Source organism: Vicia villosa, linkage group LG6, assembly GCF_029867415.1.
Source record: "Vicia villosa cultivar HV-30 ecotype Madison, WI linkage group LG6, Vvil1.0, whole genome shotgun sequence".
Taxonomy (NCBI): domain Eukaryota; kingdom Viridiplantae; phylum Streptophyta; class Magnoliopsida; order Fabales; family Fabaceae; genus Vicia; species Vicia villosa.
In genome coordinates, this window is record NC_081185.1 from 111320558 (window position 1) to 111387266 (window position 66709).

At 32.8% G+C, this 66709-nt stretch overlaps 6 protein-coding genes and 1 pseudogene across 6 annotated transcripts; 4 read left to right on the forward strand and 3 right to left on the reverse strand.

The window, feature by feature from the left end:
- Window positions 1-15873: 15873 nt before the first annotated feature.
- Window positions 15874-17187, reverse strand: LOC131614342 (aspartic proteinase CDR1-like). Its single transcript, XM_058885942.1, has one exon. It carries the CDS (start codon window positions 17185-17187, stop codon window positions 15874-15876), a length of 1314 nt encoding a protein of 437 aa, XP_058741925.1.
- A 6833-nt stretch (window positions 17188-24020) lies between these two features.
- LOC131612096 (remorin-like) lies at window positions 24021-25340 on the forward strand. The gene is made up of 5 exons (XM_058883908.1): window positions 24021-24245; window positions 24334-24396; window positions 24595-24682; window positions 24794-24875; window positions 24966-25340. The coding sequence occupies exons 1-5, from the start codon at window positions 24089-24091 to the stop codon at window positions 25158-25160; spliced, it is 585 nt and encodes a 194-aa protein (XP_058739891.1). The 5' UTR covers window positions 24021-24088; the 3' UTR covers window positions 25161-25340.
- Window positions 25341-25480: 140 nt separating this feature from the next.
- On the reverse strand, window positions 25481-27551 carry LOC131612097 (transcription factor MYB17-like). The gene is made up of 3 exons (XM_058883909.1): window positions 26980-27551; window positions 26334-26463; window positions 25481-26246 (listed from the first exon to the last, which is right to left on the reverse strand). The coding sequence occupies exons 1-3, from the start codon at window positions 27113-27115 to the stop codon at window positions 25628-25630; spliced, it is 885 nt and encodes a 294-aa protein (XP_058739892.1). The 5' UTR covers window positions 27116-27551; the 3' UTR covers window positions 25481-25627.
- A 3317-nt stretch (window positions 27552-30868) lies between these two features.
- On the forward strand, window positions 30869-31656 carry LOC131609601 (kiwellin-1-like). Its single transcript, XM_058881346.1, has one exon. The coding sequence runs from the start codon at window positions 30952-30954 to the stop codon at window positions 31516-31518; it is 567 nt and encodes a 188-aa protein (XP_058737329.1). The 5' UTR covers window positions 30869-30951; the 3' UTR covers window positions 31519-31656.
- Window positions 31657-31806: 150 nt separating this feature from the next.
- Window positions 31807-32844, forward strand: LOC131614343 (kiwellin-1-like; annotated as a pseudogene).
- Window positions 32845-33594: 750 nt separating this feature from the next.
- Window positions 33595-38678, reverse strand: LOC131609600 (DEAD-box ATP-dependent RNA helicase 8-like). The gene is made up of 10 exons (XM_058881345.1): window positions 37901-38678; window positions 37447-37507; window positions 36671-36905; window positions 35940-36178; window positions 35413-35664; window positions 35142-35322; window positions 34701-34789; window positions 34544-34617; window positions 34337-34464; window positions 33595-33850 (listed from the first exon to the last, which is right to left on the reverse strand). The coding sequence occupies exons 1-9, from the start codon at window positions 38179-38181 to the stop codon at window positions 34386-34388; spliced, it is 1491 nt and encodes a 496-aa protein (XP_058737328.1). The 5' UTR covers window positions 38182-38678; the 3' UTR covers window positions 33595-33850; window positions 34337-34385.
- Window positions 38679-43390: 4712 nt separating this feature from the next.
- LOC131612098 (uncharacterized) lies at window positions 43391-46675 on the forward strand. The gene is made up of 6 exons (XM_058883911.1): window positions 43391-43506; window positions 43813-44351; window positions 45446-45638; window positions 45722-45786; window positions 46005-46215; window positions 46341-46675. The coding sequence occupies exons 1-6, from the start codon at window positions 43411-43413 to the stop codon at window positions 46608-46610; spliced, it is 1374 nt and encodes a 457-aa protein (XP_058739894.1). The 5' UTR covers window positions 43391-43410; the 3' UTR covers window positions 46611-46675.
- The last annotated feature ends 20034 nt before the right edge of the window (window positions 46676-66709 follow it).

The following is a 66709-nucleotide window of genomic DNA, read 5'->3' on the forward strand; positions in this document are numbered from 1 at the left end:
GCTTTACTCCATATTGCTCCAACACTTTTTCAAGCGGGGCATTACAGAAATGAGATCCACCATCACTAATTAACACTCTTGGCGTGCCAAATCGCGAAAATATATTTTTCTTCAAAAACTTTATCACGGTCTTACCATCCGCTTTGGGTGAAGCAATTACTTCCACCCACTTAGACACGTAATCCACAGCTACCAAGATGTATTCATTTGACATTGAGGAAGGGAATGGTCCAACAAAATCAATGCCCCAACAATCAAATACTTCTACTTCTACAATACTTTGGAGGGGCATTTCCTCTCTTTTCCCTATTCCACCAGTTCTTTGACAACTGTCGCATGAGGCAACATGGTGGTAAGCATCTTTGAACAAAGTAGGCCACCAAAATCCCGATTGAAGGACTTTTGTGGCCGTCCGCAAACCATTGAAATGACCACCATAAGGCGAATTGTGGCAATGCCACAAAATGCTTTTTGTTTCCTCATCCGCGACACATCTTCTTAAAAGATTGTCACTACTCAACTTAAACAGGTGAGGCTCATCCCAAACATAAAAATTGGCATCGTTCAAAAACTTTTTTCTTTGATTCCAAGTTAGATCCTCTGGTATCCAGCCAAATGCTTTGTGGTTAGCCATATCTTCGAACCAGGGTCTAACTTCTTGTACCATGTACAGTTTTTCATCAGGGAATTCTTCCCTCACTTCTTTTTCATTGTTTGTCACCTCGGTATTCACTAACCGAGATAAATGATCCGCAATCAAATTTTCTGTACCTTTCTTATCTCTTACTTCAAGATCAAATTCTTGAAGCAAAAGAATCCACCGAATAAGCCTCTGTTTTGAATCAGGCTTGGTGAGAAGATATTTGATTGCGGCATGATCAGTATAACACACCACTTTAGAACCAATGAGGTAAGAACGAAACTTTTCCAATGCAAATACAATTGCGAGCAATTCTTTTTCGGTAGTGGCATAGTTAACCTGTGCCTCATTTAAAACTTTGCTCGCATAATGTATAGCATGGAATTGTTTGTTCTTCCTTTAGCCTAAGACCGCACCAACCACATAGTCACTAGCATCGCACATGAGTTCAAACTCAAGCGACCAATTAGGAGCGACAATTATGGGTGTGGTGGTCAAATTCTCTTTGAGTTCTAAGAAAGCTTTTAGACATGATTCATCAAAATTAAATTCCATACCTTTGTTGAGCAAATTACTCAAAGGCTTTGCGACCTTGGAGAAATCCTTGATGAATCTTCTATAGAACCCAGCATGTCCCAAAAAGCTCCTTATGCCTTTCACATTCACTGGTGGGGGAAGCTTTTCAATAACCTCGATTTTTTCCGGATCGACCTCAAGCCCCTTTGAAGATACCTTGTGGCCAAGAACAATCCCATCCGTTACCATGAAAGTGCACTTCTCCCAGTTGAGAACCAAATTTGTTTCAATACATCTTTCCATCACCACATCAAGGTTTTTCAAGCACAAGTCAAATGACGACCCGTACACAGAAAAATCATCCATGAACACCTCGATGCTTTTCTCGATCAAATCTGAGAAGATAGCTTGCATGCACCTTTGAAATGTTGCGGGAGCATTACATAGTCCAAATGGCATTATTCGGTATGCAAAAACGCCAAAAGGACATGTAAAGGCAGTTTTCTCGTGGTCCGCCGGATTCATTGATATTTGATTGTATCCCGAATAACCATCCAAGAAACAATAGAAATTTCTTCCGGCTAACCTTTCTAACATTTGATCCATAAAAGGTAATGGAAAGTGATCTTTTCTTGTTGCTTGGTTCAACCTCCTATAATCAATACACATACGCCACCCGGTCACCGCTCTCGAAGGAATCAACTCGTTCTTCTCATTTCTCACAACCGTCAATCCACCCTTCTTAGGAACCACATGCACCGGACTCACCCATTCGCTATCGGAGATGGGATAAATCATCCCCGCCTCTAATAACTTCACAACCTCTTTTCTAACAACCTCTTTCATGGTTGGATTTAACCGCCTTTGAGGTTGTGCCACGGGCCGAAAATCATCTTCTAACATAATCTTATGCATACAATAGGCCGGACTAATACCCTTCAAGTCGGATAAAACCCATCCTATTGCTTCTTGATTCTTTGTCAATACTTCCTTCAATCGATGCTCTTCCTTGCTAGACAAACCGTTATTAATGATAACCGGCTTAGTAGAATTGTCACCGAGAAACACGTATTTCAAGTGAGACGGTAACACATTCAACTCCACCTTTTGCTCTTCAACTTTAGGTTCATCTTTCAACCCTTCAATTTGAGTTTCAAATGGATTCATCTCATCACAAGCCTCTAAATTTCTCAAGCAATCTTCAATTTCTTTCTCTTGATCTTTGGTGAGAACTTCAAGAGCTTCCATTAAAGTCTTCTCAAGAGGATTCGACAAGTGCATTTGATTCTCCACTTTCATAATAGCCCTTTCGGTAGCATCGATTCTAAAACAATCATCATCATCACTCGGATGCTTGATGGCTTCAAAGAGATCAAGACATAATTCTTCATCTTGGTACCTTAATTTCATTAAGCCATCATCAATATCTATCATCATTCGGGCCGTCTTCATAAAAGGCCTTCCTAAGATCAATGGTATATCAGGATCTTCTTCCATGTCTATGACAACAAAATCAACAGGAAACCAAAATTTGTCAACCTTGACAAGCAAGTCTTCCGCAACTCCATGAGGATGAGCTGTGGATTTATCCGCTAATGATAACGTCATTCTAGTCGGCTTCAAGTCATTAATTCCTAACCTTCTCACCATAGACAATGGGATCAAATTAATGCTAGAGCCGGTATCCACCAATCCTTTGCCTATTTGAACATTTCCAATAGACACCGGCAAGGTTACCCGTCTAGGATCATTTGATTTAATCGGTGTAGTGCGTTGAATTAACGCATTACAACAAGAGCTCACCGTTACTACCTCCGGATCCAAGAATCTTCTCTTCTTAGTGATGATGTCTTTGATAAATTTAGAGTACATCGGCATTTGCTCTAATGCTTCGGAAAAAGGTACATTGATTTGCAACTTGCTAAAGATGTCCAAGAACCGAGCATAGTGCTTCGCATCCTCTTTCTTTGACGGACCGGGAGGGTAAAGTAATTTCTTCACATGAATTGAGTTTTCTTTCATCTTCCCTTTTTCACTCACACTCAATTTTTTTCTCTCTTTTTCTACAACTTTCTCAAGAGTTTCTTTTTCCACTAATTCTTTCTCTTTCTCATTTTCAACTAAATCACCCTCAACATTTTTTTCTACTTCAATCTCCCTATCTTTTTCACTTTCAACAATTTCTTCCTCAACTATCTCTCCTACACCCATATCAATATTTCTACTGCTACGAGTTAAAATTGACTTACAATGCTCACGAGGATTTTCTTGTGTAGTAGCCGGAAAAGGACCTTTGTTTTGATCGGCAAGTTGCTTTGACAATTGCCCGACTTGAGTTTCAAGGTTCTTTATTGCGGCATCCGTACTCTTTTGGCTTGCAATTTGCAATTGCATGAATTGGCTAAGAGTGTCCTCGATTGAAAGCTTTGTTTGTTGAGGTTGTTGATTGTAACTACCTTGATAAGGATTTTGACGATTCGATGGACCCGCATCCGGCCTCCATCCTTGATAACCTTGATTACCTCTTTGTTGGTAACCTTGGTTATTGTTGTAAGGTTGTTGTTGTCTCCCATCATAGCCTTGATTCGGATTTGCAACATAGTTCACCTCTTCACCCAGTGGAGGACAAAAACCAGTTTGATGGTCACCCCTACACAATTCACAACACATCACCTGTTGATTTTTAGAAGGGATCCCATGTATCTCTTTGATTTGTTGAGGGAGTTTTGACATTTGTTGAGTGAGCAATTCTACTTGTTGTGTCAATAACTTGTTTTGAGCAAGTATTGCATCACTAGTATTCAATTCAAGAACTCCTGGTTTTCTTTGCGATGCACTACGGTTGTGTTGCCCTTGATGATCATTCAAAGCCATCCTATCAATGATAGCAATTGCTTCAGCAGCTGTTTTTGACATCAACGAACCACCCGCGGTAGCATCTAAAAGAGTTTTTGGTTGAGGTTGGAGTCCATTCCTAAAGATATGGATTTGAGACAATTCATCAAACCCATGACCTTTGCATTTTCTAACCATGGACTTGAACCTCTCCCATGCTTCATTGAGAGATTCATTTGAACCTTGAGAGAACACGGCAATAGAAGTTTTCGCTTCCATGAACCTATTGTGAGGAAAGAACCGATCCAAGAACTTCTCTTCTAACTCGTTCCAATTTGTCATAACATTATTTGGTTGATCAAGGTACCATTCCTTAGCTTTTCCAATTAAGGAATGAGGAAATAGTCTCCTGAAAACCTGTTCTTCTTCGGCCTCCGGAGCACCAATGGTTCCGGCGATCTCATAGAACTTTGTTAGATGAGTAAAAGGATCCTCGTGATCTGCTCCTGTGAAAGGATTCTGATAAAGTAATTGAAGTAACCCCGTTTTCATCTCGGAGTTTCTTTCATTGGCTTGATCACGAGCAAATTGTGCATTGAGTCGAGGGCTATTAACACAAGGCCCTCGAGCTGGAACATTAGGATCCGCAGCCATTTCTTCCTCAACCAAGTTTTCAACCGGAGTTGAAGAAGAAGATGCTTCTTGTTGTTGTCTTCTTTCCCTAGCTAGTTGTCTCCTCCTACGAGTTTTGCTATTATCTCTACGAGCAGTCCTCTCAATCTCAGGATCAAAAAGGAGTTGATCTGCAGGTATACGTCCTCGCATAAACTGTAATCTGAAAAACTAACCAAGCAAATTAACAAACACAAGGAAAATAAATTTAGAAACAAGATATTAATTATAAGACTCAATACAAAACAAACTATTGCAATGCTTGCAATATCTAAACAACAATCCCCGGCAACGGCGCCATTTTGTTGAAAGAGTATTGTGGTGTACTTTTCGTTTATATCGTATCCACAGGGATTATTGCGATATCACCGCCGTTCTATAGCCTATTTTGTCTTGAGTTAATGTTACTTTAGTTTTGGATTTGCAAAAGATCATTTACAATTTTAGTAGCAAAGAGTAAATTTATGAAAGTTCTAAGTTAAAGAAAATGTATCAAGATTTGATTTCATCAACCTAAATTTGTATGTTTCCTTATAAATATATGCCTATGAACTTGCTAACGATCAATATATTTACGTATCAACGTCTATATCGTCCGTGTCCGCAACGATATAGCTAGATTTACCGTATTGTTTAACCGACGATTTCTCCACCGTTTAAACAATACAAGTAACGTTTTAAAAACCGATACTTAGTAAACATCAAACGCTAAATCCATGTCTGCAACTTATAGTTTGAAAGATGATAAGTTAGGTCTAGATACAAACATTGATGTCTCAAACATTTATACCATAGAAAAGCTTTAATAAACAAACTAAACCATCTATATTGATCATCACTTGTTCATACACAATATATTCACAAGAAATACATACAAAAGGTTAGAAAGATTACATCTTATCTTGATACAAAAGAGATTTAGCTATCCATGAGAATGGTAGCTTGCTCAAGAAGTAAAGGATGAAGATCAACAAGCATCAAAGTCGATTAATCGACGATCAAGGCTTCGAATCTTCAACTCTTAGTTTGCTACAGTGTTTTTTTGCTCTCTTTTGTCTCTAAAATTATCTCTCTCTATCCTCTAAGTGATCTCGCCCATAAACAATTAAACAAAGTTTCGCAAACCGCGCTAAGCGCGCTATCAAAAATTGCTAAACCGCCCAAACGCGCTAAGCGGGCTCCAGACCTCGCTTAGCGCGGAACTTTCTGCCAGAACTTCCTTCTTTTCTTCAAAACCGCGCTTAGCGGGCCCAACCTCGCTTAGCGCGCTACCTCTTTCCAGCAATCCTTGGTTTTGGTCTTGGAACATCTTCAAAGCCCTTTTTCCATGGTCCAAGCTTCCAATTATCTATAAAAACTACAAAATCCAACACAGATTGCAAAGATAAGAACTATTCAACAATAATATAAATATAAGAATATATATATACCAAATGATAATAAAATACTACTATTAACCACAAAAAGACTTGAGAGTTACCAAAAATTACCTAAGATATTTACACAAATTGGTAACTAACACCGTCCCATCAGATGGCCTAGCCTCATACGCGTATCATACGCAAATGACCAGCGTTCCCAAAAACCAGCAATTCGTATCAGTTTGTTTTCTACTCGTTTTCACCACTAACAGCCTGCGATTTTAAGTCTAAAACATCATCTTTTCTCACGTTAACATATGGCATTCATCCAATTTCATCAATCTATTATCCTATGCCAGTTTTACACATTAAAACCTAACTTTCTATCCAATTATTGGAAACCCATAACTCAGATTCAGTTTCCATGGAAGAACACAACAGCACAACAGGTGACACAAAACCCATATCACAAACATCAATCAAAATACAAATCTATAAATAATTCAATAGAGGTAATCATCAATCATGCAATTTCTATCCAAAATCATTCCAAAACACAATTCTGACATATAACCCAATTGACCCAAACAATGTATCTAATCAATCCTATCATCTGTAACACGATAAAAGATGCTAACCGGAAGAGTCCCCCCTTACCTTAGCCAGGAATAGGGATTCTTCCACTTCTTCTCCATCAAACCCATAAGCCCTTTTTCCTCAATTTCAGCAAGAATCTTCAGTCTTCAAACTCGTGTATTTCCCTCATTAAGAACTTTCCTGACACGAATTAATATATCAGATCAAAGGAAATTTCGTGTAGAATCTGAATCTTCAAGATTTACCTGATTTGGAGCTACGAGCAAAAAGTTATGACTCGTTTTATGAAGGCTGCACCATGAATACGAAAATGGTTTTGTCCATGAGTTCTTCTTCTCTCCCTCTTAGGTTTTCCTCCTCTATTTCTCAATTTCTTCTTATTTCCTTGTTTTATGAAAACATAACATAATTTAGGAATGGGCTCAACAACTTAACACCCCATCATTACTAAATACCACACTTGGCCCAAAGACCAATATTCCATAACTCCTTCAATTAGTTCAACGAAAATACTAAATAATTCTAAATAATAATTTAATTTCTGATTAAATTAAAATTAGAAAATATGGATTGTTACAAAAGGGGTGTTACATAAATAGTCATCTTTATCCATTGTATTGCTCACATTACACCTTGCTCAAAGTGCAAGAATACACTTCGCTCGAAGATATCATCGTAGAAATCCAATACCGTCTACCTTATGGTGGCAAACGAAAGGTTGTGAAGCTCGAGTATCAGTCACCTTCATTTGACGACAGAGGGAATGCCGTTAAAACAACTTTGAGCTCAAGAACCGAGCTAATGTTTTGGAGATGTGACGAACATATGAAGGTTTCGAAAAGAAAATCCCACTCGAGTTCGTAGCAACGGCCCAAAGAACGGTCGAGCAAATCTTAAAGATATAATATATAATTTTCTGTTGGAATTATCGATGTAATGCCGACCGATTTTAATCAATGAATGTTGTTTTTCTCGTTACAAATATTGTTTTTATGGTTTATTGGTTGTGGGCTTATTCCGTAAATATACATACAGAAATGTTCCGTAGATGCATCTATGGTACGTATTTACGCAAATGTAAAAAAAAGTGTTTCCGGAGGTACACCTACAAAAACAGAGACATTTTTGAAAGCGCACATGATAGATAAGAGATTAAGGGGTGGGTTAGAGTATCTCTAATATGGACAATTATCTTTTATTTATAAATTGAATATTTTTTCATTGATTATAATTTTATGTCGATAAATGGTATTTATGGTGTTATTTTGGCAGAAAAGAAACAAGGGCAAATATCAATGACATATGCAATTATATTTTGGTAAATTCTTAGCGTAGGTATTCATGAGTTTTAGTTGTAAAATATATTTAAAATTTTTATTTATTTCAAATAAATTATTATTTAAAAATATATATGTATCCAATCAAACTCTATGAATACCATAGTGTTAATCTTATATTTTTAGACTATGTACAATGGTTCATTGATTCAACACCCTTCTTTTTCATTTTTTACACTCCACGTCATCTTCTCTCTCTTCCACCTAATAAATCAACACTTAATCAAATTTTACTCACTACAATAATTTTGTTTAATAAAATTCAACACTCTACCTCATCACTTTTATTTCAAATTCTTTTATATTTTTGTTTTTGTGATTATATATTAATAATTATCGATTGAAATTTAATTAATAATTAAGAATTAAATAATTTATTTTAATTTTTCTAATTTAATAACTTAACAAGATTACTTCGACGAATACACCCTACTTCACCATCAACTAATAACTCTAATACGGTCCTTATAAACTCAGCAGGTATTCACGAGAAAATACCATATTCTGGCACATCATTCTTATCTCAACATCCACCAACTCAAACATGTGGATCAAGACATACCATTCTCCTAGGCTTCTGATACTTGGTTTTCCATCTCTAACAAACACACATGCATGGCAACTGCGCCACATTACACATCCGCTGCGCAACTCTGATAATCCATCTTAAGTCACCGTCCACATTAGATCTTTCTGTCAACTATATGGTTCACAAGTCTTAATCTGGTTCAGACTTCCTTAAACATCCATCATAAAATTGTTGTTCACTCGACACTCTCAATCCTTCACTTTGCGATGCTATCTCGCCTATAAGCCAGCTTCAACAGCTTCTACTACTGCCTTAATCACTTGCAACAATCTTACAGCAAGGTCTACAACAATACTTCTTTTAATCACTGATCCATCATCGACATCTTACGCAAGGTTTCACAACCAACAACTTCACAGTCCATCAGCACCACTATAACATCGCACTTTCTAAATTCCATCTTCCAGAAGTTATTCCCATTACTTACAGTTACCTTCAGACACATCAGGAACTTGCACCATACTCGCATACCAACAACATCTACATAGCTCCTCATCCTTCGAGAAGTGAACATCAACAATTCTTGATCATCCTCTTCCTCAAGAGATTCCAACTTAACTAGCAACCAAAATCTTAAATCCAAGTCACCTTCAATTTCGGGAAACAACAAACTCCCTCGACACTTGCACTGTCGCCAACAACAACATACTAACATCCTACAACTGAAACATATCCGAGAAGCATAGCTTCTCCCCCACTTAGCTTCAAACCAACTCTTGCAGACCACTGATCAGAAGAACAACAAGTACCGACAGTGTTTTACACACTCGTCGCATACACGGGAACAAACAACATAAGACAACATTGGCCGGATAGACCGACCTGATCTGATACCACTAATGTAACACCCCAAATCTACCCCACAATTATAAGCGAAAATCAGAGTGCATTTAAAAATCTTCAACACACAATGGGATGTCACATTTCAACTTAAACCAACAAACATACTTATATTGCATTTAATAATGATACATAGCATTCGGAAACATAACTTCATTCATAACTTCCAACTTCAACTTATAAACATCTTTCAATTCAACTTAAAATAAATATCAACATAGAATACAACAATTAAACAATAACGACTAATCCCCCCGAGTGCTACGTATCAGAGCAATGAACACCAACTCGACTTTCCATAAAGCAACATAAAGACTTCATAAAGTCACTTCGAACATCCACAACTAATCTTGAATACTTGCCCATTTCCCATGGTATGGGAAATATCAGCAAAAGGGTGAAATATCTTACAATATAAAGGAATGCATGATAACTAATATAGGAGATATAGATTATACATAATTTCACCACTTCACATCACACAACATCTTATAACAAATTTCCTCACAAAACAACTTATCAATGTAATACAACTTTCAAAACGGTAATTAATGTCATTAACCAATTAAGACAACATGTTTCAATTCACAATTATAATATGATCATGTCACAACAAACATCTCATCATCTCAACAATCCAAACACAATTCAAATGCAATTCAAATGCGATTCAAATGCGACTCAAACTTATGCACATGCGTGTGGTACCATTGGAGTAAACTCCCGTCTCAAACAGTTTGCCATTGGGCCGTCTCAAACATTTGCCACAAGGGCCGTCTCAAACAATGCAATGGATGCGACTCAATGATGCACATCCACAATCACAACTTAAACCACTTAATCAACTTAAACGACATAATCAACTTGAACGACATAATCAACTTAAACAACATAAGAAACACAAACAACTTAAGCAACACGTCATGCATCGTCTCGAACAAACCAACTCAATTCCAAGGTTATATGGCAATAACCTTATCATTACTATCATAGTAATTCATTACGTCTCAATAACGTCTTTAAGTCATATCATTATACAACATTAGTTCACTTCACAATACATCACAATATAAAGCAATTCAATTCAAGGAAAGGGTTCATAAAGATTTCCAAGGATATCCAAAGCATATACCATGGATAGACATCAATTAGAGCTTCATGGAAGTTCAAACGGCATTTAAAAACAAGCTACGGTTCAAAAGATACATCATGTCAAAGTTCGAACAAGTTTTGCGCAGCAAGGTCCGCTTAGCGGCCTTCAAGCGCGCTTATAGAAATACAATTTCAATAACCCCGCTTCAAGCGGACTGAAACAGTAGCGAAATACAAACCAGGCTCCGCTTAGCGACCCATATTTATTTTTCAAAAATAAACAGCATCTAATCATTCACACTCATCATGAATATCATATCACATATCATGCCAACAATATTGTTATCAATCAACACCAATTCACATTTACATAAATACGGTTCAAGTAACATGTTATCACTCACATATAAATCATACTCATAGTATTCACCAATTCAACACCTCATTATACATGTAGTAAACAATTGCCAATACATTTGTGCACATCTTCATCAATTCATTACGGTCCAGAGAGGAGGAGTCTTCGTTGTTGCTAGCCATGGATGATGGTTGAATTAGAGCTTTAGTTTCTGAGTTCTTGCAGGGGGCAAGAATGGATCAAGAAGTGCAAGAAAAGAAAAGGGGGAGCTGATGGTTTCCACAGACGGCGCCACTGATCTTTCCGAGCAGAACGGGTGGCCAGCAACGGTGAAGCTAGAAATCCGGACGGTTGGAGGAGAAAAAGGTGGTTGTATCTGCAAGACACTCCGATGCCAAAGTAAGTGTTTGAACAACAAGGTACAACAAAAAGTGAGAGATTTTGGGTAAAAAAGAGATTACCTTGCCCTCCAGGGCTAGAGGGCTATTTATAGGATTATCCCATGCGGAAAGGACTCCACTTTTTGAGGACCCAAGCGAAGCGCAAGGCTAAGAAACACGCGAGCTGGCTGTTACCGAGCACGAGGCTTCAGCGTGCTCGGTTAAGTCTTGTGTTTGCCCGGAGCGGACCGGGGAAGGTTGTCGCGTGTGTGGACCAGAATGCCTTGGGCCAAAGAATGGATTGGCCCAACTGAGATAATTGGGCCGGTCCAGAACAATAACTATATATAAAGAGGATTGAGTGTTTTGGGCTGGTCTATTTTATTTCTTATTATACCCCTAAAAATAATGACGTTGTCAATATTAACCTTTTATCTATAACTATATATAAAGAAGATAGAGTGTTTTGGGCTGCCCTAGTTTACTTCCTATTATACCCCTAAAAAATAATCACGTTGCCAATATTAACCTTTTATTAATTAACTATTTTTTCAACTATTATTTATTATCTATTTTTGTAAATTTTTTTAATTATTAAAATGCAAGTTACAAATGTAAAAGGACTTAGAGATGAACAGTCGAAAAAATGATATAAATATGGGTGAAAGAGTTTATTAAGGATGTTACCATAACTTTTACTTTGATAAATTGTAAGTAAGTAAATAAAAATGCCCATGATTTACCATTTTTAAATGAAAAAATTATTTCATACTCATGAATTATTCAATCAAATATCTATCTTTTTTACGATAACTTTTACATTGATAAATTATAAGTAAATAAGTAAAAATGCTCATGATTTAAATTAATGTTTGAGCTTTGTGTTAAAAGTATATATTAACATCTTCATGTTTTCATATTATTTTTCATATTATGTCATGACGAAATTTCAAATTTCAAATGCTCTCTTTTATTAAGTGAAAAAATAAAACATGTTACTTTAGTAGGAAACGGTTATTTTGTGTATATTCTTAACACAGGAATTCATTAGATTGTTCCTTTTTTTTTCTTTCTTTCAAACCTACGTATCTTTTATAAATTTAAATATTTTCATGAAATACTATGTAACTAATTGGAAGAGCATTAGTGGAGAATAACTGCTCCAATCTATTATGAAATAAATCACTCCCCTTATCATTTAACCTAAAAAGAAATCACGCAACACAAAGCCATCACAAAGAGGAAAAGAAAATAATTAACTTTCTCTTTTCATTTAATCCTATTATCACATTATTGTAACTTCCCAAAAGAAAAGGAGAACTTATTTATTTCAATTGTATCATGTAAGGTAATTTCAAGAATAAAACATCACTAACATCACTAATGACTAACATCCATTAAAAAAAGGGAGATCATTTCAAAAGGCCTATTTATCATTGTATACTTTTTATTTCGTTGGATTTGTATCATAGTACATTTCACATGACAAAAAATCACAGTTTTTCTTAGTTTTTATATAATTGCTGTAAATCATAGGTAACTTCCTTCACATATTTATTTTTCATTCGATATCAATTTTCTCTATATTTTTTTTTTCAAATTAAAATACTATTATGACACATTAAGACAATGATTCCACTCTTAATAAGTAGAGATTACATTAGAAATCATTATGCGCAAAAGTCGTGGGTAATTTTATTGATTTGAATTTTTTTATGTAAACGTGTTTTTGTTTTTAGTCCATAATCTGTTTTTTTTTTTTTTTGGAATTAGTCCTTGAATGTTAAAATTTTTTATTTTAGTCCTTAAATTCAAAATTCATCGAAAAATCTATAGGTTTTCTGTGAATTTTTCTGCAAATTTAAAATCTATATTGGTTTCTTGCGAATTTTTTTACGGATTTTATCTTAAAGGACTAAAATTTATAAATATTTAACATTCAGAGAATGGAATTTTTCCTTGCAATATTACCTTTAAAAACTATAACTTACTATAAAATTATTAAGTATTAAAAAACTAAAGTTATAAGAGAGTGAAATTTTATCAATGACAAAAGAAAGAAGAGAGTTGTCAAATAAAATATTTCCAAAAATTTATACATGATAAAGAAATATTTTTCTTAGTTTTTTTATGGTTTTTAAATTATTTTGTGAGAGACGGGAGCGAGTGAGTGAGAGGGAGAGTGAAGGGGAGGGAGAGAGAGGGGGAGGGTGAAAGGGAGAAAGAGGGGGGTGAGGTTGGGAGGGAGAGAGTGAGAGGGAGACAAGAAGGGAGAGAGGGAAAGGGAGAGGGAGAGAAGGAGAGAAAGAGATGGAGAGAGGGTGAGAGGAAGAGGGAGAGGGAGGGAGAGTGAGAGGGAGACACATGTATCATCATACAATCCCGCAATAACTACATGTTTTGTCCAAAAGAGCAAATTATTTTTTGGCAGGACATATATCGAAAACTTCATAAAAGACATATACGTGTGAGCCCAATATAAAAAAATGGTGTGACATATGTGGAGGGAGGGATAGAGTAGAATGCTAAAACATATTGAAAATGTCATTGATCAACTTAATTTTTATTGTACTAATCGTGTTTAAATAATATTATTTTTAATGGGACGTATAACACAAACTTCTTAAAAAATGTGCTCTCTCTTAATAAAACTCTATTAGTTGAATATTAGAAAATAATAAAATTAATATATAAAGGTAAACTCACTAAAACTATTTAAACAAATATGTTTATTTATCATCTTGATTTTAATTCTACTAATTGTGTCTAACTAAAATTATTTTAGCAAAGGAATCGTACAATATAAACCTCAATACAAAAAGCGGACAGACGAGCACGGGAGTGCTCGTCTGCACGCTAGTAATAATAACAAATATTTAGATATGGGTTTATAATTTTGATAAATTTAAATATTATAGTGAAAATGCATTAAATATTCAAAATATTAAAGTTTTAATTTTCAATTGTATTTTGTACTATATTTTTGATAATTTTCTCCGCTATTCAAAATTTCTAGGTCCTTTTCTGATTCGGGTGCATCTTTCATGACATTTTTTAGAAATGATTAACACTATTGTATTTGTTTTGGTTACGTTGAAAGAATGGTGATTTTTTTAAATCACGTTGGATAAGTTCAACACTAAAACCGTTGAGTGCGTGAGAAAGAGAAACAATAAAACTAAGAAGACGACAGAAAAATACTATCCTATTTTATGTGAACTTATTGTTGATATATATAGTGTCTTTTTGATAATGTAAATTATTAGAAGAAAAAAAAAGTATTATTGGTAATTAATGTTTCGTTTTTATGAAAAGCGCATAATATATGTACTATTATCTTTTAATTAAAAATTGATTCAATTTTTGTTATGATTATGATTTTATGTCCATAAAATTGATTCAATTTTCGTTTTTGGAAAAAACTAAGTTTTTTTCCAAAAATATAGTAAAATCGAGTTTTTTGAAAATACAGTAAAATCGAGTTTCTCCAAAAATACAGTAAAATAGAATTTTTCCAAAAATACAATAAAATAGAATTTTTCCAAAAATACAGTAAAATCGAGTTTTTTGAAAATACAGTAAAATTGTGTTTCTCCAAAATTAAAGTAAAATCGAGATTTGTGAAAATACAGTAAAATTGAGTTTTTCTAAAAATACAGTAAAATTATGTTTTTTGAAAATACAGTAAGTTCGAGGTTTGTGAAAATACAGTAAAATCAAGTTTTTTTTTAAAAATACAGTAAAATCGAGGTTTTTTCAAAAATACAATAAAATAGAGTTTTTTGAAAATACAGTAAAATCGAGTTTCTCCCAAAATACAGTAAAATCGAGTTTTTCCATAAATACAGTGAAATCAAGTTTTTTTGAAAATACAGTAAAATCGAGTTTCTTCTAAAATACAGTAAAATCGTGGTTTGTGAAATATAGTAAAATCGAGTTTCTTTGAAAATACAGTAAAATCGGGTTTTATGAAAATACAGTAAAATCGATTTTTTTTCAAAAATACAGTAAAATTGAGTTTTTTAATTTTTTCGTAAAAAATCGACTTTTTTATTTTTCGTAAAAAGTCGACTTTTTTAATTTTCGAAATAAACTATTTATTTTTATTTTAAATTTTTTTAAATGTTAATTTAAGTTTTTTATTTTTGAAAAAGAAATTCAATTTAGAAACTAATATAACAAACGGTTCGGTTCGGAGTTAATTAGATATTGGTTAATTGCTTAATGGTTCGGTTCTTGAACCATTAATAAAATATAAGTTTGGTTCACTAACCAATACCAATGATTTGGTTATTTTAACTTCAGTTCGATTTGGTTCAACAGTTTGGTTCGGTTCGGCGATTCTTTTGAACAGCCCTATTTGTGGTATGAATTATTATTTAATATCTATATAATTTTTATTGAAAAAATAAATTAATAATGAAGTGATATTACTGACATAAAAACTATAGAAATTCTTAGATAAAAACTTAAGGATCATGAAAAATTCTCAGATAAAAACTAACATATAAAACACGCGATCATCTAAAAGTTCATCCATATAAGTACATATTTTATTAATAATTATAATAAAATAATATTTATTAGACATTTCTTGTGATATATTATGATTATAGTTGGATACAAATCATAAACAAATACAACATGGATATTCGTTTACTCCTTAGAACAATCGGTAGGCTTAAATGACAGCTTCTTTGCTTCAAGATCATAACCAACCAACAAATTCTGTTGCACCAAGTTTCCAAAGATGGCAAGATCTTGAGCTGGTGTAAACGCAAAGCAAGCAATGTTATCAGAAATTTGAACAAAAGTACTAACAGGTTGCAACACGACATCCGCGCCTTGGAAGTTCGCGGTGATTACAGGAAACTCGGGTTCTTCCGATGTGATAGTATAGCAGAGGTCAAATAAATTGTTAGGATCATCAACACGCTCGAGATTCACTACTTTTGCGACTTCTGCCTCCAAGTTAGAGTAAATTTCGGACGGTAAAAGCGTCAATGTTGTACCAGAATCAATGATGATGTTACCCTCACCACCTTCACCAACAGCATTAGTTGATGATGTGAATTCTACTCTTTTGGTTCCGACGGAAAATGACTCTAATGTTAGAAAGTAGAAAATCTCATCGTTCTTAGTAATAATAGGAGTTGAAACAACGCCAGCACCAGAAACAATTGCAGCATCTCCAAAATTGAGTTTGCTAGTAGCGCTTGAAGAGCCTCCTGATGCGAACGTTGATGGTGGTAAACAATAAGAGAATTTACCACCAATTGTGGATCCTAGTTGTGTTATTAAAGACGCGGGTCCACCGGCGAGGCCAACAATACCAGAGCTTCGACCGTTAAAAGACACGGTGTTGTCCGTTCCGCATCCTATCAAGGTTTTGGGAAATGAAACGGAAGCACCAGTGGTGGATTCAAGTGTAACAGTATCAACACTAAGGTCTCCTTCGGATTTTGATCCATCGCCATAAGTAATAGTATACTCACAATTGTTTTTGCCGCCACAACTTGAACTTCTCACGGATTGACATGTGTCGGACGAACAAGGAACGTTTTTGTAAGTAGATGATTGTGCTGGCTTAAATATAGGAGTAGTTTGGTTGAAACATGTTTCACAAGGCTCGCATTGAAGCCAAACAATGTCACTACCGGTATCAGGTATACCGAATTGCTTAAATGGTGGAGTACCAACTGAATATGTCATGAGATATGCACCGCCATCGGGGAGTATGGTTGATTGGGGTGCATCTCCCACGGCATTTTTGTAGAAATGATTGGCACGATTGATTGAATGACGTGCGGCATTGATAATACTTTGGTATTTGTTTTGGTTAGGTTGAAAGAATGGTGATTTTTCTGAATCACGGTGGATGAGTTCAACACTAAAACCATTGAGTGCGTGAGAAAGAGAAACAATAAAACTAAGAAGACAAAAGAAAAATACTATTTTATGTGAACTCATTGTTGATATATGGTTTTGATATGAATGTTTTGATGCAACTATTATGTTTTTAGTGCCTTTTTATAGAGTGTACGATTAATGTACATGGACACATAAATAAAAATACATAAATAGAAAATGGAAAGATATGGTAACAAAAGTTGTGATTATTCAACCCTCTTTCATAAAGGATTAAATAAAAACGGTAAGGTGATTAAATAAAAACTGTAAGGATTAAATAAATGAGTAAACAACAAATATTTTACTATTATTATTATTGTTACCATATATTCATAATTAAAAATTAGGTAAATGATCTTATTATAGGATATCATGTCTAAATACATAAAAACAAGATAAGTGATGAAATTTTAAAACGTGTATGTGAATATAAGTCTAATAGGTTGAACATGCACATAGTAAACATGTTTTTATACGATGGTTCAAATTTCAGAATATCTTTTTCTTAGCTTAAATATCATTTTTTTCTATGAATGTTATTTACCAGTGGATATCCATTCCTTAAACTTCTTTATTTTTATGATATTTTTCTATGAATGTAATTTACTCGCGGATATCCATTCCTTAAATTTCTTTATTTTAAAGATATTTTAATAGTTATTATATACGATGGACAACATATAGGTTTGAAATATTTAATTAAGACAATAATTTTTAGTATGATGAAATTTGTTGGCATGCAATTGAGATTTCTTATATTTATAACATAAAGGAACATTGCATAGGATAAGGGCAATTAATACACTTTTTTTTTTAATATAAATTATCATATTAATTATTTTTCTTTTGAAAAAATATTATTTTAATTTTCTCTCTCCCGCATAATTAATGGATCAACATGAATAGTAATTAATATGATAATTTATACTCCCTCCGTCCCAAATTATAAGAGAAATTCACTTTTTAGATTCATTGAATAATTAATGTATTTGGTCAATATATAGACCAAATACATTAATTATTCAATGAATCAAAAAAGTGATTTTCTCTTATAATTTGGGACAGAGGGAGTATTTAAAAAAGTGATGTATTAATTGTCCCTTATCTCTATTAATATTTTAAAGAGATATACCACGACTCACTTAGCAAAAAACTTGAACATCACCGGTTAAAATAAAATATATGGGAGAGTGAGCGTAAAAGAGATCCAAAACTACTTCATCAGAAGGTCATAATTTATTCGTATGCATTCGTGCTGGGTTGGTCTTCGTACCAACCAGCATTTTTTATTTTAAAAATCTATCGACTTTAATAAATTCTTATATGAATTAGGTCAGTTTGTTTTAGCTTTAAAAAAAAAAAAAATTCTTTGTACTTTCGAAAATAATTTATAAAACTGTTTTTAAAATATTACAGATTTTTTATATGATCATTTTTAATTAAAAGACTACTTTTGACATCCTATAACATAAATATACATCAACCTTCAGTTAATCAACTTAGATAAAATTCTATGTCGTTTCTAGGTTTTTAGCCCCGAAATCATCATAGATAACAACGTATATATGCGTTTCACGCACAACTAATGAGAAAGGTTGTAAATCGTGAGAATAACATGCCACAAAGTATGGTTAGTGCTCATTCCATCTATGTGAATTCCAAGTCTGAGGTCTCTTGGCTCATGGCCAACATCCAAAAACAACAAATTAATTTTCTTCCATTGCAAAGAATCAGTTGCATGACATATTTTTCCATCACATTTTCTTTCATCTGCATGCCATCTAATATTCTTTGCGTCATTTGCATTAGCAAACAATATCTTAAACCTTGGAATCATTGCAGGTACCATAGCACTTTGGCAGAAGGACGTTTCTTGCTAACTGTCGCTACGCAAAAAAAATACTCGAATGCATCGCACACTTGGAAGTATAAACAATGAAGTCGCCATCGAACATTATTTATTCCAAAAGGTACGGGAAAATATCGATAAAACCCAAAATCAAATGAGAAATGGATAGGATGGTCTTCACAAATAAATTAGGATTCGGAAGTCGATTATACAAGGGGAAGGTATTAGCACATCCCACACATTCATCGTACTTGATGGTACCCATTTATTTAGTTTTGTGATCGATGTTAGCTTGATGTCTACTTGTTTATAATTATTATGCGAGAAAAAAAGAAAGAAAAGAAATTTTTTTTCGTTTTTTATTAATGTGCTTGCCAAGACTTCGCGTATTGTGCCTACATATTCTCCAAGTGCTATGGAAAAGTCAGAGCTAACGTATTTCTCGGCGAAGAACTAAAATTTTTGTTGGTTGATTGATTTTATTTATAAAAAAGGAGCTTAATTGTATGTGGAAATAAGACTCGCTAAATGATTCACATGTGAGCAATGGAAGAAAAAATAGACTTGCACGTGGGCAAGGTTTGATGAGTTTGGATTGTTTTTATCTTTCGTGAAAGAAGTCATGAAAGGTGGTTGATTAAATTTAAAAAGACTTGGCATTTGACCAAGGTTTTATTGCTTTTGAATTTTGTTATGAAAGATGATTTATTTTATGAAAGTGGTGAATGAAGGAGGTTGATGGCAATGCGAAAGCAATCGACTTATGGGTATTGAAAATGTATCAACATTGAATTGAGAATTTATTTTTGATGAAAACTGAAATTCTAGTATGTAAATATCAGATGTTCTAAGAGATGTTAGGACACTGATATCTGATCAAAACACAACAACAGTATAAACACGGTTAAAAATACTGAAAGTAAAAGAACGCACAGAGTTGTTAACCCAGTTCGGTGTACAACAACACCTACTCTAGGGACTACCAAGCCCAAAGAGAAATCCGCTAAATAATATCATTTTGTAGACCTTCAGCAAACTATCTCTAGTTTACAATCTACTCACCTAATTCTTACTCGTGCTTAACTTCTACCTAAAATTCACCTAGGTATGAGACCCTTCTCATTTCCCTTTCAATCACACCAGTGATGAAACAATAATATTTTGAATGTTTCAAAACTACACTTCAAAGACACATAATCACTCAATGCTTAAAAAGCTTAAGACTGATTAACAGAACTTACAACTCAATAAAGGGAGTCCTTCTCTTATCCCAAAATGATATTAGAGAGGCTCACAATTAACATGAACACCCAAACCCTAAAAGTTCACTTAGCAACAATATACGTTCCACCCTAAATTAGGTTTATGACTTTCTATTTATAAACAATGTCTGGACTGGATTTGGACTTAAAAAACGCAGCAAGGGAGTTGCTAAAAGTTTGCAGAATCTTCTGCATAAAAGTAGGTTGAATCTTCGTGTTGGGATATCTTGTTCAACATGTTGCTTCCAAGTTAGCTTGACCATAATTATCGCCAATCATAATTATAGAGAATTAACAATGAAGACTAATTTTTTTAAGGTTTTTTCAATTCCATTAAGTCACACTACCAACTATACATGCAAGATAGTAACAAAGATAATAATAGAAGCAACTAAAAATGACAAGAGACTTTTGAATTTTTTATAAAAGAGGGAAAATATGCCATTTGTACTTCTCAAATTTAGGGGCTTTGAACTTTGCAGGAAGAGTCAAGTTAGAGACCAAGTACAAATTCATGGTGTCAAAGCCATAGGTGAACCTTTTGACAAGTATGCCCCTTGTACTTCTCAAATTCAGGGAATATCCCTAAACGAGATTCAAGCAATTCAAAGCAAGTTTCGTTGAAACGGGAGTGATTTCAAAAGGCCCATTCATTGGGTGAGTTGGGATACTGTGTGTAAAGCCCGTGAAGAAGGTGGTTTAGGTGTTAAGAATATGGAGGTGATGAATGTTGTGTTACTTAGTAAATGGAAGTGGAGGATATTAGTGGATGAAGAGGCGGTGTGGCGTGGTATTCTTACTTCTAGATACGGCAACGTGAAGTCGAAGGTTCTTATTGGCGATATATCCATAGTTGAGAAAAGTGATTCTATATGGTGGAGGGATATTCTTTTGTCCGATAATTATGTTTTTTTATTGAATCATAATTTTTCAGGGGAGGTGTCGTGCAAGTTTGGGAATGGTGTTGACGTACCGTTTTGGTACTGTAGTTGGGCCGGAAACTAGCCGCTGATGTTGGCGTTTCTTGAGTTGTTTGCTATGTTGTGCAATGATGTTGTTATGGTAGCAAAAGCTGGTGTTTTTACTGATGCTGGCTGAGTTTCATGATTCTATCCAACACATCGTTTCTTCGGAGAATGCTATGGATGTTTTTGGGTGGAGCATCAACTTGGACGGCATTTTCATCGTTAAATCTTATTACGATAGGTTCAAAGAAACTTGCTTTTAATGCACGGTATCCCAACTCAGTGCATGTTTTATTGAAAAACGTGTATTTAATGCATTGAAAATTGAATTGATTAATTTATTTAGAATATATTTTCTTTATATGAAAACCTTAAAGAGTGCTCCAAGGGCACTCGTTAACATGACCCATATTTTAATAGTTATTGTGTATAATTGCCACCTTATATAACGGTTTGAAATATTTAAGTAAGACAATAACTTTATTTCTTTTAGTATGATAAAATTTGTTGGCATGAGATTTCTCAAATTTATAAAAGTCTATTAATATTTAAATTTTGAAGTCTATCAATTTTAATGAATTATTGAGATGAATGAATTTTGAGAGACTTTATAATAAAAACTATACATATTAACAATTCCAGTCAAATTTGTTGGACTTTTAAAAAAAATTCTATTATCATGATTCATAATATATATATATATATATATATATATATATATATATATATATATATATATATATATATATATATATATATATATATATATATATATATATATATATATATATATCTTTTGTTGTCTACGTGACAGTCCACATGTATTTTCTTTTAATTTTTTATTATTTTTTAAATCCACGTGAATTTCCTTTTTTTTTTTTTAAAAATTTTGAAAAAAAACTTTTTTTTTAATATAATTTTGGGGTTAAATTAAAATTTGCTGACATTACATGGAAGTAAAATATGCTAACAGTAATAAAATTATAAAAAAAAATTCACGTAGATTTAAGAATAATTAAAAATTAAATTAAAATGCAAGAGAAAAATTTTGCTGCAATGTGGCAGTCAGGAATCCTTGAAGGAATCTGGAAATTGAGAAATTTAAAAAAAAAACTTACTAGATACTAAAATCTAAACTCACTAATATTATTCACTTATTTCTTTAAACAGTGTGTTTAAAAAATTATAATTATAGGCATTCTCTTAAAATCACAATTCAAGTTTATTTTAAACACATACTATTTATAATAATACCAAAATTAATTATTATAGAGATAAATTTAATGTTACTCAAATAAGAAAATTATCTACTAATCATAAACTTACATCTCATTAAAATTGATTTAAAGTTCTCTCAGTCAAAAAAAAAAGTAAAAGAAGAAAAATTAACATAAATTAAATTAATAAAAACAACTATGTAGTTTAGTATGAAAGAAAATGAAAGTAAAAGATGGAAAAAATAAATCTATCATTATGTAAAGGAAACTACAATCATCAATTGGGCTGGAAATTGGAAATAGGCTAGGTTAGGCTTTAGAAGGTCTGAGTCTCTAGCCTACGATAAATTTACAAGTTCTGAGTTTGATCTATGACCTACTAAAAGTTCTTTTTTTTTCGGTTTAGTCTGACCTTTTTAAAAATTTGGCATGACCTAAAAGTCTATTTAAAAGCATGTTTCTCAATAAGATTTTCAATTAATCCCTATTACTTAAAAGGGTCTTGCTAATCAATGTCCTCAGGGCAATGGTTAATCATTCATAAAAAAGAAAATATTTTATAGAAATTTTAATATTTCAATTTCCAAGACATTAAATACGCAGATTACCAAGATAGATTTACTATTTTAAAGTCTTAATCATTGCCCTGAGGACACTGATTAGCATTTCCCTACTTAAAAAGCTTTTTAGGTCGGCCTATATATGCATGAATAAGTCAACCTATTTAGCAATATATATATATATATATATATATATATATATATATATATATATATATATATATATATATATATATATATATATATATATATATATATATATATATATATATATATATATATATATATATATAGGGGACGACTCAAGTGAGAACATTTGGTTATTATGAGAAATGAGAACAATGAATCACGACTATTAAATTTGATTTTAATGGACTGGATTGGTTTCTCTTTCTAAGATCCAGTCCATTAACTATTAAGGATCTTAGAAAGAGAAATCAATCCAGTCCATTAAAATCAAATTTAATGGTCGTGATTCATTGTTCTCATTTCTTATAATAACCAAGTGTTCTCACTTGAGTCGTCCCCTATATATATATATATATATATATATATATATATATATATATATATATATATATATATATATATATATATATATATATATATATATATATATATATATATTAGCTATTATTAATATTTATATAGGATTCTACAAACCGTATGAATGAAAGGCATGAAATTATATTCTTGTAGATTTTATCTCAAAAATTACTAAGAGCTACTCATGAAATACATGAACAAAATGATAAAAATTGATTTTTGTTGAAATTCACAAATTATACAAAAATTAAATTTCTATATTGACCTAAAAAGATTAGTATCTGTAAACACTTATGGCAATGCAATTAGAAAGCCATATTTAGCAATAGTAATTTGAAATCAACGGTTCAAACTGTTGCATGGCTTATTATACTCACAAATTTTCTAACAACCTTAAAAACATTCTATTTCATAAGGGGACCACCATGATTCATGGAACTTTTGAAGATAATAATGATACTATATATAAAGTTCAACAACGTTGCTTCATCTTCCTCCGGTTCTCTGTTTTTTTCTCTGTTTCTGCTTTGCATTGCGTCTCTGTCTTCTAACACCAATAGCAATGGCAGAGACGCAAGTGAAAGCAGAAACATCTGTTACATTCTCAGATCCGGTTGTAGTTGAGCCACCATCAAACGATAACGTGCCCAATAAGGCTTCTGAAACGGCTAAGGCTGTCGAGGAATCTAAAGCTGTTGCGGTTGTAGATGAGCCTGAGAGTGAGTTTCATTTGCATGTTCATGTTTTGTTATCGGTTTTTCAATATTATGGAATATTGTCAAAATATGGTTTTAATTGGTTATGCAGAAACACCAGAGACACCAGTTCCTGCAAACAAATTAAGCTCGAAAGGAGGATCTCTAAATAGAGGTTAGTGCTGTTGACTCGTTCGGTATATAAATTTATGTGTATATTTAGATTCACGGTGAAGGTGAAATTGACAGAATCACGATATACTAAAAACTCTACTCTAGAGTTTCAAAAAAACTCGCGATTTTAATGCAATTTTGTCAAATTCATCGATTGATTCATAACGAATTTATTTATGTACATTTTTGCTATATACAGATATTGCTTTAGCTGAACTTTCCAAAGGGAAAAAGTTATCCTATGTGAAAGCATGGGAAGAGAGTGAAAAAACCAAAGCAGATAACAAGTAAGAATGTTTGAAGTGTTTTTGCATTATCAAGCCACATTGCAAAAACAATTCTCTTTAGTTTGATGGCATTATTCTATGACACAATAATCGTTATATGTTCGTTCGCAGAGCTGAAAAACACATCTCTTCCATTGCTTCTTGGGAAACCAGCAAAAAGGCCGCTCTTGAAGCCGAGCTCAAAAAAATCGAGGTAATGTTTACCTGATTATCAATACTATAATGGCGAAATTGATCACGTGATCTAGGGTAACTCATAACTAACAAATTGTTACATGAGCAGGAAAAACTAGAGAAAAAGAAAGCACACTATGGGGAAATAATGAAAAACAAGATAGCAGTGATTCACAAGGAAGCAGAAGAGAAAAGAGCAGTAATAGAAGCCAAACGAGGCGAGGAAATTCTTAAGGTAGAGGAAATGGCTGCAAAATACCGTGCAACCGGAACCACTCCAAAGAAAACCGTTGGCTGCTTTTGAATATTTTTCTTCTTCCAAAATAATTTTCTAGTTGCACTTTTTGTCTATATAGTTCTTTGACCTCAATATGTTTCTGTGTATAAAAACAGAAGAAAATTGCTCAAAGAATAAGCTAAGTTTGTTAATGCCTTTTGTAGATCATTGACATACATGGAATGTTCGATTATGGTTTTATCTCAATCACACGATTTTTACATCAGATTCGACAACAAATTATATATAGTTAACGTAGTTCAAATATGTGGTTATCGCAACCAAGTACTAATTAGAAAGCAAGTACATGATACTACAAATGACATAGATATACACACAACCAGAAAGAAAGAAAGAAAAAGTAAAATTAGTCGGAAATTTATCGTAAAGTAAACATGAAATATGTCTCTAATTCTGTCAGAAAATTTCGCAACTGAATTAGAACATATGTCATTTTTTACTTCTCTAACTAGTAGTGCAAATACCTAATGGAGTTAATTAAAATAGTTTTCTAAGAAGCTCATATCGTTGTTCATAGGAAAATCGAACAAGAGCTGCAAAGCAGTGTCCGATGAATCTTCCAAGTCATTAGAGCTTGTTGAATCAGATTCAAGAATCACATTTTCAGCGCAAAACTTTTCGTTTTTCCACTCCGGTTCTTCTTTCACACTGCTGCATGCTGTGACAGCAGAAATAGGACTCTGACAGCGGCTCGTTTTGGTATCATGATCGGTGTCTGGTTTTTGAACATTGCGAAATGCATCTCCAACTTCAGAGTTCCATATTCGGAGAAAGTAGTCATGAGAAGAATCAGTTTTTTCAGAGGAATTATGATTGTTGTTGTTGTTGTTGCTGCTGCTGTTGTTGAAGTGTGATGATTCAGTTGAGAGTCTGGCTTCTGCTTCGAGCCTTGCACTCTCCCATTGAGCCATGTGACGTGTCAAAATCGATGCGTGTGACTTGTGATTTGGGTAACTAGTTGACGAGGCTACTGGCTCGTGTGTTTTTGGATCAATCCCCATGCTTTTGAGACGCTTCTTCAAATGCGTGTTCCAAAAGTTCTTTATCTCGTTGTCAGTTCTTCCTGGTAACTGAGATGCAATTGCAGCCCACCTGAAATATTGTCAAATTTGTTGAAAAATCATTAAGAAAATGTAAAAAAATTGAAAAAAAAAGCTTAATAAATGCGTAACTTTTTACCTATTTCCTAGAATGGCATGAAGTTGTATGACTAGTTTTTCTTCCTCAGGAGTAAAGGGTCCGCGTTTAATGTCGGGTCTCAGATAGTTGGTCCACCTAAGCCTGCAACTCTTACCACAACGAAGAAGTCCTGAAAGTAAAACAATAATAATGTTAGTATTAATCTGTATACACATGAAGCCTTTAATTAGAACTTTGAAGAAAAAGTGTCCAAAATAAAGAAGTCATGGTTTAGCAATTGGCTAGCTGATCTAGAGTAATAAAAAATGAAGCAAAAGTTTTGGTTAGGAATATATAATATACCAACATTCTGTTACTCCGAATGGAACCGGATTCAGATCCACTAAGATATGTTTCAAGCATGATTTTAAACTGCGGATGGGGTTGCAGTTGCGGGTGTTGAGATTATGGCCATTGCAGTTACTGCGACGCGTACTGCATCCGTTGCAGAGTGAATGTGGCCTAAATTGGTAAGTGGTGTGTTTTCACCATCAAAAAACCAGCAACTACCATGGATCTTACGAAAAAGAACTACACTTAGGATTTTCATAGAATCACGGTATCATTGCGATTTTTCCGAAGTCGGCGACAATCCAAACATGCACAAAATACATGCAAAAAGGAAAGAAAGAAAAGGGATAAAAACCTGTGATCTTAGGGAGACAACGCCAGCTTCCATGACCACCATTTTTGTTGATATAGTTAGCAAGAATTTCATCCTCTTCAGCAGTCCAAGGTCCTTTCTTCAAACCCTTCTTGTCACAACAAGGTGACCTTCCCATTCTCACTTTCTCTCTTTCAACTCTCAACAAAAGCTAGCACACATTAATAGAGAAAAGGTGAAAACCAAAAAAAGCAGAAAATTCAAAGCATGTTTTCAACACTTGAAGATTCTGAGAGTACAGTGAGATACGAGCTAGTAATAAATAGGGAAGAACATGGATGTTGAAAAAAGTGATCTGAGGTGGCATTATTACTGGATAGGGGCATGCATCAGCGAGTTTCAAGCTGGATTTATTAGCAATAAATGTAAGTTCTGTAGCATTGGTGAAGTTGCATCATCATCATCATTGTGACAAAACTTTTTGCAAATTTTTTGGTTTTCAATTTACACAGAACTAGGATGAGAGAGAGAGATTGCAGTCAAGATGATAGTGATAGCATTTAATGGTTGAGACAGAACAACTATGAATGCATTTATGTTGGATTCTCTTGCAGAAAAGTCAGCGTGAGATTGAAAACCAACACAGACAGTTAAAAGAGGAAGGACATTAGCATTAATGGAGGGTTCAATTATTAATGGCTTGCACAGGGTACCAGCACAGTCACGCACCAGGAATTGAATACTTGAGTAATCTACTTTTAGACACGAGCTTCGTTCATCTGTTAGCACATGTGCAATGGGAGAGGTGATAATGGTCCACCACTTAAGATGAACATCTAGAATGTGATTTGGGTAGTTTGATAGCGAGAATCTGATAGCGTGTGTAGACCTTGAATAGACTCTAATACTATATTCGAAATTAAATTGTAGTTAAAATGAATAGACTCTAATACTATATTCGAAATTGAATTGTAGTTAAAATGTGTTGAGTATGACTTATAGTCATAGAAGCAAGTCGAGCCCTGCAATCAACATATTATTGTACGGCGAACAGATGGTGGTAATCATCCGAGGGATTTCTGTAAATATTCGAACTGGAATGATGCCGGAACGAATTTTGTTTCAAATATTAATTGGTCGTATAGTAATAAACAATATATATAGGTTCTCGATCCATTGTCGTTAGAATAAAAATATTGGAATTGGACTTATCAATCCCGACTAAATAAGACCTCGTAGTACCATTGCTAACATTTGTGTAAGCTAGCTTCTATAGTTAGACGGAAGTAAGTCTAACTATGAGTTCTTTTAAACAAGTGTCTTTTAAACAAGTGTCTTTTAAACTTTGAGATATTTTAGAACACGTTATACAACTCGCAAGTATCTTTCCTTTAAATCATGCATAAATTGGATGCATCAAGTTCAACTAAAACATGGATATTGACAAAAAGGTTCAAATGGGCTAACAAATGTTCGCACACTCACAAGGTCAAATACTTTTGATTAGGTGGTTATGCTCAAAATCAGCAAAACGCCTCGATCTTTTTCTTGCTTTCATACACATTCAATACAAATATGCAATTAAACATAATAAAACCGAGTTACCAAGAAAGTTGGTATCCTGCATATAGTAAACAATGAAAGCAACTTACAAAAAGGATTTTGTCCTAAAGTGATTCAAGAATGAACAAGTATGACAAAAGAGTGAATGACATGAAATTTTGTACAAAAGAAAAGTCTCCTAAGAATGCTATGTTCTAAATCAATAAACGAGTACCTTGCGTGTACCAACTTCAAACAAATATCATTATCATACATCCGCAGGTTGAAACGAATAAAAAATGGACGATGACCAAATGCGACTTCAAGTGATCAAACCAAAATTTGAGTCCAAACAACAACAAAAAGAACTAAAAATATTACTATTAATTACTATACTATAAAGTGTAACACCCCAATTCTACTCTCGGTAATTAATCAAATAATCAGAGTATAATAATTAAAACATAAGAATAGGATGTCACATTTTCTTCGAAACAACAAAACACGCCAAGTTGAACAAGTTGATACATAACACTTGTATTCGGATGAACCAAAGTAACTTGATAAATATCAACTTCGCATTTTAATACACAACGGAAAATATTCATATTCATGTTATCAAAATATTTTGCATCCAGCATAAACAACATGTATCCCATTTATAAGCCAACATGGCAACTTCATTCATCATTACTTAAAATCATCCTTTAGAAATACTTTAACAGTAACTAAGATTCAACTATGAAACAACCAAAATTTCATCACTTCCCAAGTGTTACATATCAGAGCATGACTCGACTCGACGTAAGCAACAAAAGATTAACATCTTTCAAGTCACTCCGAAAGCACACTAATCTTCTTAACTTGCGTGTTACCAACATAGGGGTAACATTCAAACAAAAGGGGTGAGAAATGGATCCATATAAACGAGTGTATGATAAACAATATATTATAAATCGAGTAATTAAAATCACCACTTCACAACATCAACATCACAAATTCATTTCACTTTACATCATTATATTCGACAAGCAATTCAAGTCACATTTCAAGTCACAACACTTCACATCAATTCACACGTATGCCTTATAAAATGTGACATTAACTATGCACATGCATGTGGTACCCAGGGCTTCAACCCCCATCGCTAAATTGTCAATTAGTAGAGGCATCAACAAGGCATAAGCCTTCATCGCAGTTTTCCAATCCAGGCCTTTGCAAAATATGTAAATGCATGTGACTCAATGAATACAACATGACATACTTAACAACAACAAAACTCATCACAAGGCATACGCGTATATCACTATTTTTACCAATAAATAGAGGTAAATTATCAACATCACTTCGTCGCAGGTTTATCATTATAAGCTCTTTCATCTTCGTCATAGCATTATTACAACATCAGCACAATAACATAAATTACATCTCAAAAATCAAAACAACTTTCTATTGGGCTTACTTAACTCACTCTCACACTTTCTATTCACACTCTCAATCTAGGCCCAATTACTAATTCTACTACTTCTATATTATTTTTACCAAATAAAATAAATCACATAATTCAATTAAATCAATTAAATCAATGGTGCACACAATCACGCAATTAATTAATAAATCATATACTTCACCAAAACCACCAATTAATTAACTACTATATCATATAATAATTAATAAAATAAATATATAATCTAATAAATAAAAATTGGGCTGTGCTACACCAGAATCAGAAAAACCAGTCCAACAGTCAGCAGTTATGAACCAGAAAAACCATGTCATGACTGAGGCTAGCATTGCAGAAGCACTAGTTATTAAAGGGGGTTTCGAAATTGCGGAGGAGTTGAACTTGAAGGTGGAGCGTATTCTTGTTCAATCTGACGCCTTAAACGTTGTTGACTGAATCAATTCTATTAGTTTTTCTGCTGTGTTAAGTTCCATAGTGGATGACTGACATTTGCTCCTTAAAAATTTCAAGGAGGTAGCTGTTATTTATCAACACTGTAGTTCACAATCTAGTGGGTGTTGGTAAGAGGTAGAGTGGGTTGCATTCCGCCGAAGGAGACATAATTAGTTGTACCAGATTTTGTTTCTTCAGTTTAATTAAAATAGTTGGATTATCAAAATAAATAAATAAATAAATAAACTTAGCCGGATGGAGTAATGTTTTTCTTTGAATAATTCTTTTATAAAACAATTACATGTGACTAGTATGAAAGTATCTGAAATGGACAAGGCAGTATAGTCATAGAAATGCTTCATTGACCTTAAAATCAATCCTATATTGTGGTAGTTGTCATCTTAGCCTAACACGGCAGGATAGAAATCATTGCCTTGACCCAAAAACTAACCTCCACCCTCTTCTTCTTTATTCCTGTTTATTTTACAAACACTAAGTTTCCTATATATACCCTACTAAAACCTCCATCTTAGCATCAAAAACTAAGAGGAGAAACATAAAGTTGTATAAACAAAATGAAGAGCTTTTTTCCCAAAGTTTCTTTTCTTTTATTGTTTACTCTTATTTTAACAAGTTGCATATTTTCTCAAGCTCAAAAGTGTCGTCCAAATGGTAGAATCAGGGGAAAGAAAGCTCCATCAGGACAATGCAACAAAGAGAATGACTCTGATTGTTGTGTCCGAGGAAAAATGTACACAACTTATGAGTGTTCACCGTCAGTTACTACTCATACTAAAGCTTATCTCACACTTAATAGCTTTGAGAAAGGTGGAGATGGAGGCGGACCTTCGGCGTGTGATAATCAATATCATTCGGATGACACTCCAGTTGTTGCACTTTCTACTGGGTGGTTCAATGACAAGAGCAGGTGTCTGAATAAGATTACAATAAGTGCTAATGGAAAAAGTGTGGTGGCCATGGTTGTTGATGAGTGTGACTCCACAATGGGATGTGATGAAGAACATGATTACCAACCTCCTTGCCCAAACAACATTGTTGATGCGTCCAAGGCTGTGTGGGAAGGCTTAGGTGTGCCTAAAGATCAATGGGGTGGCCTTGACATTACTTGGTCAGATGCTTGATTGTAGAAGATGAAAGATATGTTTGTGTTTTCGTGCTGTAATACTTATGTGATATTGTGTACTTGAATTCGTCATCTTATGAGTATATTGTGTATATGTTGTTACAAGAACTCTGTTATGTTATAAATTAAGAAAGTTTTTTTCATGCATCATGGTTTTAAAATTTGAACTGCATTATCACCTTATGAACTGCTACAAGACTCTAACGTAGAATTTCTTCTTTTCCTTTTCTGAGTAAGATATATAGTTAAAACTTTAGAAAAGGGACTATAGGAAAAAACAGAAGTGATGCTATTGAGGTAATAAAACTTGAGAAGCATTTTATAAGTTACTTGTGTATATCCATTCAAAATTACAACTTTTATTGTTTGCAGTCAATCACTTCAGCTTATTGGCCTTAAAATTATAAAAACGAAATATGCTGTACACGGTGTAGTTCAATTTAAATTAACGTAATTCAGAAAACCATATATGTATATCATATTAGCACAAAACCTAATCTACAAAACTAAACCAAGAGATTGCATCGTGACAATGATCAATAACATTTGATTCTACAAAATATTTACAAAAAATCAACCTCATAAAAGGTACACCATGGTCACTATTATATACCAGCTTTGAGCCAATGCGTAGTCTAGAATATTGATGTAGTAATGAACACAACACAGTGGAACGCATAATAAATTTGTTGAACCAAAATATAACTTGATATATCTTTTGCTTTGTTTAGTTTGTTACTCTTATTTTAACAATTTGTGTCTACTCAGAAGCTCAGAATTTCCACCCAAGTGGTAGAATTGAACGAAAGAATGCTCCTTCAGGACAATGTAATCAAGAGAATGATTCTGATTGTTGTATGCAAAAAAATATATACACAACTTATCAATGTTCTCGACCAGAATGTATTTACACAAAGGCGCATCTCACTCTTAATACAAAGGCGTATCTCACTCTTAATAGTTTCATTCTGGTGACACTCTGGTAGTTGCACTTTCCACTGGATGGTTCAACCACATGAGCCGGTGCCTCAAAAATGTTACCACCGGTGCTAATGGAAAAAGTGATGTGGTCATGGTGGTTGATGAATGCGACAGTTGCACTTTCCACTGGATGGTTCAACCACATGAGCCGGTGCCTCAAAAATGTTACCACCGGTGCTAATGGAAAAAGTGCTGTGGTCATGGTGGTTGATGAGTGCGACTCTATAATGGGATGTGATGAAGAACATGATTGCCAACATCCTTGTCAAACAACATTCTTGATGCTTCTAAGGCTGTGTGGGAAGCCTTAGGTGTTCCTAAAGATCATCATCCTAATGTTTAATTTAGTTATATTCTGCACTTCTATTCCTCATCTTATTTATATCATATACTTGTGATCATTTTTTATTAAAGAAAATACAGTACATACTTCTATTTATAAAGCATCCTAAAACTAAACGCATGATTTCATAATATAACTCTAAATATTCTCCAACTAAACTTGGTTAGCAGAATAAGCTCTACAGAAAAAATGAATGCAATACAAAAACAAATATAATATTTAGAGAATTGATTCTTGAGTCTAGTTCTTAATGCTTTCTAAAAATTTGTTACTGAAGAATTGATCTAGGTTACCTTCTATATTGGGAAATGGGTAGTAAGAACCAGAATCAAAATTGATGTTAATATTTCAAAATCTACTATAGGAGTATAGTGTATTAACAAGTGTCTTATACTTTGATAATAACAAGACAGATTGTTTTGTATACAAATATTTGTTTCACTGTGGTTGTATTGAGGACTCAGTATACCCTTGATACTACACTGCTTCAAACTATTAAGTTTGTCACTTTTAATCAAATGAATTGCATCCAAGCATGGCTCAGATCAACACACTAGTATCAAATCAAAAAGGTTGCAGATACACCATAATCACCATGAAACATGCAATCATAATTTGAGCAGAAAAATGTGAAATTTCCCATGAGAACAAAACATTTGTGTGAACCATAATGACAAATCAAAAGACTCAAATGTCATAGTGAAGGGAACATCATAGTAAGGCACACTTCTAAACAGTTGACCAGCAAGATGGGAAAATTTAGAGTAATAACAATTATTATCAACCACATTTGCAAATGCAATCCACAGAAACCTAAACGGAGCCAAGCATAAGTCTGGCATTTAAAAACCCATTATTAAACTTTAGGTCCTAATCATGTTCCAGGGCTCTTAAAAGCATAAATAAATAACAGAACATTCAACAAAAGGGTCTAACAATACCCTAACTTCTTTATTGAATCCTCATGCAGCGTATTCGCACCTGCTTGCGTGACAATCACATCAAGCTGTAAAAAAGATACACAAGCAATCAGCAACAGAAACACCAACTAATGAATTGTAGCTGACAAATCATTAGAAAAAGAATAAATATAAGGTGCACAAGTAAGAAGTGTATTGAAATTATAATAATGAAAATATCTATTTGATTAACATTTGGTTTAGTTCTTATAGAAATGGAAATGAATTTGACTTATCCATTCGAGGGTGCATTTAGAAGATAAAATGTGGAATTATAAAAGTTACTATTGCTTTTATGCTCTTAACTATGCAACTCTTCACTTTAGAGGAGCCAGATGAAAATAATTCACTTTTTTTATTTTTACAAAAAGAAAACTGAAAAGTAGAGCATGTGTTTCTCTAATGAAACAAACTTGCAGACAGTTAAATAAAAATATAGAAATATTTATTTCCACTCTTCGATGAAAAAATATCACAAACAAGATGCCGTGATCATCATAAATATTAAAAAGAAAATGGTTCCTATCACTTACCAATGCTATTCACCACAGTTGAGAATACAGACAGGGTATTTAACACCAGTCACCGACAATATATGGCCTGATCAATGAATGGAGGAATTTGTTTTATTTCAGTGCCAAGTTCTTGTTCAATCCTATACCTGGACAACATTTATAGAAACACGCATCAGAAATTTGCACCAAGTAGCTCTGAAACTCTTATCTAACAAAGATACTTACAAATTGAAACGATCCTCATAGGTTATTAAGTTCACTGCTAAACCAAGGTGTCCGAACCTCCCTGATCGACCAACCTATATATATCACCAGAGCACCCATGAAAACACATACAGAGAATCATTATCAATGTAGGAGAGAAGGTAGAAATCAAACATACCCTGTGCAGATATGTCTCTGAGTTCTTGGGAAAATCAAAATTGATAACAACATTTACTGCTTGGATATCTATTCCCCTAGTGAAAAGATCTGTTTCAGAATGAGAATAATAAAAAGTGAAACATCAGGTTGAAATGATAAATCTAACGAGCTTCATAAAGCAGTTATATATAAAACAAGATTTATGACACACTTTCGCATTATCAAGAATATCCTCATTCCATTAATTAATTACATACTCTAATCATATAAAAGATACTACTAAGATGAATTATGCAACTATTAACTGGTAAAACTGATTTCTTACAAATGAATGTAGTATAAAAAAATGAAGGAAATATAGAAAAGAAACAAAACAGTTAGATATTTAAGAAAGTCATAGTAAATACAAAGAAACGTGCATGCTCATCTATAGCAGGATGCTAAACTGTCATTAACATACCAGTACAAACAAGATTTCTGCAGGCACCATTACGAAAGTCGTGAAAAACTCTATTACGATGGTCTTGCAACATCTTAGCATGAATATAGAAACATGAATACCCTAGTTCTGTGATTTTCTTGGCAAGGAGTTCAACCCTGTTGACTGAATTGCAGAAGATGATTGACTGGTTTATTTGCAGCTGTAATAGAAGCCATATTATTATCATATCCAAATCTCGCAAGTACAAAAAAATTACAATATTTTGGCATGAGCATTGAGCAACATATACCTTAGAGAAAAGAGTATTTAGGCAGTGGACTTTCTGCCTCTCCTCCACAAATGCATAAAATTGGGTGATACCCTTCAGAGTTAGCTCGTCCATAAGATTAATGATATACGGCTTACAAAGATATCTATCTTTGAAATCCTTTACAGTAACAGGAAATGTAGCTGAAAACATAAGGATTTGACGGTTTGAGGGAAGAAATTGAATCAGCTGCTCTATCGAAGGCTGGAACTCTGGGGAGAGAAGTTTATCAGCCTGATACAAAGATAAAGAAAAGAAAATGTTAATCAAAGGTGAAGATGTTCGGCTATATGTTTACAGCATAAATCAGATATGCAATACACAAAGTTGATGCATCTGCTAGAAAGATCAAAATGCAACTTAGACAAGCACAAAATTCCTTACCCTAGCACTCTGACCAGACAATATTAAAGATTCCTTACGCTTATTATAATTTCTCATCTGATAAACAATAGTATGCTTCTCTACAAACGTTATAAATTAGTAAATATCTGGTGAACTGTCTTTACCTCATCCATGACGAGCATAGAACAATCTTTTAGAACGCAGACACCCTTCCTTGCAAGATCCAAAATTCTTCCTGGAGTACCAACTAGCAGATGAACAGGTTGATATAGACGCATAATGTCATCTTTCAGGCTTGTACCGCCTGTTGTGACCATAACTTGAATTTGCAAATGCTTTGCAAGCTCTTTACATACTTGAGATGTTTGCAAAGCCAATTCTCGTGTTGGAACCAGTATAACAACTACATTACAGGACAAAACAAAAGGTAATGGTCAAAACATGGGTAGACCCTATAAACGATTCTTATTATAAAAATGGACACGAAATAACAAGAGAATAAAAAGTGAAAGCATGCATCAAACAACAAAACATATCCTTTTCTATTTTCAGTTAACTTTGACAATTGTCACCAAAACACTGCACATTTTTCGTCATTAAAAAAAAAAAAATAGGAAAAGACCTGGTGGGCCTTAGCACAATTTTGCCAAATAATTATCTATAAATAATAAATTAACAATTAAAAATATGAAAAAGGGACACTTAATGGTTACACACAATATTCTAGGCACCTAGCATAACTTAAACTCCCTTGAGAATGAAATATAAGCCAAACACTGCTGAGTGCTGACAAGTCAAAACAAACAGCAGGCTACCAGAACAGAACTGAGACGTAATAAGATTTAATCCATTCTACTAGACTTCAAAGCATCATGTAAACAAAGAGGAAGCCTACCTTGAATAACATTATTATCTTGATCAATTTTTTCCAATGCAGGAACGCAAAATGCAGCAGTTTTGCCTGTTCCGTTTTTAGCCCTAGCAAGAATGTCACTACCAGTAAGGGCAATTGGAATGCTTTCTTCTTGGATTGGGGATGGCCTTTCAAACCCCTTCTCATATATTCCCATTAGCAGCTCACGCTTCAAAAAGTAATCCTCAAACTCATTTCCTTTAGTTGCTGTCACGTCCTGGGTAGAAAAATTAACAAAAGGTCATGACTAGCACAATGTTTAAATTACTAACCCCAAGAGGAATATTATGAATATCATTTGGAAATATAGCCACAATCTGACATGTAGCACTTAATTTATAATTAAAAAAAAAAGTAATACTGTAATAATGAAGTTTGAAGAATGAGAATAGAATCGGAGATTATTTCCTATATTTCTGGATGTAAAAGAAATTTTATTAATAGAGTTTTTGCAGTTTTACAAGCATGGTTATGCTCTAAATTCTAAGCCGTAATCATCTAATAACCGAAAAATGACATCAAATGTCTAATAGAGCACTGAGCACAAGCCATAGGGTACTAAAAATGACATGACTCAACAAAATGAAAGCTAAAACCAATGCAGAGAATCAACTCCAACAAGAAATATGCATTATTCTGTACAAACCTAAAGATCCCAATTCTCAGACAAAATATATGACCAAAGCATAATACATAATTTAACTAAACAATCACTTGGAATATATATAATAACAGATTTAAAGTATTCGGAACCATACCTCTGTCCTATAGCGTGTATCAGCTGGTGGAAGCTTTAGGCTTGCCTTCCAATCTTGTGAACTAACATACAAAATCAATTGAGAATAAAATTAAAAGACATTCTTTTCTCAGGGAAAACAATCACGTTAGCTTTATCAGGCAGTAAAACAACCACGCACACAAATGTATACACATCGAAAAGGTCTCATGCCCTAACATCAAAAATTCAAAACTCAACACCACAAACATACAAACTATATTAACTATCCACATCAAAATGCTTTGTGTAACACAAACACAGACAAGTCATCGTTACAAGACAAATACACAAACAAAGATACAAATGTATATCCAAGAACGAAATTAATCCAGTTATGTCCCAACAATTATACAAATATAAAACTACAAGAAATCAATATGGTTAGGTTCCAAAAGTTTAAAAAACAAAACAAAAATCAAAAGACCAATAAGCACCTAGAGTCATTTGTTTCAGACTGTACAGTCTTCTCAACTTCCTCCACAACACTGGTATCAGTACCACTCAACTGGTTCCTTCTCAGCCACTGTTGTTGTTGCTGCTGTTGCTGATATTGTTGATTCTGTTGATTCTGCTGGTATTGTTGCTGTGGATGCTGATTTTGCATCATGTGCCTCTGCACATACTGTTGTTGATTTGGTCTCTGTTGAAACCCTCCACCACCTCCACCTCGTCCTAACCCGTTGTTCCCAAGTGGGTACCTCGCTCTATTGTTCATGTTACAGATTCAAAACCCAAAAATTTCTACTGAAAAAGAATATACAGTAACCTAAACTCAACCAAGAAGCTAGGGTTTCTTCAAAATCACTGAAATGATAACTAAAGCCGAACCCCTAAAGCGATGATTTATCAAAATGGGGTTACGATTGAAGCCTAAAGTAACGAAATCTGAGAAGAAAAATGTGAAATTTCTAGAGTATCATACAACTACAAGAATCCCAAAAAAAATTGGGAAAATTGGGATGAAGAGAAATTGAGGGTTTTTTTGTACAGATCTACAGGTGTTGAAGGGTTTCGTTTTGATTAGGTTTGAATCGAGAAGAGATTTGTTAAGGTATTTTGAAAATTGAAGAGATGAAATTTGATTTGAAGAGTTAAAGGGTTCAGTGTTGTTGTTTCATTTCATTTCATGTTATGGTGTGTGGAAGCATTTCGAATTGTGTTTCTTGTGTATGGAGTGGATTTTCTGTTTTTCCAACACTGATAGTGTATTCTCTTTAAGTTCATATATATGTATATAAAAATTTAAAAGTTGATTACATAACATTAATCAAATTATAAATAATATTTTATTTTATTTTAAGAGAAAAATGATGATGTATCGTAAAAATTTAAAAAAATAAAAACTTATTTTCAGTAATTTTTATTTTTAGAAAAATTTGTTTATGGTTTCTAATTAAATTGATTTGCATATCTATTAAATTTTTAAGCTAATTTAATAAATAAATAAAAAAGAAGTTCTTATTCTACTTTATTTTTATTTGGTTAGTATGTAATAATTTGTTTTCTTGAATTAGATTTGACTACTTTCAATTTTTTTTCATTATTTAGACTTATAAATTTAATTTTATTAATTATATAAAATGTGATTTGAAAATATATTTATTTACTGCTGGAATTTGTCGTTTCAAGAGTTATCTTTTATTGTTATATTGTTTTATTTTTTTATAAAAGAGAGGGCTTAAGCGCACAAAAAAAAATTACAAAAGAATCAATTTAAAAATGATTCATATAGCATTCGCATCTAACAAATTTTTAAGCTTTTAACATACACTCAATGCTAGTTAAAGCATTAGCATTAGTTTCTTTATACGGATGAATCACATTCATCTTCCAATGCAGGTTTAATAATCAACGAATATTTTCATCAAAATTTGACCAACAATACTACTCAAGACCCGTAAAACCACCATATAATCAACATTCAACTCCACAATATCAAGCCCTAGCCTTCGAGCTTACTTAAACCCTTCGAAAAAATTTCATAATTCAACAATAAATGCACTACAAAAACGTAGAGATTTAGAGAAGCCAACAATTTGCTACCCATTATTATCCTTGATAACTCCTCTAAGCTCAGCTCTATTATTTTCCTTATACTCATCATATGTATTAAGTCTCACCATTTCTTCCCTTGTTGGCTTCCAACCTATCCAACAAAGAGATTTGATTCCCTCAAAAGTGTCAATATTTGTCTGTTTTGCACTATAATGATCATTCAAGATTTGCATAACATGGTAGCCCGAATTATGCGGTCTCTGGAAAGTATCATCATGCAATTCTCTATTGTGCCACATCTACAAACGATGTCACAACGTTGCCCAATAGTCTCTCCAATATACCCCATTAGCCCTACTCCACTTGTAATTTAAATCCATCTGGATCCAACTTTTCAATTCTCCTTGTAAGAAATTAATCATAATATTACTAAGCACCATGTTTAACCATATTTGCATGGAAAATGGCAATTCCTAAACACATAGATACTAAGTTTCATTATATCACACAATGAAACATAGCATGCCTCAGACTCGTCTTACTCTTGTTATAATTTTTGTGGACCCTATCATGAACCAATATTTAAATAAAACATTTTATTTCCTCTGAAACACAGAGCTCTCATATTTCATTCCAAAATTCTCTGGATTAAACCATGTGACATCCAACTATGCGCCTTCTACCATTCTCAGTTGCCATTTAACTCGATCAGATGACAAAGCTTAGCTTTAATTAATTATTCTAAAATGACCATGTCATAATCAATAATATGCAAACCTAGTTCCAACCAAGTTGCACTCCATGCATCAATATCTCTACCATTTCTAACAATCCAGCTACCATTTGAGAACAGATGAGGCGTGAACTTAACGATTGCCTTCCAGAGACTATAATATGAACTATGGGTACAGACTGGTTCCTACAAATTATTATAATCATATTTGTTTCGCAACACCTTACACCAAAGCTCTTATGCATTGTTATGGATTTTCTAACCAAGTTTTAGTATAAAAGCTTTGTTCGTTATGTCAAGTCTTCTTAGTTCTTAATGTGATACCTCCTAACTCTTAGGGTTTGGTAATTGTTCCCCGCTTCACAATGGGCATACCAAAGTTTTTTACGTGTTTAGCTTCAAATACAAATAAATAATCACTAAATGGATAAATTATTCAACCAAGGTAGAAACAAAATGTTCCTTGGTGAATTTACAATACCACCATTCTAAAATTATACAATTGTCTCACTTGCAAAAGAATTTTCTAGACAGAATTGCATTGTTGCTTTGTTGACATTATTTCATATATGTATTATGTTTTAGACATTATTTCGGATATGGATATCCGAAGACACCCTTTTCTAAAAATTGGTGATTTCGGATATGCACATCCGAAGACACATTTTTTTTTAAAAAAATGATGACTTCGAATGTGCATATCTGAAGACACATTTTTTCTAAAAATTAAGGTGACTTCGGATATGCACATCCGAGATCACCACTTTTTTTAGAAAAATGTGTTATGGGTTATGCACATCCAAAATATAGGAGTATTTTGGGATTTCACCGCGAGTCTGTGAGTATGTAGGTGCAAATTTCTCTTATTTAAAAAGTCTGACATGACCTACGCCTATATAGGCTAGGCCGTAGGCCCCTGTTAATTGGTCTTACATATTCTCAGCCTAATCTCAAACTCATTGTTTGTTATTCTTAAGGAAAATTCGCCGTATCTTTGATTGATGATTTTTTTCTTATGTTCCTACTATTTGCAAATGAAATTTTGTGAATATTAATAGCCTTTTTATGAACATATTGATAATCTTTTAGGGTATGTTTGGATCAGTGGTATGTGATGGAATGAAATGCATTGGAGTGGTAACTAATGAGGTTCTATTGTTTGGATTAGCTAATAATGGGTGGAATGGAATTGAACATGATGTAATACATTTCACCCCATTCCATCCCATTCCCCCATTTTTTGTTCCATCCAATTTAAGGTGTATGAGATGAAATGAGACATTTAAAAAAAAAACCAAATAATAGTGTTGGAATATATATTTCATTCCGCTCCGCTCCATTCCGCTCCGTTACATTCTATTCCGCTCCACTCCATTATGTTTCATCAATCCAAACATAGCCTTAATTATGACTTTACGAGATTGGTAAATCTCAGCTATTAGATCAAATAAGATTATTTATAAATTTATGAATATATATATATATATATATATATATATATATATATATATATATATATATATATATATATATATATATATATATATATATATATATATATATATATATATATATATATTAGGGGTGACAATTGGATCCAGCAATTATCCATCCAATTCATCCACTAAATAATCCATACAATCCATCCATTTGATAAAAATAATCCATACAATCCATCCATTTGATAAAATGTTAGTTAATGGATTGAATTCAATCCATCCATTTAAAGTCATGGATGAATCAAATCCATCCAACCTATTCTCAAAATCCATTAGATTGTATTCTTTAAAAAAAAAATATCCTATTAAAGTATTACTCTAATTTAATCTTCTTTATTTTGTTTCTGCAATTAATTTTATAATAAAATCATAATTTATCTTTATGAATCTATTTCAATAAAGCTTATCTTATAATATAAAATTGAAATCGCTTTTTATCTTTATGAATTCAATTAATGGTGCTTATCGTCAATTTCACTCCTCTCATACTCCTTTTGTATGACTATAGTAATTCAGATATTAATGATATCTTAACAAGTATAAAATTGAGTACATTATTACATGTTTACTGGTAAAAGACTATAAAATCAAATTCTCTTAAATGTTTGTGTGCTTATCAATTTTAGAGGGAGATAATTATGTCATTTAAAAAATATTATGTTTAAAAAATTTAGTTTACAAAAATATTATGTAAGATACTTTTTGATTAAATATTAAAAATAAAAAAAATATTTAATAAAAAAATGAATTATATTAATTTTACGGATGGATGGATATTCATCCATTGAAAATTTGTTAATGGATGGATCGGATGGATTATATCCTTAATGGATGGATTGGATTGGATTTTTTAAAGGATATATTAGTGGATTGTTAATGGATTAATGGATTTGTTTGATCCATCCATTAGCAATCCAATCCATATTCATCCGATCCATCCATTTTGCCACCCCTAATATATATATATATATATATATATTAGTTATAAAAGTTTATAAATAATTTTTTAGAGAAAATAATTATGAATAGTATTGAATAATAATTTGATTTTTTACTAATTAATATAATATCAACTAATAATTAATTTTTTTACTAATTAATATAATATCTAGAAACTTATTTTTTTACGAATTAAAATAATATCAACTAATAAATTAATTTTATTGCTTTCTTTGACTACAATCACTTGGTCATAAAAAAAATCATTAAATTATGGAATGTATTCTTTCTTTCCTTTTTTTTTTAATCAATAAAAATTTAATTAATTCAAAAAACACTAAATACACATACTATTGCAAAATATCCAGCCACAAAACAACAAACAAAATAACCAACCGAAAAACACTAAAACATCATCATCTTAGCTATGTGTTTTCTAATCTTAGTATTCTCCCTACCCCTATAAACAATGGTTTCTATGATTTTATCTTGTGTAACCCTTTCTTTCATTTTTGACAAAACGAAAACTATTCTATTCAAAATGACAAAAAGCATTGTTTTGGAAAGGAAATCTCTTCATAATTATTATTTTATTGAAAGAAAGCATTCTAGCATTATTGTTTTTTTGGTACAAAAAACACTTTAATATTTAATATATATAACAAAAAAAATAATAGAATATAATCGAACAATTCTGAATTGATATATCAGAGTGGACTCCATTGCTGACTTGTTACATATATGGTTTGAAAGTGTTTTGAACGACATAACTTCAACAATGGTGAAGAGATGGGCTGTATTCAGCACAATTTTTTTATTCATATATTTTCTTTTTTTAATTTTTCGGAATCCCTACAGCAACCATCATCATCCTGTAAGTTTATCTTCATCTTCATGCTTCTTATCATTGTTTATTTGTGCTAATCGATATGATAAATTCAAGACCACTTGAATGAAATATGGTAAAAGATATATATTTTTTAATCAGAGATTCTGAGTCCGAACAAAACTCTGGGCACACAACGGTATTAGGGCACACAATAATATTAGTTTTTGCAGTTGTGCGCAAAGTATATCTATTAACTTTTTCATTTTGTATATATTTTTCTTTGAATGAGTTTTGTTATTTCTTTTTATTTAGACAACATAATAATTTATTTTACTTGTTGTCTTTGATCAGTACAAAATAACAAACACTTCTCATTCCAGAACGATTAGAATCATCAATGAACACCAAACCAAATTCAAATTGAACTGCTTCAAAGGAAACCAGACAAAAACATGTCCAAAGGATAATTCCCTAGTTCCTGCATTTCATCAAGATCAACATTCATCATCATCATTAACATGTCCGGAGTATTTCAGATGGATTCAAGAAGATCTAAAACCATGGAAGAACACAGGAATCACAAGGGAAATGATGGAAAGAGGATTAAACATTTCACAGCTTAGAATTAGTATTATAAAAGGAAAAGCTTATGTAGAAGTTTATGGCGATTCATATCAAACAAGGGATTTGTATACTGTTTGGGGAATAGTACAGCTTTTAAGGTTGTATCCTGGGAGAGTACCTGATTTGGAACTATTGTTTGAGACAGGTGATGCTCCTGTTTTGGATAAACGACAATTTCCAAGTGTGACACCACCACCTATTGTTAGTTATTGTGGACAGAAAGATTCTCTTGATATTGTTTTTCCTGATTGGTCTTATTGGGGCTGGTAAGTTTTTACTTTCAATTCCTAATATTTTCGGTATATGTTTGGATTGAAGCCGAGTTTAGTAGAATCATATGACACAATAGTTTTGTTGAAATTGTGGCACCTTGTGCTTCTGTCAATGTTGTTGTCAGTTTAAACATGTACTCGGCTAAGAATGTAGAGATTCTCTAAATTACTAATATTTTCGGTATATATTTGGATTGACATAGAGTTTATCAAAATCACAGTGACACGATGATTTTGTTAAGGTTGTGGCACTGTAATTTTGTTGTTGTCAGTTCAAATGTCTACTCGACTAAGATTGTAGAGATTTTCTAAATTACTAGATATTTATTCGGTATATGTTTGAATAGATGTCGAGTTTATCAAAATCACAGTGACACAATGATTTTGTTAAAGTTGTGGCCTATAATTTTGTTGTTGTCAGATTAAATGTCTACTCGGCTAAGATCATTGAGATTTTCTAAATTATTAATATTTTCGGTATATGTTTGAATTGACGTCGAGTTTAGCAAAACCACGGTGACATAATGATTTTGTTGAAGCTGTGGCACAATGTTGTTATTAGTTCAAATATGTACCCGGCTAAGATTGTAGAGATTATCTAAATTACTAACATTTTCGGTATATGTTTGGATGACGTCGAGTTTTAAAAAATCACGGTGACACAATAATTTTGTTGAAGTTCTGACACACTGTTATTCTGTCAATGTCGTCTTCAGTTCAAATATCTACCCGACTAAGATTGTAGAAATTCTCTAAATTACTAACATTTTTTGTATATGTTTGAAATGACCTCGAGTTTAGCATACTCACGGTGACACAATGATGTTGTTGAAGTTGCGGCACATTGTGATTATGTCAATATAATCGTCAGTTCAAATATGTACGACTAAAATCGTAGATATTCTCTAAATTACTAACATTTTTGGTATATGTTTGGATTGACGTCGAGTTTAGCAAAATCATGGTGACACGTGATTTTGTTGAAGCTATGGCACACCACGATTCTAATGTCGCTGTTGGTTCAATATTGTACTCTGCCTAGATCGTAGCGATTCTCTAAATTAATTAGTTTTTGTTTGAATTTAAAGGGCTGAGACTGCAATAAAACCTTGGGAGAAAGTGTTGAAGGACATAAAAGAAAGTAGCAAGAAGATCAAATGGAAAGATAGGATACCCTATGCTTTTTGGAAAGGAAACACATATTTGTCCCTTGCAAGACAAACTCTATGGAAGTGTAATGTCACAGATGAACAAGATTGGAATGCTCGTGTATATTCAGTGGTAATTAAATATATAATATATCAAACCAATAATATCATCACAATTTATCAAATCTTAATATAATTAAAATTGTTTGTTTTTAGAATTGGAATAATGAAACTCTACAAGGTTTCAAGAACACAAAACTAGAAGATCAATGTACACACAGGTAATTTTTTTACGTCTCTTTTGTCAACTTTCTGTTATGATTTATAGATTTAGATTTGTGCTATGCTCACTAGTTTTTTATACACTCACACAGTCAGAATGTCAATGACGTCAAAATTCTGACTGTGTTAGTAGTTAGCAAATTTAAGTCTAATTTATTTCTTAGAGATTTATTAGCGAATAAATTGTAACATTTTTTGTGTTACTTTTTATGTGAAGGTACAAGATTTATGTAGAAGGGATATCATGGTCTGTGAGTGAAAAATATATATTAGCATGTGACTCAATGACCATGTTCATAAAGCCTACATTTTATGATTTCTTTTCAAGAAGCCTAGTACCTTATAAGCACTTTTGGCCCATCAGTAATAAAAGTATATGTGAAGACATTAAGTATGCTGTAGATTGGGGCAATGCTCATCCAGAGAAGGTAATATATACACCCTTATTTTCATATTCATTGAATAATTTATGTATCTGATGATGTAGATATAGATCAGATACGCATCTAATATGAATTTGGCTTCTGAGTACTTTTTATGCATGATTCAATAGGCAAAAGCAATTGGCAGAGAAGGGACAAGATTTGTTGAAGAGAATGTAAAGATGAAGTTTGTGTATGATTATATGTTACATCTATTGATTGAATATGCAAAGCTTTTGAGATTTGAACCAACCATACATCCAGATGCTGTTGAGGTTTGTTCTGAAAATTTGGCATGTCCAGCGGGTGGTTTGTGGAGGAAGTTTATGGTTGATTCTATGGTTAAGTCACCAAGTCAGACATCTCCATGTACAATGTTTTCTCCTTATGATGAACAATAAGGAAAGAAGGAGTAATTAATATTTTTGAGCAGAGTTAACTTTAGCCTTAAGAAAAGAAGAAGAAATAGAACAGTATTATATTACATTATATGATGTATACATAATAATATGGGATATATCATTACCAATTAGATTTTGTTGGATCATTGATGCTATAATAGTGCAATTTTATTTTAAGATATAGTGCTCAAATTCATTGTGCAGACTATTAGAGACGATGGAATACTTGACGTTAAGTTATTATTATTGACCATGATGTATTTGAACTTAGAATATGTGAATGAAAGGGATGTCAATTTGACTCATCTCTAAAGAACATCAGTAAAAATACTTACAACAATAAGGTAAAAATTTATTAGAAAAAAAGATATGGCCGTAACTCAGATTATTATTCATTAAAATAAAATAAAAAATAAGTTGACTGTAAGTATGAACACCTTAGTACTTATCCCGCTTCATTCATGTACAATATATATTTATATTATTAATTTATTATTAATAATATAAAAATGCATTTCATATAAGTGTGTTTAATTCATAATTTATCAAGAAAAATCTACCATTAGCAATCATAATATGACATCAAGAATCAAAGATTCATATGGAGGGAGACATAACCGTTGTACTAGAAGAATTTAAATCTTTAATAGATGAGGCATGCATGACATGTGGCTGAGTAGCAAAAATCTTTTGAAGCTGCTTTGCAATATCAAAAATTTGAGAAGTGGTCTCAGATACATAAAGTTTAAATAGTATGTTGGTCCCTGTAAGTTAGCGTGCTTTAGTTTTTAGTCCCTAATTAGGTTTTATTTTTAAAAATAGTCTCTGAATGTTTAAAAAAAAATGGTTTTAGTCCTTAAATTCAAAATCCGCTGAAAACTCTGTAGGTTTCCTGCGGATATTCCTGCGAACTTTAATTTGAAGGACAAAAACCAAAAAAGCTTTAACCTTTAGGGACTAGTTTAAAAAAAACCAGATTAGGGACTAAAAACAAAAAACACGCTAACTTACCGGGACCAACATACTATAATCATAACCAAAACCAATGGTAGTAGGAGCAACAACAACATTGGATGACGAACTTTTGAAATTCTTCTTATTTGCTTTCAACAATTTGGGACAATGAGATTTCCAATGACTTTTCTCCTTTCAAAAAGCACATTCATTATTACCAAGTCCAATTCTACCTTAATATTTTCCTTTGTGAACAGGAACAGTAAAAACAGATGGAGGAGTGTAGAAAATTCCTTTATTTGAAATCATATTAGAGTGAGTTTTAAGTCTAATTCCTTCTTCCAATAGCTCATTGACAATTTAATCAACATTGGAAAGAGGATTACAAAGTAGAATGCTTCCACGAAGACTCTCAAAATCATCATGAAGGTCCATTAGAAATTGAATGAGACACTGCTTTTCTCTTTGCTCGACATATGCATAACAATTTTTAATTGATCCCATAAATCAATCATTGATGAATGAATTTCTTAAATGGTCATATTGTTTTGTTTAAGATCCCTAATGTTACTCTCCAACTAATACCATTTTGCAAAATTTGACTGATTATACAAACATTTCAAATGATCCCAAACCTCTTTAGCAGTAGTATCATATTTTGCTAGTTGCATACTTATCGACTAGAAACTGAATTATTAATCTAATTGATTGGATCTTTCATTTACTAACATCACATATTTCAAATTTTTTTGTGTAGGCTACTTCATCGTCTTTATTTGTAGGCTCAATAGAAGTTTCATCCACATAACTCTACATCCTTTTTTCTTTCAAATTTTTTGGAAATAATAACATATTTTATATATCCCAAAAAATAATTTACGTACAAAGCGACCCATAGGGTCCTGCCCACAGTTCCTAAACAAATTCAAAGGACTGCTTTTCTCTTCCTACATCATTAGCTGGGCAATATATTCTTTCATGTTCCTTTTGGGCCACTCTCTTTGAATTATCTTATCTATGATGCTATTCACTATCACTTGTATTACTATTGCTATCTCTGTAGACAACGTGGTTCCTGTACATCCAAACCACATATACCGTTTTAACATATGCGATCTTTAACAATCTCGCCTGCCTACTTTTGATTTGACTGACTACAATCATCCATTGTAGTTCCTGCGTCCCTCTGTTGGGCATGCGCATAATCTTTAGCCATGCCATCACATTGGCCCATATTTGCTTCATAAACCTGCATTCAAACATCAGATGGTCCAGACTTTCGCTCCTGCTACAGAACATTGATCACTCGTGAGTACCCCAAATTTAACTAATCTTTCCTTTGTTGCTAGCCTCCCGTGGCACTCTATCTATAAAATGAAGCAAGCTCTCGACCTGGCATCGTTATCAAAGAATATTTTCTTCCATGGAACCTCATGGGTGAGGTGCATCAAACCATAATAAATCTTACGCATCTTAAACTGCCCTTTTATTTCCATTTCTCTCCATTGTTGCAAGTATTCCATCACAATTACAAATAATAAGGGGATATGGGGTCTCCTTGTCTCAAGCCTTTCCTTACTTACACTTTCTTAGTATATGCCCCATTGATATTAAACAGGTAGCTAACTGTCATCACTGCCTGCATAGTCCAACCAACAAACTTCCTGGGAAAACCAACTTCTTTCAATATGTCTCTTAAGATATTTCAATCAACAGAGTCATATGCCTTTTGGATGTCTATCAGGAGCATGCATATGAGAGTTCCTCCTTTCCTACTATAGCCTTTGATAAGCTAATATGCTAGAAGCACATGATCATGGATCCTTTGTCCGGGTACAAACACAACCTGGTTTATGCTAACAATGCTTCTTAGGACAGGGCTCATCCTATTTGCCATTATCTTTGATATGATTTTGTACAATATTGTACATCAGGAAATAGGCATGTATTCTCTGATAGTTCTTGCCTTATTGCTCTTTGGAATGAGAGTGATTAGTGTTTTATTGAATTTTCTGTCCAATCTCCCCTTCTGGAAAATATCCATCACAACTTTAACCACACCCTCTTTTACTATGCTCCATCATTTTTTGAAAAACTTTGAGCCATAGCCATCAACTTTTGGTGCCTTGAGTTCACATATGCTCTTCAGTGCTTTCTCAATTTCTCATACACATACAGGTTGGACTAACATGGCCCTTTGCTCCATATTCACTTGCTTCCCTTTTCTCATAGCAGTGATGTCTATCCCTTATATATTTTGGTGAGCAGTCCTCATAAGTTTGCTATAGAAGCTTAATACTTCCTCTTCTATGGCCTCACGAGTATCCAGCATAGTCCCATCCTCTTTCCACAATTGGCCAATGTTGTTCTTTCTTTGTTTAATTTTGATTGAAGCATGAAATATGAGTTATTTCCATTCCCTAAACAGATCCAATCAATTTTAGCCCTCTGCCTCAAGATTTTTTTCTTTAATTTCCAGCAACTTAATAACATTTTCATTCAATTTCTTTTCATGATCAATTACTTCAGCATTCATTCGATCATGGGCCACCCTCTGCTGAGCATCACATAGTTCTTTCCTAGCCTTCTCAATTTTTTGAGCAATCCCAATCAAAGGCCTGCTAAGTTTCCTTATCACTAGTTGAATTTTGATCAGCTTTTTCCACAATGTATCACCTCTTATATTCTTCCTCAAGCTCTTTTTAATAGCTTCATTGTACCCTTCCATTTCAACAACCTGATTAATGAAATTGAAACTACCCTTCATCTTCCTTTTAGCATCATCTGTTATCATACACAACATGGCATGATCTTATATGCCAACTTCCATGATATGCAGGGTTTTCCCTTGGTTTTGTTGAATCCAGTCTACATCACCTCAAACAAACATGCATTTAGCATCATTTGTCTCATGTCCTCATATTCATATTCTTAGATAGTTTGCCCTTCAGTTATATCCTTCACACTAAGTACATTGTTGTAATCACCCATTATACTCCAAGGTCCATTTTGCTGCTTTCCTATCTGCTCAAGATCCATCCATAAGGTCCTTTTTTCTTCCAATTTGTTGCTAGCATAGATTGCAGTCAACCAATTTGTGAAACTGCCATCCCTACTATGCACACTTCCGTGAATAAATTGATATGTACTAGTAATTCTTTTGAATTCCACTTTTGATGCATCCCATGACAACCAAATTCTACCATTAGCATGATCTTTATAATTGTCAATGGTAGTCCATTTATTTCCCATCCCCTTCCTACTTTTCTCAGCATTTTTCTATTTTACTCTAGTCTCTAGCAGCATAACTATCTCAGGATTTAGCCTAGAGAGGCGAGAGCTAACCTCTCGATTCCTAGCCATTTTATTCAGCCCCCTGATATTCCATGATATGATCATGTTCCTACCTTAGAGGGATCTTTATGGTCATTCCCAACACCTAAAGTTGCAAAACCATTAGAGCATGTCATAATTATTGGAGTACCATTAGTTACCTTTTTGCCTCTATCCTTGATCCTTGTGTTCACCTCTTTCCATCTGGCCTCATCATAATGTGTTCCCTTCAATGCCATTTTTGGTGTTCTATTACCTTTGTCCTCTACCATGATATGACTAGTTGTCTCTGGAGCAAGAACTACAGGTTTAGGTTTCCACTCCTTGACTGGGACCTTCCTCTCATTTGTGCAAACATGTCCAATCCTTTGGCATCTTTCACAGTATTGCGGGTGCCATTCGAACTCCACACTTTGTTGTCTCTTGTTTCCATCATGGTCTCGTATTATTATTTCCTCACATAGCTTCTGTGTGACATCAACTTCCACCATAATTTGTGCATATGTGACCCTCAATTTGCCTGCTGTGCATTCATCCGTAAACATAAGGTTCCAATAGCACTACCAATATTACCCTACTTTACCCCCCATAGGTGTAGTAGCAGTTAAGGGAGCTTCATCAAGAAATCCTTCCTCCATTCCATGAGAATCATCACTTCCCGTCTCTCCTTCTCCATTTTAAATTTCAAGATGAAGTAACCTTCGTCATTATAGAACATCTATGGTAACGTAACAAAGTTCCATGTCTGCACCATGTAATTTTTCACAGCATTCATTCTTAAGTTTGCTCCAATCACATACATGATCATATTTGTCTCCCAGAAATGAAGTTCATCATCCTCATCTTCCTCCTTAATTACAACTTTAACTTGACCATCCACGACCTCAGGTGCCACAAAGTGAATTGGCATTCCATTAGCGGTGTTCCTATTTCCCCGGATAACCTCCACCCATAGCTTTGCATTCTTCGTCTCCACCTCCGCTTCATTCCCCCCTTTTTAAATTAGGGTTTCAATGAACCCTAGATCCACGTCAAAGCTTTTCCCTTTGTCCACCGTCTCTTCTTTTATCACCATTCCCTCCGGTTCATTTACCTCCGGTGTCCCCCCCCCCTTCCGTGGTGCCCTTCGAATTGCTTCTGTTTCCACGGCTACTCTCCGGTGACTGAGTCGCCTTTTTCTTCAGTCTCCCCCTCCCCATGACATAGCTAATAATTATATAACTCCAATAATCATAATTTTTTCCATTGAATTGAACACTAACAGATTGAAGAGAAATATTTTTCATTGGCCATTATTATTTTTCTAAAAATTTAAATTTCAAACAAATTCAAATACACAATCCAAAAGAAATTCTATCAATTTTTTTTTTGAGAAAAATCATAAACACAAAATTGATAATGGATTGAATGAGTAAGAAAACAAATTGTCACAATAAAGTAAAATGAATATTTATATTATTGTAAATATCTCATTGAGTTAACCAATTATTTTTATACTATGTTAACAAAAGATAAACGATTTAAGAGTTTCCATTAGAATAATACAATATAAAACACATGATAATAGAAAAATAATAAACTACCTGTACTCTAATGATTTTATTTCCAAATCGGATTGATAATAAAGATTAGTAAATTAAGTTTTAGATCATAATTAATATGATGATCGTATTCCTAATTCTATAAAATAGAGAAAAAGGACCAAACATATTGATGGTGATTTTTGAGAATTTTTTGCATTCAGATTATTATTTTTTAGATTAAGATTTAATATTGAAGAATAGGAAATTTTAGAAGAATAGTTAAATTAAATTAAAATTAATTTTTAAATTATTTATTTTTCTAAAAGAAATATTTTTTTCAATTTTTTGCCAACTTTTTAATAAAAAATTATAATAAATAATTCTAGTAAAAATTAATACTAATTTAATTTAGGCTATTAATATTTTTATTTTAAGTTAAAAAGTTTATATTATTATTATTAGTATTAAGTATAATTATAAATGATGTGGAATTTAAATCATACCACTTAAGTCTTGACACATCATCACTTCATCTGCCATGTCATAAAAAATAACATTAAAATAATAATTTAAAATAAAGAAAACTAATATTCATTCGTGTTAGTACATGTCTATTGTCCTATATTTGAATAACTGAAAACTCATCTTTTTAATGATTTTTTTGTTAGTTCGTTATTCTACCTTTCTTTCTCATTTTTGTATTTTTTTTTTATAAGCAACAATTGTCTTCAAACTTTGAGTACTAGGGGTACTCAAACTCAAATATAAAGGAGGAGACAACACTTAACCTACAAAAAGCAAAACCAACTATTTACAGAAAGTCCAGTGAACTTTTACACCATTCATAAAAATTATAATTTAATCGATTTGAACCTATTTGCAACCACCACCAAGAGACCATCTTGATTTTGAAAATGATCTCATCAATATCTAAGACTTCGTTATTGAAAACTATCCCGTTCCTAGCATTCCATAAACACCACCCCGTTTCCAACAAAATAGAAACTTCCCTACCCTTACCAATCTTCCCTTTCAAAACATGAAAGGTATTTAAGAAATGAATCCGACAATTAATACCAGAACTGTCCATAATCGGCTGAACACCTAACCAGCACCAAACTGCAGCCCATGTGCGTTTTGCCCTATTGCAGCCCAAAAATAAATGATCGCTACTTTCGAACGCTGAATTATACAAAACACACCTACAATTGTATTGAATAACAGAAATCTAACTATTTTTCACGTGAATCAGGAGTACAAAGATATCAAGGCTGCTCTGGAGGTCTATGACATTATTGTTGACATAAATACATATATTTTTAATCCTAATATATTCTCATTTCTACGATATTACTATTGTTATTATTATATTCATATTTGTACTAAATTTATTTAAAGAAGAGTAATTTCACTACAAATATGATTATATTGGTATTTAAATCTTCAAAAAAAAAAGATTTCACATACATATTAATGTTATTTTTATACATATTTAAAATAACTGTTTGGAGACTAATGCACAATTGAATGTCTACTGATGATCAATTTAATCTTAGAGGATTTTCTTTTCCTTATATCTGCTCCATTTGCAGTTATGATGGTGAGACATCCACTCATTTGTTTTTTGACTGTCACTTTGCAGCAAGCATTTGGAATTGGTTCAGTGATACTATTTCTGCCACAACCCCTATCAATTCCTTAACCGACTGCTTACACTTCTTAAAAAGTCCTTGGAACAATCAAGCTTTGGCTATTATTAAAGCAAGCATGGTTTTCATCATTTACCAAATCTGGCAGTCGCGTAATTTGACAAGATTTAAAAACAAGTATGTTCATTGGAAGACTTGTATAACCTACATTAAGGCCAGACCAAAATTGGTGGGAAATCTCTCTAACAAAAAGGCTGATAATTCAATGTGTAGCTTCATTTTTCTGAAGAAGTTTAGTATTAATGTTCATAATTGTTCGCCTGCTAATGTGAAAGAAGTTCTTTGGTGTCCTCCGACTAAGAATTGGATCAAGTGTAATATTGATGGGGCCGCGACCGGTTCACCTTTACTTACAGCCTGTGGTGGTATTTTTTTCGTAATGATGCAGCTTCTTTCATCACTAGCTTTTGTGCTTTCTTGAATCATGGTACCTCTGTGCAGGTTGAGTTAATGGCAACCATTATTGCTATTGAAAAGGCCAAGGAAATGAAGTGGGTATGCTTTGGCTTGAAACCGATTGTGTCCTGGTAGTGAAGGCTTTCTCGAATTCGAATTTGGTGTCGTGGAAAATCAAATCTCGTTGGCTTACGTGTCGGGCGTAAACTCTTACTATTGATTTCAGAATCACGCATATATTCCGTGAGGCCAATTTTTGTGCGGATTTTCTGGCTAGCATAGGCTTAAAGAACAAAGCATTTGTTTGGTTTAATTTTGTGCATGATGAAATGTATACGAAATACTTGTTAGACAATTCGGGAACCCCTAGACTTAGAATTTGTTCTTAAGAGGTTTGGTTTGGTCCCCTCTTGTATTCTTTGTATTTCCTTTTTTCCTTTTGATTATTAATATAATACGCTCTTTTGGTTTAAAAAAATTAATGTTTTATATTTTAAAATTTCCGACTCCTTAATTCTCTTCGAACAAAATCAATAATCGTTAAGTGTTTTTTAATGGGTTAATCTATTTGTAACTTGGATTGTTGGATCCTTGGGATCACTTGGGTGTAATAGTTTTTGAATCCATCAATAAAATTTTTATTTGATTAAAAAAAAAGATTAATGGGTTAAATTTTTATTTTGTTATTCCAAAATAAAAAAAATTATTAAAGATTAAAGTAGAATTAGTTGTAGTGGCTTTATGAATTCTTTTATTAGTAATATAATATATTTAATTATTTAATTTAATTTAACACTTATAAATTTTCTTAAATAATAAATTTATTCTTTAAAATAAAAATAAACAAAAAGACGATATAAAATCCTGCCTAAGAAGAGTGTGACTGTAAAAAAAATATCTCCTATGAAAAATATTTCTTTTCATTAACCTTTATAACTTTTAATTCTCACGTTTTTTTTTATGGAATCTTTAAATCTCATCTTAATATCACTTACATTAGTATTATAAAAATTTATGCCTCCATTTATTTATTTTATTTTAAATTTAATTTTATTCATTAAACTTTCACATTTATAATATAATTTTTTCTAATTCCCACTTTTAATTATAACTTAAATAGGTCAATATTTTAACGAATTTTAACATAAAACATGCTAGCAATTTGTTTTTTTTCATTCCTCAATAAAAAGAAGGAAAAAATTGATATTATAAAAAAATCACATCAAATATTCTTATAAATTTGTAATACTTTTATATTATAATTTTTATGGTTAAATTTTAATATAAATTTTATATTTTAATTTACCCCATCAAAAAACATCTCTCAAATAAAAAGTAAGATTGTCAAAATTAACAAATGAAATGTCAAGCTCAAAAGCTGTGTTTCTTTATTAATTCAGATGTAGCAATATATATTACACCAGTTACAAAATAAATGCTCCCTAAATACTCGGTCTTCACTGACAGTAAAACAAAGCCTTAAAAATAGGACTAACTCAACATAAATTATAATTAAATAAATATAAATCTAACAAATTCTCCCCTAAACTCAACATATTTAAGTTGAATTTAAACACCAGTAGCATCCAAGGTCTTCTCATTCTTCATGACTCCAAGATGTGCTCTTAGTCGTTCAAACACTTCAAGCCCCACGGCCATGGTCATAATGTTCGCTATCTGCACCTTGGTACCACAGTACTCGAGCTCTATCTGCACCTTGGTACCACAGTACTCGAGCTCTATCTGCACCTTGGTACCACAGTACTCGAGCTCTATAACTCCATCTCTGACCAAATCCCTAAGAAAATGGAAACGAACATCGATATGCTTGCTCCGTCCATGTAGCACGGGATTTTTTGACAGTTTAATGGTAGAGTTGTTGTCACAGAACACAGTGGTTGCTCCTACAACACTTTCGGACCATCCCATCTGCTCAAGAATTCGTTTCAGCCATATACACTGTGCAGCACATGAATCATCTACAACAAATTCAGCTTCGGTTGTTGATAAAGTCACAATTGGTTGCTTCTTGGACGCCCATGAGATTGCTCCTCCCGCCAAGAAGAACACATAGCCGCTGGTACTCTTCCTATCATCCGTATCTCCGGCAAAGTCACTGTCAGTGTATCCAATTAGGCGCTTCCCCTTTCCCTTTCTGTGGTACTTTATACCGAACTCTGTAGTTCCCTTTAAATATCTTAGCACACGTTTTTCAGCCATCATGTGTAACTTTGTAGGTTTCGTCATATACCTGCTTAGAAGACATACCACAAACATGATGTCCGGTCTGGTCACAGTGAGGAATAATAAACTTCCTATCAGCTGTTTGTATTGTGTTTCATCCACAAGCACTCGATCTCCCTCAATACTTAGTTTTGTCCCTGGCACAATAGGATTTCTCACCGGATTACTGTCCAACATTCCAAACTTGTCAAGAAGTTCATTCGTGTACTTCCTTTGATAGATGAAAACCCCTTGATCACTTTGGTTGACTTCTACACCCAAAAAATACATCATTTGGCCTAAGTCAGTCATTTCAAACTTAGACTCCATTGATGCCTTAAATTCCTTCACCAGTTTCTCACTGCTACTTGTGAGCATGATATCGTCCACATACAGACTCACAAGGAGTACATCAGATTCATGAGCATAGATGAACAAAGTATGTTCATATGGGCACTTGGTGAAGCCTTCACTCAATAAATAGTTTTCTATTTTGCTAAACCAAGCTCTTGGCGCTTGCTTCAAGCCATATAGAGCTTTCTTGAGCTTATACACTTTATGCTCCTCTCCTTTAACCATGAATCCAAGAGGTTGCACAACAAATACTTCCTCGGAGAGCTCCCCATAAAGGAAGGCGCTTTTCACGTCAAGCTGATGAATTTCCCATCCATGGTGTCCAGCAAGAGCCAATAGTGATCTGATCGTATCCCACTTGGCTACCAGTGCGAAGACTTCATTATAATCTATACCGATGGTAAGCAAACCAACTCCCATGTGTCATTTCTGTTGATTGTTTCCATTTCAGCCGCCATGGCTTTTCTCCACTTCTCCTCTTATTTAGCTTCCTCATAACTGCTTGGATCAGCCCCATCTACGGATAGTGCAAGATGCTCACAGAAGTTTCCCATTACGTAATCATCATGCCATGCCGGCCTACTTTTAATTCTTGGCCTTAGTTCAGCTTGTGGGAGGCTTTCAACAGCATCCTCCTCTTCCTCTTCTATTTAAATCTGCGTGCTCTCATATGAGGTCAGTTCATTGCCGTCAGCTGCTGCAGCTACAGTGTTCTGGCCCGTTGCTGCTATTATTGTGTCCTGGCCGTCATTTTGGACAGATTCTGCTTCATCCTCAGATTCCCAGAATTCTTCTTCACTGCCTTCCCATTTGAGCTGAGTAGACTCGGCTAAACTCTCATTGATGTCTTGCCATCCTTTGGACTCATTAAAAACAACATCCCTACTCACCATAATCTTCTTAGTTTGAAGATTATACAATCTGTATGCTTTAGATTCTTGTGACACACCTAAGAAAATACACTTAACACTTTTATCATCCAATTTCTTGCGTTGCTGGTCGGCCACATGAGCATAACATAGGCTTCTAAAAACTTTGAGATGATCCACTGATGGCGGTAAACCACTCCAAAGTTATTGAGGAGTTTTTTCTGGATTAATCGAAGTCGGACATCTGTTCAAGATGTGAGTGGCCCAAGCTACAGCTTCCGACCACATTTTGCTTGGCACTTGGCTTTCCTTCAACATACACCTAACCATATTCATAATGGCTCGGTTTCTCCGTTCAGCAACCCCATTTTGTTGTGGAGTGAAAGCCGCCGTCAATTGCCTTTTGATGCCATCCTTGTCACAAAACTCTTTGAATTTTGTAGACAGAAATTCGCCTCCCCTGTCAGTTCTTAAGCAATTTATCTCGGTTCCTGACTCCTTCTCGATAAACACCTTGAAATTTTGAAACACCTCGAAGGCCTCATATTTTGATACAAGGAAATAAGTCCATAGTTTCCTGTTGTAGTCATCTATTAAGGTAAAAGGTTACTTCTTACCGTCGTTAGAGTCGGGTGTGATAGGACTGCACAAGTCTGCGTGAATCAGTTGTAACCTCCCTGTAGCCTTCCACGAGATCTTCTGTGCAAACGATTTTCTATGCTGCTTCCCCATAAGACAGATTGAGCATACTTCAGGGGTGCTACTTCGTTTCAACTGCGGCAAGCCTTGAACCATTGATTTCTGCTGAAGCTCGAGATTCTCCTTTTTAGATTTTGACACCATCAAGCATTGCCCTTGTTCAGCTTCTTTACTACCTAATGATATGGCTTGAAGCACAAACATCCTGTTTTCCTTCATCGACGTCTCAAACAACAAGCCTTTATTCTCATGGAACACCTTGCAAGTTCCCTGCTTGATCAGAAATATTAGAGCCTTCTCCTGCATCTGCCCTATGCTGAATAGATTATTCTGCAGTCCTGGAACATAGTAAACATCTTGGATAACAGGAACAGTACCATCAATTTTCACCTTTATGCTCCCTTTGCCAAAAACCTCCAACTTCATGCCATTGCCTAACTTGACATTGCAAGCAAAAGATGCATCAAGGTGTGTAAACCAACGTTTGCTGCCCGTCATATGGTTGCTACAACCCGAGTCTAAGAACCACAGAGCCTCATGTTGCTCACCGCTTTCCATAGCCATCAATAATATTTCTTCACTGAACTCACTTGTGTAATGCGCCTGATGGGACCACTCAGGACACTCGTTCCTGTAATGGCCTAATTTGTGGCAATGAAAGCATTCAATCGTTTCCTTACTTCTTGAACTATTGCGTCCTCTACCTCTTCCCTGATAATTACCACGACCTCTGCTTCTTCCTCTACTATACTCAACTCCAACCCTTAGAGCTTGATCATCTGTGACCGTTTTCCTAACCAGCTTCTGTTCGTGCACCAACAAAGAACTTTGCAGCTCATCAACGGTCAATTCATCCAGATCCTTAGACTCTTCTATCGAACACACCACATAATTAAACTTGTCCGTTAGAGTCCTAAGTATTTTCTCAACAATCTTCACCTCTTCAACCAATTCTCCATAATTTCTCATGGAATTAGAAACAATCATGACTCTGCCAAAGTAATCGTTAATCGTCTCTCCTTCCTTCATCTCCAACACCTCAAACTCTCTCCTTAAAGCTTGAAGTTGAGCTCTCTTAACCCTGGCGCTGCCTCGGAATTTGGTTTTCATGGATTCCCAAAGTTCCTTGGCTGTTCCCTTCTTTGTAATTGTCTTAAGGACAGTTTTATCTATGCTACTAAATAGATAATTCTTAGCCTTAAAATCTTTTAACCTCATTTCCTCCAAGGCTTTACTTTGTTCTGCGGTTGGTGTTGTTCCTGTGGCTGGTTCTGTGAAGCCCTCATTCACTACCTTCCAATACTCCTTGGAACGCAGCAAGTTCTCCATCAAGAGACTCTAGTGATCATAGTCTCCGTCAAAGATCGGAATGCAAGCCTTCGCAAAATTTGCGTCACCCATTCTTAGTTCTTTTGGAACACACTCACTTTCTGTAATCCTCTCTCGGTTCTCTCTGTGTTTACCCTACCTAGAGATCCTCCCTTGATTACTCTCTTTGTGTTTCCCTTCCCAATCACTAGATTGCTACCATTTTTGTATAACTGCTCTGATACCATTTGTCAAAATTAACAAATGAAATGCCAAGCTCAAAAACTGTGTTTCTTTATTAATTCAGATGTAGCAATATATACTACACCAGTTACAAAATAACTGCTCCCTAAATACTTGGTCTTCACTGCTACTAACGTGCTAATAACCTTGACTTGGCAAATGCACTAACTGACAGTAAAACAAAGCCTTAAAAATAGGACTGACTCAACATAAATTATAATTAAATAAATATAAACCTAACAAAGATAAAATATATTATGTGAAAAAATAATATCTCTTTTATTTTTTAATTGACTATCACTTTTTAATTTTCTTTCTTAACTACCATTAAATTGTCCATTTCATAAGACTCATCATTTTTAAAACTTTCATTCTCACAATTTTTAATTTTTTTTTCATTTTTAATATTTATAGTCAATAAAATTATAAGTTATAACTAATACACATTATAGATAATACATGAAAATTAAAAACAAAAATTAATTGAAATAGTAAATACTATATAACAAAAAGGAAAAACAAAAGGAATAAAGTAAGAATTAAAGAACTTGATATTTATATACTTTGTTATTTAAGAAAAAATTATATTTAATTGAGTTGCGTTTAATTTTTTTTTACTAGAACTGAGTTACATTTTAATAATCTTTGACTTTTTGATATTTGATGTAAATAGGTAAAGAGAATATGTACGATTACTACTTTAATAATTTTTATATATTGTTTTATTATTAATTATTAATACAATAAATTTAGTTAGATTCATTAGTTTGACCGCTACAAATTTTATAAAAGAATTAATTAACCTGCAGTATTTTATGTTTTTGGTATATATAGTTTAAATAAGTGAAAATAATCTGCAATTTTATTTGCAGATTCAAAATTAATTTAATATAAATATGATGTTAACACATGAAAATGTATTTTAAAATATAGTTATCCATTTAATATTTATTTTAAAAAATTATGTTTGATGAAAAACTATTTTTAAATCAAATTATTAATTAAAGTTAAAAAGTAAATAGGTAGGAAATAAATAAAATAGTAATTAAAAAATAATTGTGATAACACATTATAAATTTAAGTTATTTTTTAAATTATAGTTCAAATAAAAGATAAACAACTGAAGTGCATATCGACACTTATTAGTACTATACACAAGAACTTGAAAAAAATCCTAATTCTTAAAAAAAAAAATAGTTTTTGTCGTAAATTTAAACAATATTATTTTCGAAATTAAATTTTATTCTATTTACTTAAAGTAGATGATGAAAAAATATATTTTTAAACTAAGTACAAAATAATACTCAAAACGGTAATAACTTTTTTTTAATAATAAATAATGATTATAAAATAATTTAATCTTGAAACCATATATATATATATATATATATATATATATATATATATATATATATATATATATATATATATATATATATATATATATATATATATATATATATATATATATATATATATATATATATATATATATATATATATATATAATAAGAAGATTTTTTTTACTAAGATTTTATTTAAGTGAAACTTATTTAATATAAAATAGTTTCTATACATTGTGACACTAATGCTACACCACAACAAAAAAATAGTTTTCTTATTTTACAACAAATTTTAATTTATATATTCTTAATTGTATTTTTAAGATTCACAATTAAATTATTTTGTATTCATTATTTATTATTTAAAATAGAAAAAATAAATAAAAATTTTAGATAATAAATAATAAGAACAAAATAATTTAACTGTGAATTTAAAAATATATAAATTGAAATTTGTTTAAAAATAAGAAAATATTTTTTATAGTGGTGTAGCTTAAGTGTCACAATCAAAAACTCTCTTTTATTAAGTAAGTTTCATTTTTAAAAAACTCATGAATCTTAATAAAAATGATTTCTTGTTATTTTTAAACAAATTTCTTTTTTTTTTTTTTTTATATTTTTGGTTTTATAATTAAATTTTTTTTTTAATCTATTTAAGAATATATTGGATATAGGCTTACCTAGACAATTTATATGTTGGATTATGGCAAGTGTGAGCACTGTGTCTTACAAGTTTAATGTAAATGGAGATTACACAGAATTCTTGCAAGCAAAAAGGGGATTAGACAGGGTGATCCCATATCTCCAATGCTCTTTGTGATTATTATGGAATACACGAATAGGCTGATGTATAAAATGTAGTTTAATCCCAAATTTTACCATCATGCCAAGTGTAAGAAACTGAGCTTAACCAAACTAATATTTGCTGATGATGTGTTGCTATATTGTAGAGGGGATACAATGTCGGTTGAGATGATGCAGGGTGCCTTCAACATTTTTACTCAGACAACTGGGCTCATAGCTAATCCTAGTAAGAGCAGGATTTATTTTGGTGGCATTGACAATGAGCTAAAGCAGGTTTTGCTGGATTACACAGGTTTTACAAAAGGTGATCTTCTTGTCAGGTACCTTGGTGTACCTCTCACTTGCTGCAAGTAGAAGATCCATAATTATATGCCTCTGATCGAGAAGATTGTTGGTAGAATGCACCATTGGACCACCAAGCTTCTCAGTTATGCTAGGAGGATCCAATTGGTGAAAAGTATTACTAGAGCAATAGCCCAATACTGGATGCAATGTTTCCCCTCCCCAAAACTGTGATTAAAAAAATTGAAGACATTTGCAAAAGATTCATTTGGACGGGGAGTCACAATAACAATAGCAACAGAAGCCGTGTGACGTGGAACAAGGTTTGTAGTAGCTTCAAACAAGGAGGACTGCAAGTTGTTAACCTTTATTGCTGGAATTCTGTCTTATTACTGAAATGCCTTTGGAATCTTAGTGAGAAAACTGATAACCTTTGGGTTAGATGGATCAATTGTTACTACTTAAAAGGCGGAAATATAATGGATTATGATATGAAGGTGCATAATAGTTGGATGTTTAAGGGCATTCTAAAACAAAGAATTAAGCTTGTGAGTCTGCAGCATGAGTGGTACAGAGCTATACAGCTGAAACAATTTAAAGTAACCAGATTCTATAACCGTATGATTGATGATGGTGTAGATGTTCCATGGTACAAAGTGGTTCAACATAACATGGCCAGTCCAAGAGCGAAAATCAGTCTGTGGATGGCTTGTCACGGGAAGTTACCTACGAAGGATAGATTGAAACGATTTGGAATAGTGCAAGATAGTAGGTTGTGCTGTGTAACACTGAAGAAGAATCTCATAATCGTCTTTTCTTTAAATGCAGGAAAACTGAAACTATTTGGCAGGAAAACCTTAATTGGCTGGAGGTGGATCATAGACCTCAGAAATGGGAGGAGGAGATAATTTGGATCACCAAAGTCACCAAGGGAAAAGGTTGGAGAGCAACATTGATCAAATTGGGCATAGCATAAACTATTTATAGCGTGTGGCGCATGAGAAACAGTTTTTGTTTTAACCAGGCTGTGGATAATATTGGTATAGTGGATAGCATCAAGGATAGTATTGTGTATAGAGCTTGGCAGTTTGAAAAAATTAGACAACACATAGCCAGAATTATGATGTAGGTTGTGATTTGTTGTTTTTGTCTGCTTTGGTTGGTTGGATCAACTTGATCACCAAGGGCTTGTATAGTTTTTTGAATTAATATCAATAATATATTCTTTGATTCAAAATATATATATATATATATATATATATATATATATATATATATATATATATATATATATATATATATATATATATATATATCATTTTTATCATTTACTTTAAGTAAATAGAATAAAAATTAATTAAAAAATTGTTTAAATTTAATAAAAAAACTATTTTTCAATTTAAAAATTATGAGTTTTTTAAGAATGATTTAGTAAAAGGATACTACTTCATTAGAGAAAGATATTATGATTTGATACAATAAAAATAATTTATCACCAAAAGTGGAAGAAAACTATATTTAGAAAAAAATATGTAATTATTTTATAATTATTAGATTAAAATAAAATCAAAAGTTATAAATGTGTAATTCTTGGATAATTATTGGTTTAATTTGATCCCTCTCTAATAATAATATTATTTAATATAAGTTACTATTAAATTTGGGTATAAATATGTTTTTGGTTCCTATAAATTACCAAATTATTTTAGTTGTGTTGTTAAATTAATGTGCATTTTTTAATGATTATTTTGTAGACGTGTTTAAATTGTTATAAAAAGTTTTTTGAAAAACGAAACTCAATATCTGATTTATAAGTCGAAATTTTCGTTATTTTTATCATTTTCTTTTAAAATTTTATATTTAATTTTTCTCATTTTAAAAATTCTAAAATTAAATAAATAAATATTTTAAAAATTCTAAACATGTATAAAAATAATTATTAAAAAATTTCAAAGTTAAAGGATAATTAAATAATTTACAAAATTTTAAAAAATAATAGAGACTAAAACTGCATGCATACAAATTTTGTAGTGACCAAAATAAATCATTTTTTAAATATAAACTAAAATTTTATTTTATTCCAGAAATTGATAGCCGAGAAACAAACATACCTATCTCTTTTGAAAATCATGTTATATGACATGAAGAAAAAAAGTAAAGAAAAAGTGAGAAGAGGTGCGAAGAATAGTGAAAGAATGAATGTGTTATTTATAGAAAAAAATTAGAGTGTTACCTACACTCATGTGCCATATGAGAAGACTCCTCTTAGCAAAACTTACATGCATATGTTATCTCATATGGCGTGTTAACTTTGCATGTGTCATTTCATATGGCGCTTAATTATTGCTTAATTATTTTTTAAGTGCATACTACCCATGAGGTTACTTCACCACTTAAAACTAGAACCAAACGAAATTATTTGGGTAAATTATGAGAAGACATGGTTATTAAAACAATTTAATTGAAAAATATGGTTATTGTTGACAAATTTCCAAAAACTTACAATTAAGTCTATATAATTGGCATACCCCAAGATTTGCCCATCATATTTTTACTGTTAAGCTCATTCAAGTATCAAAGGCTCAAGGTTGGACTAAGTGCACACTCTCCTAATCAAAGGCCTTCAAATTAGGATTTTAGATATCTTAAGGAAGATGAGTGAATCAAGGTCTCAAGCAGGATTCATATGACCTCTTATGATTCAAATTAACCCCATGACAAGTTTCAAGCCTCAGTTCCCAAAATTGCTCAGTCAAAAGCTCAGAAAGTCAACAGTCGACTAGTTTGACATAAAAGTCAACTATAGTCAAAATACAATCAAAATTCCCGATTTTTGGTCAACATCCTTATTTTGAAGTAAAATTCATCATTTGATCAAGGATTGATCATTATTCATCAAGGAAATTTCAGAAATCAACAAAACTCAAAGTTTCTAAATTAGGGTTTTTGACCTAAAAGTCAACTAAACTTTGACCAGCCATAACTTTCACATGGAACATCAGAAATTTCCCAACCAAATCCTATTTTGAAGGAAATTGAATTCTCTAAAGATTTGTATCTCTAAAGTCAAGGTAAAAAATGCTTCATTTGAGAGATATGAGCCAAAATATTACAGGTCCTTCTAAAAGCTCGCAAAAAGCTGTTTTTTGTCAAAGCCAATATCTTCAAGATAAAATCCTCTAATGCAAAATATATTCCAAAGTGGCTTATAGAGGACATTTTGGGATTTCCAAAAAGTTCTATATCATCTCCATATGACAAATATTGAATGAACTATGGCTTGCACAAGTTGGACAAAATTTGAGAAATGCTTGAAACTATAATTGACAAAATTCATGTTTTGAGTATTGGGCCTATGGTTTTGGGTTTCTCACGTGGTTATAAGCTTAAAATTGGCCCACTAACTAATTATCCTTTATTTCTTGATTTTATTTCATTTTTTATTTGAATTAAATCAATTAAATTCAAATAAAATCAAATGAAATTAGGATTAAATGATAAAAGATGGAGAGATAAATTTTCCAATTTTCGTTTCAATCTAAAATCACATTGGGGAAACCATAAAATAATCTCATAACATATTATGATTTTTATTTCTTTATTTTTTGAATTTATTCATATAAATTCAAAATTAAATCAAATAGAAGCATTCAAAATTGTGTGATTAATTTTCTAAGATCATAATTGATTCTTGAAGGTAGTAACACGTGAAAGAAGGTTCACAAATAAGTTGGAGACTCAAAATAGTAAGATTAGGCGCAAACAAAATCAAATATTTTCTCAATTTTTCTCTCATCAATTACATGGCTTTCTCTCCAAGTTTATAACCCTAATATCACTGTTATAAATATGACAACATACTCAGCATAAGGGTTCACGAAAACCTTAGCCTCAAAGCACTCTCCAAAATTTCCAAATTTCAAGAAAAGCTAGGGCAAGCGAGATCTCAAGTTCCAGCCATTGTCAGTCTAAACGGAGCATTCTAATCTCTTCCTGGGATACCAAAAGGTAAGTCCAGGTCGATAGACATGCTTTGGAGCATTCAGAAGGAACACACTA

Excerpts from the sequence above, each read along its gene's own strand:
- LOC131609601 (XM_058881346.1), top strand. The coding sequence starts at position 30,952 with ATGAAGAGCTTTTTTCCCAAAGTTTCTTTTCTTTTATTGTTTACTCTT.
- LOC131612097 (XM_058883909.1), bottom strand. The coding sequence starts at position 27,115 with ATGGGAAGGTCACCTTGTTGTGACAAGAAGGGTTTGAAGAAAGGACCT. Across the intron at positions 26,464-26,979 it reads TTGTCTCCCTAAGATCACAG|GACTTCTTCGTTGTGGTAAG; the intron begins GTTTTTATCCCT and ends TTTTACTTTCAG. Across the intron at positions 26,247-26,333 it reads CATGCCATTCTAGGAAATAG|GTGGGCTGCAATTGCATCTC; the intron begins GTAAAAAGTTAC and ends ACAATATTTCAG.
- LOC131612096 (XM_058883908.1), top strand. The coding sequence starts at position 24,089 with ATGGCAGAGACGCAAGTGAAAGCAGAAACATCTGTTACATTCTCAGAT. Across the intron at positions 24,397-24,594 it reads AGGAGGATCTCTAAATAGAG|ATATTGCTTTAGCTGAACTT; the intron begins GTTAGTGCTGTT and ends TGCTATATACAG. Across the intron at positions 24,876-24,965 it reads CCGAGCTCAAAAAAATCGAG|GAAAAACTAGAGAAAAAGAA; the intron begins GTAATGTTTACC and ends TTACATGAGCAG.
- LOC131612098 (XM_058883911.1), top strand. The coding sequence starts at position 43,411 with ATGGTGAAGAGATGGGCTGTATTCAGCACAATTTTTTTATTCATATAT. Across the intron at positions 44,352-45,445 it reads GATTGGTCTTATTGGGGCTG|GGCTGAGACTGCAATAAAAC; the intron begins GTAAGTTTTTAC and ends TTGAATTTAAAG. Across the intron at positions 45,639-45,721 it reads ATGCTCGTGTATATTCAGTG|AATTGGAATAATGAAACTCT; the intron begins GTAATTAAATAT and ends GTTTGTTTTTAG.
- LOC131609600 (XM_058881345.1), bottom strand. The coding sequence starts at position 38,181 with ATGAACAATAGAGCGAGGTACCCACTTGGGAACAACGGGTTAGGACGA. Across the intron at positions 36,906-37,446 it reads ATACACGCTATAGGACAGAG|GACGTGACAGCAACTAAAGG; the intron begins GTATGGTTCCGA and ends TTTTCTACCCAG. Across the intron at positions 35,323-35,412 it reads TAAATACTCTTTTCTCTAAG|CTGCAAATAAACCAGTCAAT; the intron begins GTATATGTTGCT and ends CTTCTATTACAG.
- LOC131614342 (XM_058885942.1), bottom strand. The coding sequence starts at position 17,187 with ATGAGTTCACATAAAATAGTATTTTTCTTTTGTCTTCTTAGTTTTATT.